We start from the raw sequence: 72,089 nt of genomic DNA, 5'->3' as shown, positions 1-72,089 counted from the left end.
AGCAGATAGTTGCAAAGCTTATGCCTCCCTGGCTGTGGAACTGAACTACAAGAGTTAATAGAAGAAAAGTTAACAGAAAAATCACACCTCTTCAGAAAATACACTCAAATGTTAACATTAACGTTTCAGAAGAAGCAATAACATTTCAAGAACATTGCAAGAACATAGCTACTTGCTCATATGGATAAATCAGCTAAAGCCTGCATTTTTTGTCACAATTTATATATATTTTGTGGTTGTTTTGTGGTTTGCATGCTCCAGCCTTAATATTAACAAAATGGTATGCCATGGCTTAGGGTGGTATGCTTTCCAAGGGCAGCATACAGCCACCCACACATTATGTTGCTAGCTGTGAATAATTTATTTACATATATAACAAAAGATTTCAGACTACTATCCTGATAGCCAGTGCAGTCTGGCAAGGTCTTCCTTGTTGCATTGTTATTGGTGCAGTAGTGCAATGTGTGCTTAAAGTATACCCACTCTGGACTCGTACAACTGGACACCTGTAAATAAGTGGAAACAGAATAATGTGATAGATCAAATTAATAGAAGCTTAGTGCAAAACTATGTGTATATATCAAAATAAAGCTGGTCAAACATTTCAGCCAGTACATCAGGGACCACCAATTTTGTTCAGTGTATGGCTGTCCCAGTTTGACAGAAGTCGATCATTTGATAAGCTGCAAAACTTTTCTTGGTCAGCAGCTGCAGGTGCTAATCATTGTATTCTGACACCAGCCTGCAGACACCAGGGTTGTGGGGAAAAGTCCCTTGTCTTAATCAACATGGGGACGAGTTGCTTTGCCAGGGGGTCCCTCCTAAGTTGCGCACATTTTAGCATTTGCCATACTTTTTTAGGGGCCTCCCAAACTCTTTATTTTTCTTGAGGTTCCCCTTAAAATACAAATCAGGCCCTAAGGATCTAAGGGAAAACACTTTTTGTTTTTTGAATTTTTAAATAAATTATTGCCACCCCTTTTATTACATGGTTGAGGATTCCTTGCCATATAAGTGAAATGGTCCGTTGATGCCACTGGTTGTTAAGGACTCAGTCACGCTTGCACCCATTGGCATCGTTAACAAGCATTGACAGCCGGAAGCTGTCACGTAATAGCAGAAGTAATACCCTCATACACGATGTTCTGTTCCTAATGATTGAGTAAATGTTTGGGTAATTGCCCTAAACACCCAAACAGTCAGAGTTTGGCCTGAGCTTGCATTCAGACTAAACATTGAGCTCATCCCCACTGACAAGTCAGATTTGCAAGCAAGTTCAAAGGCATGTTGAAAGTGATTAAAACATTATTTATGAAAAGGAGAATAAACTGCACGTAAGCATGTAAAAAAACAAAAACTTAAGTTTATTTGCTTTTACCTGCAATTTTTTTTTTATTTGAAAGTCCTGCAAGGACCTGCAAGTCATTCATTATAAGGGCTAAATATTAATAGTGAGTATTAAGCCGCGTACACACGGGCGGACTGTATGGCCTACTTAGTCCGTCGAAACACATTTCAGCGGACAGTCCGCTCGTGTGTGGGCTTCAGCTGACTTTTTCAGCGTGCAGTCTGGCGTACTAAGTATTTAGGATTTTTCGAAATACTGTCCGTCATACTTTGGTTTCAGCGGACAATCCGTTCGTGAGTAGGCTAGTTCGACGGACTAAGAATGGCGCATGCTCAGAAAGGATTTACACGGCGAAAGGTTGCATTGCTGTGTATTCGACTTCCTATTTCTAGTCCCGTCGTACGTGCTGTACAAGTCATCGCGCAAGCTTTCGATGGACTGTTTGTGCATCCGTGTGTGGTCAAGTCCGTTCATTCGAAAGTAGGACGGACTGTCTGTCGGATTGTATGACGGACTAAGTAGGCCATACAGTCCGCCCGTGTGTACGCGGCTTTAGCAATAGTCAGTATTCACGAATGAAAACTCAAAGATGGACTGGGTAAAGGGGTAAAGGAAACTTTTTAAAATAATGGAAAATAACAAGGTCTACCTGAACCCATAGGCAACAATTCAGATGTGTGAATCAACACGTTTAAAATCGTTTTTTTTGTTTTTTTATAATATATATATATTACAGATATAACAAGTGTGATATCTGTAGTTAAAAAAAAAAAAACTTTTGATTACTGGTTAATAAATAGAGAAAATGCCCATGCATTCATAAAAGCTATACTTTAACTGCTTACTGACCAGCTGCCGTGATTATACTGTGGCAGGTAAAATTTGCAGTAACATAACTTTCTTGCAATGGACAATGAATTTTTATCATTACCTAGGTGTGTAGTTTTCATAATAATTAACTAATGCTCCCATATGATCTGGTGAATTATAATATATTGTGCAAGTTAAGTAGAACTTGTGAAAGTGTGTGTTTTCAGGTACATTAACAAAGATGAAATCAATGTAACAATGATGAATTTGTGGCTATGGTTTGCTGCTTGTGATTCCAGCCTATAATTTGTCAGCTATTTGTGGTTACAGAATCCAGGAGAGCAATCTTTCACAGTTGCTTAAAAAGGTTACAGTTAAGACTGTAATGATTTTAATAGCACATGACTTACATTGATGGACTATGACTTCCAAATTTAGTAATATGATTTACAACTATTCGCTGACTGTAATTCTAGACTTGAAAAATAAGAAAATGACACATACTTATTATTTTATTCAACAGCCTTGCCTATTTAATAGTCAGAGTAGTTTATGTGCGAGCTCAGCTAATTATTGTACAATTATTAGTGCTCTTGACAATGATTAATGGGCACATGGAAGAAAAAAAAATATATAGATCTAAAATTTACATCCATGTATTTCATTAATCATCTCGGATATAGATTTGGGATTAAATTAGAAATGGTAAATTGTAGCACTAGAATTTCTATCTTGTATCTTTCATATATTAAAAACAATAAAAATGTACGTATTATTCTGTCTCAGAAGCAAATGTATACAGAAAGAATTGTTGCCATTTACTTTTTTTAATTTATATATTATGCATAACATATTTATATAAAAAAAAAATAGCATACAGAGTTTTAGCATAGCTATAAAACACAGATCAACAGAAGGACATCTGAAAAACAAAAATTTCTAATGTGTTCTATTCATATCAGTGGATGTCAACACACGTTAACCACTTCAGCCCCAAAATCAATTCTTCAATTTTTGTTTTTTTGTGATAAACGGAAAAAGACCGAAAATTTTGAAAAAATATAATATTTTCTACTTTTTGTTATAAAAAAAATCCAATAAACTAAATTTTAGTCATACATTTAGGCCAAAATGTATTCAGCCACATGTTTTTGGTAAAAAAAAATGTCAATAAGCATATACATATGAAATGACACCCAAAAATAAAATACATTCTGCTGCTTCTTCTGAGTATGGGGATACCACATGTGTGGGACTTTTTTGCAGTCTATCCATGTACAGAACCCGGAAAACAAGGGCCATCCTAATAACATCAAAGTAATGCTCTGGGGCCCCTACAATGGAGACAGTGCAGGTAAACAGACATAAAGTAGGTAGGAGGTTCCCCTTTTGGGTAAAGCTCTGCATTAACTACATGAACAATCATTCTATACAGCAAGGAAACAGTGGTAAAATACTACATACATAAAGTAACAAAGCTGTCCTGTGCATATAATATATCTGCTAGATGGATGCCTCCCCAGCACTATGGCCCCTCTACACCAAACATACCCCCCCAGCACTCTGATCCCTCTACACCCCTGTTATCCCCCCTGCACTCTTACCCCTCTACATCCCAGATATCCCCCCAGGACTCTGACCTCTCTACACCCCAAATATTCCCCAAGCACTCTGGCCCCTCTACACCCCAGATATCCCCCCAGCATTGTGACCCCTCTACATCCCAGATATCCCCCCAACACTCTGACCCCTCTACACCCCAGATATCGCCCCCGGCACTAATGTTAGGAGCAAATTGCTCCTCCACACCAGAATCCATATATCCAGAAGCCATATATGCTCTTTTTTTAACTGTGATGGTGCAATCACCTCCTACAGTGCTGGAGTCATGGATGGTTAACAATAAAACAAAGTAACATTACAGTATAACAGTAAGGCCGCGTACACACGGGCGGATTGTATGGCCTACTTAGTCTGTCATACAATCCGACGGACAGTCCGTCCTACTTTCGAATGAACGGACTTGACCACACACGGATGCACAAACAGTCCGTCGAAAGCTTGCGCGATGACGTGTACAGCACGTACGACGGGACTAGAAATAGGAAGTCGAATACACAGCAATGCAACCTTTCGCCGTGTAAATCCTTTCTGAGCATGCGCCATTCTTAGTCCGTCGAACTAGCCTACTCACGAGCGGATTGTCCGCTGAAACCAAAGTATGACGGACAGAATTACGGAAATTCCGAAATACTTAGTACGCCAGACTGCACGCTGAAAAAGTCCGCTGAAGCCCACACACGAGCGGACTGTCCGCTGAAATGTGTTTCGACGGACTAAGTAGGCCATACAGTCCGCCCGTGTGTACGCGGCCTTAGACATACCATACCTGCAAAGCAAATACAATAAAACATAGTAAAAATAAAACATTACAGTTCTAAAATACAGTAACAATAGAGAGAGTACAATAGATATAGAATGATAAAGAACGAACAATAGAGCAAACAATAGAGCGAACAATAGAGAGCAAACATAAGAGAGAGAACAATAGAGAGAGAAGAAAAACAAAACCACAACTATTTTTGGCTTTTTTTTGTGTTTTTGTATGTTTTTTTTTTGCACTTTTATATAAACTGTAAATGTTCCATATTAGGGTCTCTCAAATGTTATGCCCATCTCATGTTTCTAGACCCTGTGCAATGCTGTACCCTACACTAATACTCACTAGTGTGTGCCTCTCATGCAGCTGGCTCACTGCATTTGCGTTGGGAAGTTGGACCACAGCACCGTCTGTAAACAGAAGGGCTGTGATGATCTCTTCCTGGAATTTAAGGAAAGATCCAGTTTCTACTGAAGCTTTATATAGCACATAAGCATTCAGCAGAGCCAATTGTAATAAATATACAGACAATTTTTTGTACCAGCGTCTGGCCTTACAGGCAATTAGGTACGGTGCTAACAACTGGCCATTGAGGTCCACCCTTCCAGTGTTAAGGTTGTATTCGTGGACAGAGAGGGGTTTCTCCATAACACCAGTCGCCGTAGCAATTTGGACAGTCGTATCTGCGTGAAGGGAGGACAGAACGAAAACATTCAGTGTATCCCTCCATTTTACTGCTAACAAATTATTATATTTCAAGCAGGCTCTCTCACCTCGTCTAAGTCAGGACTCTACAAGCCGTTGGGGGAACCCCGGTGATTAGATTGCACAGTACCACATGCACCAATTTCACAATCAAAAAGGTGACTAAAAAGTGGCATTTATATATATCATATTTTTGTGTACAGTACAGGCTGGTTGACTAGTGATTATGCCATTGTACCTATGTTAACTCAATCAATTAGAATACTTTATTCGAATGTTAGGGGTATGAACAATGCTTTAAAAAGACAATCTATATTTGACTATATTTCTTCTTTTCGTCCTGCCCTCGTCTATCTGCAGGAGACACATGCCACATCCAGCATGATCAGATTTCTGAAGCGCCGATCTGTTAGAAAGGCTTATCACTCATTATATACCTCTCATTCAAGGGGGGTTACAATCCTGGTCTATGCTGGTGTTGTATTCTCCTGCAGTAGGACTATGGTAGACGATGATGGCAAATATATTTTTTTACAATGCAAGTTGGATGATCTTGAGTTGATTCTTGCCCCTCCCCCATATAATTCAGAAATAATTCATCAGCTTATTTCCTTTGCAGGGGTCTCTCCTCAAATACCATTATTGGTACTTGGGGATTTCAATAGTTTTGTCGATATGAGGTATGACAGATTCCCAGCTCCAAGGTCAATGACCAATGGGCGTATTTCCCCCTTTCTACAATTATGTTGGGAAGTAGGATTGTATGATATGTGGAGGAAGCTACACCCTGAAGGAAATGCCTATACATGCTATTCTAAAACACATAACACACTAACAAGAATAAATTTGGCTCTGTGCTCGGCTGATTTTATACCATATGTGTTGGATGTGAGTATCGAACCTCGAGGTATCTCAGACCATTCTCCTCTGTTAGTTACTCTAACATCAGGGCGTCAAGTGTCTAATATGTCTTGGCGGCTGAATCCCTTTTGGTTGGAATTATTTCCTAAGGAGGACATCATTCCTAACCGTATGGGGAATTTTTGGTCCCTCAACTTAGGCTCCACTTTCATACAAGTTGTATGGGAAGTGTTAAAGTCCTATCTTCGGAGATTGTTAATCCAGAATATAAGTATTATCAAAAGTGCTTCTCGTAGAGAGCTCGAGCTGGTGAAGGCTGACACCTCCGCGGCAGAAACATTATGTATCCAAAATCCCTCTCCGGATATCCAACAGGAATGGCTTTCATCTCAAAATAGGCTGAATGAATTATTGTAATCCAGGGCCAGGAATAAACTCTTTTTTTCAGAAGAGACTTAACTGGGCTGAGGGAGAAGCGAACAGTAGATTATTGGCTCAGATAGTAAGATCCCAATCTAATCCTACACATGTTTCAGCTTTAATGAATGTAGAGGGGGAGGTTTGTAACCAGACTAGTTCAATTATATCTATCTGTAAGTCATATTATCAAGATTTATATACTTCCAGGGCAGATTTCACGCTTGCAGAGATATCTAGTTACATGGCCAGTATTGCTTTCTTGGCTATTTCACTAGAAGAGAGAGAAATTCTCAATGCCCCACTCACTTTAATGGAAGTAGAAAATGCGGTAGCTAGTTTTCCCAATGCCAAGGCCCCAGGGACCAATGTCCCCCCTATTGAGACCTATAAAAATATATTAAAGAATTGCTTCCCCCTCTTCTTAGCACACTAAATGAGGCTTTTGAAATGGGTCAGCTCCCAGATTCTATGGGACAATCCATAATAGTAGTCATACCCAAAAATGATAAAAATTTGCTACACTCTGAATACTATAGACCAATTTCTTTATTATCTACAGATGTTAAAATTCTTGTGAACATACTTGAAAATAGATTAAATAAGGTTATTAACAGTATTATTCATCCAGATCAGATAGGATTTATGTCCAATAAATCAACCGCACTTAATATCAGACATGCATATTTAAATATGCAAGTTCCTGCCCCGGGCCATTAAAATCGTGCTTTCTTAGCACTAGACGCAATCAAAGCCTTTGATTGTGATGAATTACCATATCTGTGGGCCATTCTTGATAAATTTTGGGCTTGGCTCTGGATTTTGTAAGTGTGTCCGGTTGTTATACACTACTACAGGGGCATTGGTTAGGATGAATGGCTTTCAATTTCCTAGTTTTAGACTTTTCCCAGGGCACTAGGCAGGGGTGTCCACTGTCTCCCCTGCTTTTTGCCCTGGCCATAGAGCCTTTGGTATGTCTTATACGGGCCTCTCCTGATGTTACTGGTCTGATTAGGGGAGACATGGAGGAAAGGATATCGCTACATGCGGATGATCTTCTCTTTTTCATGTCTAATGTCTGTTCATCCCTGCCGGTAGTAATGGAACACGTTAAGTAGTTTGGAAGGTTTTCCGGGTTTAGGCATAAACTGGGAGAAATCCATGTTGATGCCTTTAGACCCCCTTCCGGATCCACTACCACCTATACTTTCTCATTTTAAGGTTATATCATCTATAAAATACTTGGGTATAACTATGTCAGACTCCCCACAGTCATATATTGTAGATAATATATTTCCATTACTTACTAGATTTCAAAATCAGAGTAAGACCTAGACTAAGCTCCCTTTATCGCTAATAGGTCGTATCAATTTAATAAAAATTATATGGATGCCTCATCTCCTCTATTTTTTACATAATGCCCCAATTTGGATACCTATCCGGATCTTTATCAAGATAAACACTATATTTAGGCGATAAGGTGGAACAAAACCCCTCGTATCAAACTGGAGACTTTACAGCATCCCACAAATGCCGGCGATAAAAAACAACACAAGATACTAGCGCTTTAAAAGATACTGGTGTGTCCTTTTCAGTTCAGTCTGTATTGTTCATTAAAATAAATTCAAAACAGTTTTTATCAAAGCAAGATTTTTTTTAAAAAGTTATCTGAGAAAACAGTACTTGGAATTTGCTGAAAATCCAGAAAGGTTGCTTGCTGTCCTTAGAGGATAGGGGATGTATGTGCAAAATCACCTGCGGCAGCTGCTTCTTTAGAGTGAAGTCATCTCATGAATAGGATACCAATAAAAGAATATATAGAAGAGCGCCAAATCAGTAAAAAGTGCATTTATTTTATACAATCAATAAAAGTCTCACTTACATCCATAATTATTATTGTCCTCCATTTGATAGTTAAATCACTGTTCCCTTTCGCTGGTGCTGTTACTGGATCAATCCTCCTCCACAGCGCGCTAGGGGAAGCTCCGCTGTGTTCTGTGATGTACAGAGGCACAGACTGGCTCGTAGACAGCGTGTGACATTGGCGGGCTGGCAGTTACTAATCCAAGGCTATATTTTTTTGCCTCCCAACTACAGCCTTTTGCTGGATGGGAGTTTGAACAGATATCCTTTACTGCTTGGCGACTATTCTCTTTTGCATTTAAGGGTCAGTCTCCACTTTTTGTCCTCGATGGTGCAAGAGGGGGTGCCTCGCTTGCTGATATGCCTACCTGTTTGTTAATAAAGTATGGGATACAGTTAAAAAATGCTGGGTGTCTTGTTTTGTCTGTATTGTGTCAATGTTGTTTTCATATAAAGTAGTAAAAAGGATTTGATTAAAAAGAAAAGTGGCACACATTTGTAATAATTGCCAACGTAGAAGTTTTACCCCTTTCCGAATAAGGGTGACACCAATTCCCACACAATTTTACCAGCGCTCCCTATGTAGTTTGGGTAGTTCTCGGGCTCCACGTGACTATCTCTTCCTTCATAAACCATAAAACTATATGTATAGCCTGTTGCCCTGTCATAGAGCTTATACATCTTGACCCCATATCTGGCATGCTTGCTGGGAAGATACTCTTTGATAGACAAGCAGCCAGAAAATGTAATCAGTGACTCATCAACACAGACAACTTGATCGGGAGTAAACAGGGCTGCAATCTGTTGGATGAACTGGTTTATGAGGGGCCAAATTTTGTGGAGCCGATCATATCCAGGGTCACCCCAGGGACGTCAGAGTTCATTGTCACTGAAATGCATGAACCGCAGGATCTGCTCATATCGTGTCCTAGTCATAGAGGCAGAGAACACGGGCATATAGTGAATTGGGTCAGTGGAACAATAAGACCGCAACTCCCTTTTTTTTTTAACTATGCCCATGAGGAGGAATAGGCCCAGAAAGGTCTTAAATTCGGAGACCATGATATATACAGAACTTCTGTGAAAAACACAGAATAAAAAGCAAGTGACATAAAATCAACTGTTTCCACCCAAATTCCGGGTTGGCCAGTGAATGGGGGAAGTGTGGGTGCTGCAGAAGTGGTGGGCTCCCAATTTGGATCAGCAAATGCAGCAGGAAGGGCACTATGGGCTAAAGGGGTCTGTGTTTGTCTTCTTGGTGGCTGCAGGACTCTACTTGTACTAGCCACCTCACCAGCTTGAACTGCACTTTTGGGACTCACCACATCACCAAGTGTTACCGCAGTGCTGGATGTACGACCAGGATGTGCTAGGCCGCTGGTGCTTGCCAGTTCACCAGAAGGATGAGTGGTACTAGTACTGGCTCTCTTCTCCATACGAGAGCTCTGCAATTCTTGCATCTCAACAACAGCAGAAGAATGAGGTCGGGTATGCCAGACCTTGGCAGGGACCACCAGACCTTGGCAGGGACCACTACTTCGTCGTCAGAGCTATCTGTCAGGGTGCCACTGCTGTCTACCAGTTTGTATTCTGAGCCTGACTCCAACAGATGGGTGACTTCCTCTTCACTCTCATCTGTCTCACAGGAAAAAAGAGCACCTGACTGTCAGCGACTGCTTCAATCGCTACGAAAAAAACTGTTAGCGTTCGCAGGGATCAGGCTTGACTCTGCAAATGCTGCAGTTATGTGTTTAGTGTTTTGTAAGTGACAGTGATCGATTGGTACTGCATTTGGGTGGGCTGGGCTGGGCTGAGCTGGGCAGAGGGGCTGTCACGTACCTTACAGCGGAGTCAGACTGCTGAGGGTGGCCTCTCGCACGGTTCCGGTCACCACGCCCCTGAAGATGGAAACAGGGAGCGTGAGGACACGAAAGGGTGCAGGTGCCTGCAGATGGAAGTAGAAGGCCTTGGAGATGCTGGGTCCTCACGGTAGAAGAGGTGTAGACTGGTTACATAGGTAGACACCGGAAGATCAGCAGGTGTGCAGGGAGCACTACGTGTCTGGAACAGGCAGGATCGGCAACTGGCAGGCAATGCGGTACAATAACAAGAGACAGGTGCGTAATCAGGAACAAGCAAGGGGTCTGGTAACGTGCAAGCAAACGAGGTACAGAATCAGGAGACAAGCCAAAGTCGAAAGTCCAAGCCGGGGTCAGAGGTAGTCCAGGAGATAGCAACACGGGGAATCCAAGAGTGGGTATCAGGAACGGGTCACAGGAACAAGGATCACAGGAGCAAGGTCACAGGAGCGAGGTCTCAGGAGCAAGGTCACAGGAGCAACGATCAGGTCTTGCAGGAACAGCTGAAGACGATCCAGCACTGGTGTCAGGCCAGGACCCTGTTTATATAGAGGGAAGTGAGCCAGGATTGGTGGAAGTGGCCGTCCGTGCGTGAAGACGTACATCCGTTCAGTTTGCGCGGGTGTTTTCGCGTGTTCGGATTGGCGTACATCCACGTGTTTGGTTTAGCATACGTCCGTTCGTCCTGGAACTCGTACGCCTCTGACGGAGACACCGCGCATGGCGCCTGGAATGAACGGGAACTGCTGCTATACGGGGACGGGCATACGTACGGTGAGTTCCCTGACAGGGGCTAAAGTCAGATGCTAGCAGGTATCTGGGCTGATCCCAATAATGCTGCATTTTTGGAAACCCTAAACTATTGGGGACGCTAATATAGTTTTGATCAGATCAAAGAAATCAACAATATCAGAGATATCAGACACTATACTACTAAGGGAGGTGTATGGTGTGTGTGTGGGTGTTAGCGCTACTGGCACTAATCTGACACTGCCTGGGGTGATGCAGACCCTAACTGATGCTAAAACCTAACTGATATCACCCACTGGGTGATCAGAGTTTAAACCTTTTATTAGGTAATATACAGTGGGTGCCCTGACACTATAAAAAAATAACTAACCAGCATCAGTCGTGACACTAATATGGTGATCAGTGTTGACAGGGGGTGATCAAGGGGTTAAACCTTTATTAGGGGGGCCCTAGACCTATCTGGGCCTTCTCCTAAGTACCCTAAAACTGATTATTGTCACAAATGACACCAGTACAGTGATCAAAGAAAAATATGAACATGACACTGTGACAGGGAGTGAAGGGGTTACCTGGGGGGGGGGGGGGTGAGCGGAGGATGACAAGTGTAATTACCTGTACTGGTGTTAGTGTATTGTGATGGTGCAACTTACTGTGAGATGTCTTTTTTCCTCTCTCTGGAACGAAAAGAGTTCCATGAGGGCAGATGACATCACTTCCCCTGCCTGTGTTTACACTTACACAGGCAGGGGAAGGATTTCATTCACCAGAACTGATCACCAGGTCCAGGCCAGAAATTATTATCCTGGGCCTGGAGACTGATCTGTTCTGAAGCGAATCCGATCGTCGTGGCTCCCGTAGAGTAACGTTGATTCGCCCAGCCAAGCCAACCTGTTGCAGTACAGCTGCGGTGTCTGGACTGGTTAAAAGACTGAAGACTCAAATAGATGGAAATGTGCATGCATTTTCCATCCATTTTAGCGCAAGTCAGTGTGAATTGACCCTTATATATTAAAAAAGATGGAGGCATACCAAACAAGGATTTAGGAGAGCATTCAGGTTAGGTACAAAGAAGAAGATGTGTTTGCACATGTTATAACAATCAGTTAACAATTGTAGTAGAAGCCCTAGGGTGCCTTTCGCACAGGCTGTCCAATCAGACCTGCCTGTCTTTTTAGCTGAACCTAATCAAAAGTTGTGTGGTGTGCAGCCCTTTCAATGTGTTTAGCAGTAGAACAGAGTGACCAGAACAGGTGTGCTGGGGGCCTTTTAGCCCTCATGCACACGAGACGCAGTTAAACGCGCGTTCAGATGCAGTTGGACAGTTTTTTCAACTGCCCCTGAACTCTTTCAATGTTATCCTATGTGTCCATGCACACAGTCTCGTTTTTTTCCGTTTTTATGCAGTTGCGTTTAGTCTCGTTTTTCCAGAAGCAAAAAAATGCGTTCAGAAACAAAAATTTCCACGTTTCAGACGCAAAACGCGGCAAAACGCCGCTACCGCGATTAGCCGCGTTTGCGTTTATATGCGTTTTTAAAGGTGACCTTTTTTTTTACATTAAAAATCTCAAAAATAATTGCAAATGATGAAAAACCATTAGAAAAATATTTTAAACAATTGCAATTGCAAGTGGACAATCCACAACTTGTAGCAAGTGACATGGCAGGTGGCAAGTGACGTGGCAAGTGGACAATCCACAACTTGTGGCAAGTGACATGGCAGGTGGCAAGTGATGTGGCAAGTGGACAATCCACAACTTGTGGCAAGTGACGTGGCAGGTGAAGTGGCAAGTGACGTGGAAAGTGGACAATCCACAACTTGTGGCAGGTGACGTGGCAAGTGACCTGGCAGGTGACGCGGCAAGTGACCTGGCAGGTGACGTGGCAAGTGGAAAATCAACAACTTGTGGCAGGTGACTGGCATGTGACGTGGCAAGTGGACAATCCATAACTTGTGGCAGGTGACGTGGCAAGTGACGTGGCAAGTGGACAATCCACTTGTGGCAGGGGACGTGGCAAGTGGCGTGGCAAGTGGACAATCCACTTGTGGCAGGGGATGTGGCAAGTGACGTGGCGAGTGGACAATCCACAACTTGTGTCAGGTGACGTGGCAAGTGGACAATCCAAAACTTGTGGCAGGTGATGTGGCAAGTGGACAATCCACTTGTGGCAGGTGACGTGGCAGGGGACGTGGCAAGGGACGTGGCAAGTGGACAATCCACAACTTGTGGCAGGTGATGTGGCAAGTGATGTGGCAAGTGGACAATCCACTTGTGGCAGGTGACGTGGCAGGGGACGTGGCAAGGGACGTGGCAAGTGGACAATCCACAACTTGTGGCAGGTGACGTGGCAGGTGATGTGGCAAGTGATGTGGCAGGTGATGTGACAAGTGGACAATCCACATCTTGTGGCAAGTGACGTGGCAGCTGATGTGGCAAGTGACGTGGCAAGTGGACAATCCAAAACTTGTGGCAGGTGACGTGGCAAGTGACGTGGAAGGTGACGTGGCAAGTGACGTGGCAAGTGGACAATCCACATCTCGTGGCAAGTGACGTGGCAGGTGATGTGGCAAGTGAAGTGGCAAGTGGACAATCCACAACTTGTGGCAGGTGATGTGGCAGGTGATGTGGCAAGTGATGTGGCAGGTGATGTGACAAGTGGACAATTCACATCTTGTGGCAAGTGACGTGGCAGCTGACGTGGCAAGTGGACAATCCACAGCTTGTGGCAAGTGACATGGCAGGTGGCAAGTGATGTGGAAAGTGGACAATCCACAACTTGTGACAGGTGACGTGGCAAGTGATGTGGCAGGTGATGTGGCAAGTCACGTGGCAAGTGGAAATCCACAACTTGTTGCAGGTGATGTGGCTGGTGACGTGGCAGGTGATGTGGACAATCCCCAACTTGTGGCAGGTGACGTGGCAAGTGACGTGGCAAGTGGACAATCCACAACTTGTGGCAGGTGACGTGGCAAGTGGACAATCCACAACTTGTGGCAGGTGACGTGGCAAGTGACGTGGCAGGTGATGTGGCAAGTGACGTGGCAAGTAGACAATCCACAACTTGTGGCAGGTGATGTGGCAAGTGACGTGGCAGGTGATGTGGCAAGTCACGTGGCAAGTGGACAATCCACAACTTGTGGCAGGTGATGTGGCTGGTGACGTGGCAAGTGGACAATCCCCAACTTCTGGCAGGTGGCATGGCAGGTGACATGGAAAGTGGACAATCCACATCTTGTGGCAAGTGACGTGGCAGGTGATGTGGCAAGTGACGTGGCAAGTGGACAATCCACAACTTGTAGCAGGTGATGTGGCAAGTGACGTGGCAGGTGATGTGGACATTTCCCAACTTGTGGCAGGTGACGTGGCAAGTGACGTGGCAAGTGGACAATCCACAACTTGTGGCAGGTGACGTGGCAGGTGACGTGGCAAGTGGACAATCCACAACTTGTGGCAGGTGACGTGGCAAGTGACGTGGCAGGTGATGTGGCAAGTGACGTGGCAAGTAGACAATCCACAACTTGTGGCAGGTGATGTGGCAAGTGACGTGGCAGGTGATGTGGCAAGTCACGTGGCAAGTGGACAATCCACAACTTGTGGCAGGTGATGTGGCTGGTGATGTGGCAAGTGGACAATCCACAGCTTGTGGCAGGTGGCATGGCAGATGACGTGGAAAGTGGACAATCCACATCTCGTGGCAAGTGACGTGGCAGGTGATGTGGCAAGTGACGTGGCAAGTGGACAATCCACAACTTGTGGCAGGTGATGTGGCAAGTGGACAATCCCCAACTTGTGGCAAGTGACGTGGCAAGTGACGTGGCAAGTGGACAATCCAAAACTTGTGGCAGGTGACGTGGCAAGTGACGTGGCAGGTGATGTGGCAAGTCACGTGGCAAGTGGACAATCCACAACTTGTGGCAGGTGATGTGGCTGGTGACGTGGCAAGTGGACAATCCACAACTTGTGGCAGGTGGCATGGCAGGTGACATGGAAAGTGGACAATCCACATCTTGTGGCAAGTGACGTGGCAGGTGATGTGGCAAGTGACGTGGCAAGTGGACAATCCCCAACTTGTGGCAGGTGATGTGGCAAGTGACGTGGCAAGTAGACAATCCACAACTTGTGGCAGGTGATGTGGCAAGTGACGTGGCAGGTGATGTGGCAAGTCACGTGGCAAGTGGACAATCCACAACTTGTGGCAGGTGATGTGGCTGGTGACGTGGCAAGTGGACAATCCACAGCTTGTGGCAGGTGGCATGGCAGATGACGTGGAAAGTGGACAATCCACATCTCGTGGCAAGTGACGTGGCAGGTGATGTGGCAAGTGACGTGGCAAGTGGACAATCCACAACTTGTGGCAGGTGATGTGGCAAGTGGACAATCCCCAACTTGTGGCAAGTGACGTGGCAAGTGACGTGGCAAGTGGACAATCCAAAACTTGTGGCAGGTGACGTGGCAAGTGACGTGGCAGGTGATGTGGCAAGTCACGTGGCAAGTGGACAATCCACAACTTGTGGCAGGTGACGTGGCAAGTGACGTGGCAGGTGATGTGGCAAGTGACATGGCAAGTAGACAATCCACAACTTGTGGCAGGTGATGTGGCAAGTGACGTGGCAGGTGATGTGGCAAGTCACGTGGCAAGTGGACAATCCACAACTTGTGGCAGGTGATGTGGCTGGTGACATGGCAAGTGGACAATCCACAGCTTGTGGCAGGTGGCATGGCAGATGACGTGGAAAGTGGACAATCCACATCTCGTGGCAAGTGACGTGGCAGGTGATGTGGCAAGTGACGTGGCAAGTGGAAAATCCACAACTTGTGGCAGGTGATGTGGCAAGTGGACAATCCCCAACTTGTGGCAAGTGACGTGGCAAGTGATGTGGCAAGTGGACAATCCAAAATTTGTGGCAGGTGACGTGGCAAGTGACGTGGCAGGTGATGTGGCAAGTCACGTGGCAAGTGGACAATCCACAACTTGTGGCAGGTGACGTGGCAGTTGGACAATCCACAACTTGTGGCAGATGGCATGGCAAGTGACGTGGCAGGTGATGTGGCAAGTCACGTGGCAAGTGGACAATCCACAACTTGTGGCAGGTGCCGTGGCAAATGACACGCTAAATACAAGTACACTGCAGCTCTCACAGCTGCTGCTACTCACTCTGGTCTCACAAAATTGCTGAAATAGTTAATTTTTGAGCTGGGGAGGGTCTATGATGTTAGCTTAACTAAACGCTTCTAGACGCAAACGCGGTAAAACGCGGTAAAACGCAGCTAAATCGCGGTAAAATCGCGGCAAAACGCGCGTTTCTAAACGCCGGTTTTAACATGTGTCCAGCAGCGTTTGCATCTGTGTCTCGTGTGCATGAAGCCTTAGGCCGCGTACACACGCGCGGACTGTTCGCCCAACCTTGTCCGCTGAACAGTGTTTGGGCGGACAGTCCGCTCGTGTGTGGGGCTTCAGTGGACAGTTTCAGCGGACAGTTGGCCGAACAAGGTCTTACGGAAATTCCGAAAAACTGTCCGCTGAAACAAGGTTTCAGCGGACTGTTCGCTCGTGTGTAGGCTTGTTCGGCCAACTAAGTCTCGCGCATGCTCAGAAAGGATTTCCACGTCGGAAGGTTGCATTGCAGTGTATAGGACGTCGTATTTTTCGTCCCGTCGTACGTGCCGTTCACGTCATCGCGCACGGTTTCAGCAAACTGTTCGTCCGTCGTGTGTGGCCATGTCCGTCCATGCTAAGTTTGAGCGGACTGTTCGCTCAAACTGTTGGACGGACAAAGTTGGGCCAACAGTCCGCGCGTGTGTACGCGGCCTTAGAGTTTGCTGTTTGTGTGGGATGATCAGGTGTCTGTGGACTTTTGTTGAACTTATTCTTTAAGGTCATTGTGGACAAGGTGCTGTGGGATAACATAAAAAGTGGGGCAGGTTAAGGAATCTATTGAGCACTTGTGTAGCAGGAGTTTGGCCTCATCCAACAGTTCTCTCAGATTTATTTACAGACACGCTCTATTCTTCTAGGGTTTAGTGTAAAATTGTCTGAGATTAGAATTTAGAGAATTTTTAGACACTGCAGCTGCAGTATTTTGTTTTAGTGTCCTTTGCACAGTGTGCACCTAAAGCTTACCTGAATACAATTTCCGGTATTCTCATACAAATACAGGCAGGGAGCTGTAGTATTTTGTTTTAGTGTCCTTTGCACTGTGTGCACCTAAAGCTTATCTGAATACAATTGCCGGTGTTCTCATACTAATGATACTACAGGCAGACAGTTGATTCTGCTAGCTGCAGTATAATCAGTATATATATATATATATATATATATATATATATATATATATATATATATATATACATCCCAGATTTGTGCAGATACATCTCCCTGCAGGGCATTAGTATGTCTGGAAGGCCAACAAGGAGAGGCAGACAGTCACGAGCCAAAAGAAGAGAGCAAGCAGGCTCTTTGTCTAGAGGCAACAGCGCTGGTCGTGGACACGGTGCATCCTCATCAGCACGTGGCCGTGGGACATGCTAGCCGCATTGAGCCGCAACATGCCAAAGACTTGGTAGAGTGGATGATCAAGCCATCCTCGTCCTCTCTCACCCAGGCTCAGGGTACTTTGTCTGGCAAAGCAGCTGCCAGCGCAGCCTCTTCCCTCAGCTCAATGGCATCAGTCACTCCTTCCCTAGTCCCATGTACCACAAACTGTTTGACCACAGTATTAAGTAACTGCTCCAGGAGGATGCCAAGCGTTTTGAAGGCTCTGATGATGGCATCCAGCTAGAGGATGTGGAGGGTTAGAGGGCTCATTCCTGAGCTCCAACTAGAGTATCTGTGAGGGGTTGCAGTGTTGTGGCACCAGCACCAGTACCTAAGGCCCAATTTTTCAGCCCCTGTTTAACAGGGGTGTGTAGTTACAATTTGTGATGCAATACTTTGCTGCAGAGCTCATTCCTGCACTCCAACTAGAGTTCTGTGAGGTGTTGCAGTGTTGTGGCACCAGTGCCTAAGGCCCAATTTTTCTGCACCTGTTCAACAGGGACATGTAATTACAATTCTTGATCTAAAAATTTCACAACAGTATCCATTCCTGCACCCACCAAGAGTAACTGTGAGGGCTTACAGTGTTGTGGCAACACCACCACCACCACCAAAGGCCCAATTCTTGATATATTAGTTCACAGCAGGGCGTTCCAGCGCCCACCAAGAGTAACTATGAGGGCTTTCAGTGTTGTGGCAACACCAACACCTAAGGCCCAAATTTCTGAAGAGTATATAGGGCAGGCCCCTACTTTCAAACATCCAACTTACAAGTGACTCCTACTTGCAAACGGAAGGAGACAACAGGAAGTGAGATGAAATCTACTCCTAGGAAGAGTTAATATGGGAAAAACGTGTTTCCTCTCCACTGATGCTTTATTCACTAAAAAACCCACATTTTCAAAAAACATTTGTCATTGGGACAGAAAGTGAGGTGAAATCTTCTGAAGAGGTGCACAGACAGCAAAACAAATGTTACAGGGGTGATAACCCTTCCCTGTGTTTTCCAAAAAGCTTAAAAATAGATTTTTTGTCTGGAACTACACTTTAACCACTTCAATACAGGGCATTTATACACCTTCCCGCCCAGATGAATTTTGAGCTTCCAGCACTGTCGCACTTTTAATGACAATTGTGCGGTCATGCTACACTGTACCCAAACTAAATTTTTATCATTTTGTTCCCACAAATAGAGCTTTCTTTTGGTGGTATTTGATCGCCTCTGGGATTTTTTTTTTCTGCTAAACAAATAAAAAAAGACCGAAAATGTAAAATAAAACATGTTTTTTTGTTTCAGTTACAAACTTTGTAAATAAGTAAGTTTTCTCCTTCACTGATGGGCACTGACAGGGCTGCAGTGACGGGCACTGATAAGGTGGCACTGATGGGCACCGATGATGTGACACCACTGATAGGTGGCACTGATATGCGAAACAGATAGGCACTGATAGGTGGCACAAATAGGCACTGATAGGTGGCATGGATTGGCATGGATAGGTGGCACAGATGGGCATGGATGAGCATGGATGGGCACTGATAGGCGGCATGGATGGGCACTGATAGGCGGCATTGTAGTGTACAGTATTGTACGGATGGATGCCAAACAATAGTGCATGCCAATCAGTGATGCCCATTGTGGGCACTGATTGGCATCCATTGTGGGCACTGACTGCCCCTTTTTAGGACAATAACTTGCATATTAGCCTTTAAAATTAGCACTTTTGATTTTGATCGTTCGAGTCCCATAGACTTTAACAGGGTTCTAAAGTTTGCGCAAACTGTTCGCAGGTTCTGGTGCAAACCAAACCAGGGGGTGTTCGGCTCATCCCTACTCAGGAGTACATGGTGCTATCTAGCAATAAAAAAATGAAGGAGACGGGTAATAGTGCATATATAGTATACAAATCATCCACATCAACAAAAAATGATTACATATAATCATTGCTTGCACTTACAAATGGTGTGAGTCAAGACCAATTACCAGGTAAGGTATACCACACAGAGATTATCACAGACATAAAGCCCAGGTCGGAAAAGAAGCATTTGCTGGATATAAAATACATTCGGAACACAAAAAATATATGTATAATGGTGAGCATGCTGTCATTGCCCAGATCTTAACCCCAATGATGTTATACTGAGGCTTCAGATTGAACCTACCTAAACGTAGGTGTAGATGGCATTCCTTATAGCAATTCCATTAAGTTTGAAATAGTATATGTCAAAACTCGCCAAATAAGGGTCACAAACACATAATGACCAAGCAAGAAGAAGAAGGAATGAAATTCAGCCATCCTCTAAAAAGAAAAAAAAAAAAAAAGAAGAATTGCACGTGCAAGAGAGTAAGGCCGCGTACACACGGGCGGACTGTCCGCCCAACTAGGTTCGTCAAACAGTTTGACAAACAGTCCGTTCAAAATTTGCATGAGCGGACTTGACCACACACGACGAACGAACAGTCCGCTGAAAACTTGCGCGATGACGTGAACGGCACGTACGACGGGACGAGAAATTCGGCGTCCGATACACTGCAATGCAACCTTCACCGTGTAAATTCTTTCTGAGCATGCGCGAGACTTAGTTTGCCGAACAAGCCTACACACGAGCGGACTGTCCGCTCAAACCAAGTTTCAGCGGACAGTCTTACGGAAATTCCGAAAAACTTTGTTCGTCAGACTGTCCGCTGAAACTGTCCGCTGAAGCCCACACACGAGCGGACTGTCCGCTGAAACACTGTTCAGCGGACTAAGTTGGACGAACAGTCCGCCCGTGTGTACGCGGCCTTAGGGACAAAATGGGAAAGGGCCTCACCAATAGGTATGTATGCACACTGATTGCCAGGACAATGTTAGTCCACTTGTCTGGCAAAAGATACGGTGCAGCTATGTAAGTCTGTGTAAAGAGAAGCAAATGAGGGAATATAGGGAAAGTAATCAGAAAGATTTGAACCTTGATATATATATACAAAAAATAAAAAAATAAAAAAAGTCTGCTCTAATAGACGCAATATCTGTACCTTATGAGACAGCCTTCTAGTAAAGGGTCCTTCATTGAGTCCAAGGCCCATGGCTCAAAGGGTCACTTTATATATGTCCAAATGGGATGAGGACAACCCGCCTCTGCCATGACACCAGGAGGTGCATGTGCTAAGGCAACCAATCACACCCGCCTCAGTGGGGCAGCATCAGCCACGCATGTGACTCGAGACGCGCGGCAATCCACAAATGAAAAGACACATGGCGTCAGCCTGACAAAATATACCAAACCCCGCCAATGGGGTGCTATGGGAGCCCTTTACGATTAAGAATGGCACAAGACAAGGCTGCCCCCTATTGTCACTCCTATTTGCTTTGTCACTAGAGCCCTTTCTCTGATGGTCCGGTCAAACCTGGGCTATAGGTGAAGTGAAGATAGGGGACACCCCAGACGGTATCTGCATATGCGCACGATATGATGTTCTCACTTACAAATCCTATGATTTCCTTACCAATCCTTCTTCATGAATTTTATAGATATGGTACCCTGTCAAATTTGAAGATCAATTTTAATACGTTAGAGGTGATGGGGGTGGGCATAAGTCACTCCCAGCTTGTAGAACTTCAGACTAGTTTTAAATTTAAATGGACAACAATAGCTCTGAGACACTTAGGGACACTTATTCCCCCCAATATATCCCAAATATGTGACCTAAACTTTCCACCTTTGTTAAAAGATACAAGGGATTTACTTAACAAACGGCATATGGGAATGCATTCCTGGTCTGGGAGGCGCAACATCCTTAAGATGTGTATTCTTTCCAAATTCTTGTATCTTCTTAAGGCCCTACCAATATACATTCCCTCTAAATATTTCGAGTGGCAACAATGTTTTCTGAGTTTATCTGGGCCCATAAACGACCAAGATTGAATAGACAACAACTCTCACTTCCAAAAACCTATGGTGGATTAGGAGTACCCGATATACGGAAATATCAACAGGCAATTCATCTAACTAGGCTTATTGATTAGAAGCGCCATCAAACAGCTAAACTATGGCCAAGATTGGAACAAGCTCAAAGTAATATTTTACTTACTAGGGCCCCTTGATGTAACTCGTCAATGCCAAATAAAGAATCACCCGATTGTGGTGTTGACGGTGCGAATATACTCATTACTTTTACTAAGTACTCCCATCAATTTACTCTTCTCTATATCCAATATTGGGGAACCCCACATTCCTTCCATGAATCCAGGACCCAGACTTTTATTCATTAAGGCAAAATGGTCACCTTCAGGTATCGCACTTTTCGACTGACAATAAGTGGCCAACGATGTCAGAATTAATTGACATAACAGGTCTTTTTAGATTGGATCATTGGAGAGCCTTCCAACTGATTCACTTTTTTTGCTCACTACCTCCTCTGGACAGTTTTAGTCAGAATCTCACCAGGTATGAGGCATATTGTTCAAAGGAGGGTCCCCTGCCTCATGCCTTGTTGGCTACATATCAGTTACTGATTAAGCTAGCTGATGATTATCAGCTTCCATGCCTTGGTACATGGGAGACAGATATCGGATACAAGTTTACAGCATGTCAACGGCAAAACAATCTTAGCACTTGTACCCACGGTCGGAGACTTTGGCAACAAAATCCGACTGATTTTTTTCCAACGGATTTTGTCGGAAACTGGTGTTGCATACACACGGTCGGACAAAGTTGTCCGAAAATCTGATCGTTCAGAATGCAATGGCGTTTGTACGTTACGACGGGACTACGTTCAGGCTAGTAGCCAATAGCTTTGGTCTCGTAATTTGATCTGAGCATGCGTGGCACTTTGTGTGATCGGAATTCTCTACAAACGATCGGACAAAGTTCTATCGGATCATGTTGTCGGAAAATGTTATATTCAGCTCTCAAACTTTGTTAGTCAGACATTCCGACGGAAAAAGTCAGATGGAGCCCACACACAGTCGGATTATCTGACAACACAGTCCGATCGGACATTTTCCATCAGAATTTCCGATCGTGTGTACAAGGGCTAAGATTTAAACAGGGGTCTTCTATATGCACTAAGATACAAGAGGCAAAATATAAAGTTGTTACTAGATGGTACCAAACCCCGGTAAAACTGCAAAAGATATACCCCTCTTTATCAGATCGATGCTGGAGATGCCAGGAAGATAGGGGAACAATTCTCCATGTCTGGCTATGTCCAAAACTAGAAGATTATTGGAAGATGATTCAACAAGTAACCCAAAAATTTATGGAAAGTAGAATTCCTAATGATCCAACTTTTTTCCTGCTCCATGCATCTAATATCCCTAATAAAATTCACAAAAAGTCAGTCCTTCGCCATCTTCTTTATGCAGCAAAGGCATGCATTCCTTTATGTTGGAAAATCTACAAAGGCTCCATCCATAGGTATGTGGTTCAATAAGGTAGAGGAAATTAAGAAAATGGAAGATTTAATTCTCACTAAACATCACCAAAAGGAATGTTTTATTAAGGCATGGACCTCTTGGAACCTGTATATTTTCTCGGATGAGGGACGGGCCCTGTTTGAAAGTGATATAATAGACTAAATAAATGTAAAATCATGGGGCTAATTAGAAGAAAGTCGGGGACATAAACAAATCTTTCTGGAGTAAGTAATAACTAGAGGGGAGCGCGTTCACCCCCTCCATCTCCTTTATATCCCCCCTCCCTCTATCTAAATTATAATCCCCCCCCTTTTTTTTTCTTTCCTTTTAAGGGATTTTCACCTTCTTTTTTTTTTTTTTGTATATTAAGCTTGAGAAAAATTGAGACATAGGAACACATACGGCAATAGGTTAAAACATGATGGAATAGACACCAAGGTATAGAAAAATAACGTAAGAAGATTAGGTGTCTGTTTGGAGTGGTAGATATGGTCACCATGTAATATATATATATATATATATATATATATATATATATATATATATATATATATATATATATATATATATAAATATATTTTTTTTTTTTTTTTTTTAAATGCTATGATTTAGATGAGCTATGTCAATTTTATATATTTGAATTGTTATTATTTTCTTACTTTGACATACCAAGAGAAGATGTGTGTTTTGTGTTTTGGTGTTTCTTTAAATTAATAAAAGATTTAAAAAAATATATATATCAAACCCCCAAGCTCACGTGCCAGCCAGTATATGTGCAATCGCTGGCTTGACCAAGGCAGAAACATCTGTCTGACAAAGGCCCAACCGGAAGCTTACCTAGTACTCAGAGAGGAAACAAACACAGGATGGTCCGGCCCATGACATATGCGGTAACAAATCACTGCAAGTCTACAGGCAAAGAACATTTCAAAAGCACTATAAATGAAAACATGGACATAGATATGTACAAAAATGTACTAACAAATATTAAGACATTTACACTCATACTATAGTAGGTAGGATATCTGCATAAATAACCCCCATACAAGGAATGACTATCCTATTTAAAATATGGGGAATCCTCCCAAACAAGGCAACCTCATAAAAAGGTCAATTCAGGCACAAACCCACCAACATGACCCTACCCCACAAATGATATGATCCTATTGTCATGATCCTACCCACAAATGGCTTGTAGGAACTTATCTCATTGAGACACGGTGGAAAAACTGCATTAAGACGTCCTGTTCATTTAGTTTATTTCTGGAATATATGTTGCTCCTAGTTTCCTCCACACGGAATCCATTCTCACCACCTCTAACACAATAAAAGGTAATGGTAACATCAAACTGATGAAACCCCAGCCCCCCTGTTTACTTAATGGTGGGGGAGAAACTGTCATTAGGTGAGTGTGTCTGGATGGGACCGGTCATGTTCAGTGGGCGGCAGGATTATTTTTTTTGGTGCGGGTAGACAACCGGCATTCCTCGTGACTGTAGCTGAATTTACATCGGGGGACATATTAATTCATTTTTTTTTTCAATAAAGGACTTTTCAAAACTGTCTGCGTTTTTATTTAATATGTGCAGATAAATTGTGCTTGTGCTAAAAAAAAATATTTGACAACAGTATAAAAGCTGCAACTCAACTATGGGATATTTACCACGGTACACTAAATTATAAAATATAGAGATGCGCTGAAAATATATAGATCAAGTGAAGGTAGTGCTGCGCTATGAACCTAAATGCTGTGCGTAATAAAGTGAAAAGGTGCTCAAAAGATATGGTTGAAAGAGGCAGTGTTCAAAGGTCAATATATATCCAGTCCTAGGCAGTATAAAAACATGTTGCATGCCCTGCAATTTCTTCGGATAAAACAATAAAAGTGTATCAAACACTCAAATGATTCTTCGTAGAACAGTGATAGGGAATATATCCATAGGAAAACGCATGCCCTGCAATTTCTTTGAATAAAACAATAAAAGTGTGTCAGTAAGACAATAAAAGTATATCAAACACTCAAATGATTCTTTCGTAGAACAGTGATAAGAAATATATCCATATGGTATGCAGTGCACATGAAGTAAAAAAAATGGTGCTCAAAAAGAAGGTGCACTACTATTGCAATAAATCCTGAAGGAATAGGTAAAATCCTAAATGGCATATAGTATACAAAATAGTTTCCTATATAGGTATATGTTGCAAATGTTCTTATAGGTGAAAGCAAAAAAGATAAGTAGTGTCCATAAAAGGTGCAAGGTAGGTAAGTGGCTGTATATTAGCAGTGTCAGCATAACATGACAGAGGGCTGGTGCTGATGACAATCCTCTGGCATAAAGTGCTAATGATAGGTGACTTCCTGGTTCCTGTGCAGAGTATTGTATAGATGTACCCTTACCTTACCGCTGTAAGGTAAAAGCATGTGGGTACATCTCAATGTGTTTCTTGGTAGCCTCCCAGTATGGTGTATCCAGCTTCACTGGTGTGTGTCTCTAGTCTGGAATCAAAGTCCCCCTATTGTCCCTGGTGTATCCGCATCTAATGAACCTCGCAATGGGGCATGGGGGGATGTAAAGAGTGATGCACGATAGTGTAGTATTTCCAAATGTTTATTGAAAAAACAGTAAAAATAAAGTCAAGGTACTCGCAATAAGAAGTATCAAACAGGCATATAGCAAACGAGCTGGGAGCTTGTCCACATCACTTCCAGTGCCTCGTGTTCCCGCACGTGTTACCCTGATGAAGTCATGTGACAGTGACAAACACATGCGGGAACACAAGGCACCAGAAGTGATGTGGGCGAGCTCACAGCTCATTTGCTATATGAGAGATGAAGGCTACAAGAAGATCAGCAAAGCTTTACTTATCAGTCAGAATACTGTAGCAAAAGTAATACAAAAATGTATCAAAGATGGAACTGCAACCATCTGACAGAGATGTCCAGGCCATACATGGAAGTTAATACCTCAACAGGAGCATCTTCTGATGAGAAGGGTTGAAGAAAATTTCCATGCAAGTTCACTGCAGTTAGACACTGTGACATAATACGATATACACTGCAGAGGAATGGCATGCGTGGGTGTCGTCCATGAAGGAAGCCCCTCCTAAAGCCAATGCACAAAAAAAACCTGCCTAGAATTTGCCAGGGCCCATGCTAAAAAAGAAGAAGACTACTGGGACTCTGTACTCTGGACTCATGAGAACAATATAAATGTTTTTAAAACTGATGGCTTCAAAACTGTATGGCGTCACAAAGGTGAGCAGTACAAAGAAAAATGCATGGCATCTACAGTGAATGATGGTGGTGGCAGTGGCATTTTGTGAGGCAGCATGAGTGCTGCTGGTTTTGGGGAGCTGCAATTCATTGAAGGTAACAGATGTACTGCTCTAGATTGAAAGAGAAGATGCTACCATCACTCTGTGCCCTTGGCTGTCATGTACTTTTTCAACATGACAATGATCCAAAACACACTGTGCATTTCTGAAGAACAGGCTCAAAGTGATTTAGTGGCCAAGTATGTCTTCTGATCTGAACCCAATCGAGCACCTATGGAGAATTCTGAAGAGACAAGTTGAGCGTCACTCTACATCCAGCATCCAGGCTCTAAAAGAGGTCATTCTTGAAGAATGTAAAAAAAATAGATGTTGCAATATGTCGCCAACTTGTTCATTTTATGCCTAGAAGACTTGGTGATCAGTGATCATGCGTACAAAATACTAGATGTAGTAGTTTTTGTTGTGGAGTGTATTCATTTATGTATCAATTAATTTGAGTAAAACTAAAGATTTTGTAATGCAAGTTATATTATTAATAAAGCACATTTGGTTGGAATTCGGAGTATAAAGGTTCACAATAGTGTATGTTGAGGAGTTGATATCGCAAATTAATATTATGAACCGTCCTTGTGGGTCTGCAATCACTTAATGGAGTTGAAATGAGACAGTGTCCCTTATTGCAATAAGAACTCCTCTTTTTTTTGAATCTGCGTTTGAAGTAAAGATATGGGGGAACTTTATTATTTATTTGTCCATTTTGGGGGGGGGGGGCAAACTATTAAAATGCGTTTCCTGAGCACATAGGACATCGCTTTTGAATTGTTGAGCTTCCTTCCATAATGACTTACGCTTGACAGGGTGATCAAGTCCTTTGGTATTTATAGAAAGAAATGTCACCCCCATGTGGACAAAGTAGGTTTAGATGTTTGACATTCTGTGTTCATGTAAGTTCTTTTGTGAGTGGAGGGTTCCCTCAAGTGGTCAGAGCTGGTATAGATTGTATTGTGAAGTGCTAGTGCAGACCAGAGATTTGTTGTACTCACATTTGGAAATGCAGGAATATTTCTAGCCTGGCTGTGCTGGTGAAGTCTCTTTGGAGGTTTTGACCTGGGAGAAACAGTAGTGGCTTCATCTGAGAACTGTAAAGTAATCGGTAAGTTCTGAATGTGTTGGAAAAATATAACAAGAATTAAAATAAAAATGACTATGAACATAAAAACTTGAACTTTGAATAACACGTTTAAACTTGTCAAGTGAACATTGTGATCCAAGTATGGGTATTGCATACCCGTATGCAAGATTTTGCTGCTCAAGTAGTATCAGGGGGGTGAGTTTGTGAGCCGAGAGCAGCTACTCTCCCCATAGAACAGAAGATAATACTTATTCACTTTCCAGGTATTCAGTGCCTTTTAGCATTTTTTTTTTACCTTTTGACATCCAGGATCTGCATGGGGAATGCTCCTAGGGGAGTCAGGCCTGCTGACAGGCTCTGGAGGTATCTGCCATTCTTTGAGCAGGCACAGACATTTCCAGGAAGTCTATGGTGAAGGTATGACCCTCTTTGGTAATCATGATTTTTGTGGGAAAGCCCCATCTGTAGTTGATCCTATGATTCCTCAGGTCTTTGGTAATTGTGGTGAGGCTACTTGTATTTTGGAGAGTGTATTGCAAAAGATCTGCAAGAAATTTCAGATTTTGATGCTGTGGAGGGATATTATCCTTGGCGCGCATTGCAGACATGAATTTTTCTTTTGCATGGTAAAAATGTAACCATAATATTACAACCCTAGGGATCTGATCGGGGAGGTATGAAGGTTTAGGCAGGCAATGGATCCTGTCTATGATCACATCTAGATCCATGAGGTCAGGAAGGATTTCTTTAAACAGAGTAGTGGCATACTCACGCAGGTCTCCTTGCTGTACAGACTCTGGGATCCCTTTCTTTTTAGATTGTTCCTTCTACTTCTGTCCTTCATGTCAGCCATTTTAGATTTGAGCCCTTCTATTACGTCCTCCTTTTCATCATGGGCATCTACCAAATCGTTCACAGTATCTACAAACTTCCCCATTTAGAACTCATTAAGTGTTCTCTGTATTACGGGGAGCCGACAATATAGCCGCAAGTGATTTTAAAATACTTTTTTTCCTGCACAAATGACACTTTGTGCAGGGACAGTTCTAAGCACGGGAAACATGTGCCCCTTCACAGGCATACTATAGACACCCCCAGGTACCACATTTAAAGGAATATTACACTTTTATTGTTTCACTTTAATCATTATTAAAATCACTGCTCCTGAAAAACTTTTTTTTGCATTGATCCATGTCCCCTGGGGCAGGACCCAGGTCCCCAAACACTTTTTAGGACAGTAACTTGCATATTACCCTTTAAAATTAGCACTTTAGATTGTGAACGTTCGAGTCCCGTAGACTTTAATAGGGTTCTAAAGTTCACACGTAGTTTAGGTCTGTTCGCAGGTTCTGGTGCGAACCGAACAGGGGGGTGTTCGGCTCATCCCTACTGGTTAGTTGTCCGGTAGTTAAAATTAAAATATTGAAGTCCAAAGTACATGTTATTACATACATTTATGGATTGTGTTGCCATTTAATTTTAATGGCGCCCAAAAGTACCTCCATAATGCACTTGTGCTAAAGTTCACCGCAACTCAAGGTAACATAACATTATCATGCATTGTGGCTGGAAGCCCATTCAAAAGAACAGGCTGACTTAAAGCATCACATGCTATAATGACTAGTTGTGAAACCAGCCTGAATGGAGGTTTCATCTAAACTATAGGTCTAGCAGCTATTGCTGGCACAACTCTTGTTTCTAAGTCACTGATTAAAGGCATATTTTAAATACATATTCATATAAGGAGATTCAAGGTATCTGTATCATTAGTTTATCAGTTCAGGTTTGCCCTTCCCTGCTTTTGTTAACAATGGCATAACCTGCCTTCTTAAACTGTTCCAAGCAGAAAATCACAGTAAAGATTTATCTAGTAAATGCTTACCCAAGTCCATTCAATGCAATCAAAGTTCCTGGGCCCTGATGAAAGGGAGTCTGTTTGGCCCTGCAAGAACATTGGGTTTTTTGGGATGAAAACCTTTTATCAAGAAAATTTTGAAATCTTTGATGTTTGGTGCTCTTGATTGACTGTATATGCATGTATTCTCAACTCTTGGTTCCCATCCCATGATTCCAAGGGGTGTTCTTGTTTTGTGGAGTGCTGCTGAAATTGAGCTAGTGTGCCTATTGATAATTTAAATGACCACTTAAGATGTGTTTTTAGCACCTCATTTTTACTTGTGTTTAAGATTGTTTTTTCTTGTTCAATATTTTTTATTTATACAGAGAGAAATCAGCTTACAATTGCATAAGAATGGAGTATTCAAAAGTACATAATCATATACTCAAATAGTAAAATTGTACATGGTTATAATACAGTAAAATAAACTGTGCATATTTTCATTAGCAAGGGGAAGTAGTACAACTATTATAAACGGTATCATACATTATCCTCCAAGAATACAGAGAGTGAGCCTAAAAGCTCAAAAATGCAGTGCTTAGAGTGTGTTGCAACATAAGTCAGTTTTACAAGTAATAAAGAGAAGAGAAGGAGGGGAAAGAGAGTGTCAGAGAGGAAAGGGGTTCAGAGCTTCACCCAACATTTCTAATTAAGAGCAGTAGAGTCTGTCCTGTAGTCACTCTTACGATTCCAAGAGAGTGGAGTCACAGATTGGGGGTAAAAAGTGGTCTAACAAGAGCTGCCAAACCTTAGACTGCTTGGGTATCTGATCTAACAAAATTGACTCTATTTCGCTATGTATCATAGTTTGTGTTATTCGATGTTTAGTTTCAATGAGACACATGCTATAGTTTGCTTTAGAGACTAATAGACTAATAGAAAATAAGTTTAAATTGATCCTGAGTTAGGTTAGTAAAGTCACTGCAGGGTCTAAGGACAAAGAAAAGTTTGTGAGAGAGGATAAGGTTAGGAATATTTCAGTCCAAAATTAGGGACAATTTTCTATCTCCTTGCTGGGAAAAAATACTACCAGGTAAGGAATTTGTCATTAGCCTTGAGGGCTATAAATTCATGGTGGAAGATTTGGTTGACATCCAAATTTCAACCAAGTCTTCTGGGTTCAGCAAAAGGTCGAAGTCAGTGGCCCGGCGGATATTGTAGGGTGGGAAGCGGGTACCAAAAGCGGAGTGTATGCTATCTGGGTATCTGTGTATGCAAATTAAAGATTAGGCCTGGGGCGCATGGGTCAGACAAGCATATATGCTTCAATCACATCAGATAATTAATGGCAGTGTGGGCCCTTATGTTTGTAAAGCAGGATTGAAAAATTTGGAGGTATGTAAATATTTCAGAACTAGGGAGGTAGTCCAGTTCCTGAGAAGTGGAAAAAGTCTATAAGGAGTAGACATGTGCAGTTTGTTTCGTTCTAAAATATTATACGAACACATTTTTCGCTATTTGGAGATTTGGATATATCCAAATACCCGAATTACAATAGTAAAAAATGTTATCGAATGCTTCGATTCAGGAAACAAAATTTGTCAGACTTACCGAAATTCAGACTGAAATTCGAATCAAATTTTACATTGAACTCCACTAAAATTCTTACTGTACACATATTGCTGAAATCAAAGACTGTATGTGTTATTAGAGTACCATTTCAAAATAATGCTGTTTTAGTTAAGCCAATGGTGATTTAAAGAGTCCCTGTAATCATTTGATGAAGATTTTTCACTTTGCCACATTCAAATTGAAAATATAAAATCAAAATTTTTCAATTCAAAATTTATCGATTCGAATGCTTCGAATTGAAAAAAATCTGTAAATTCAAAGAAAATTAAAAAAATTCCGAATAATAATTTTGAATACCAATTCCGAATTTGAATTGAATGAATCAACCAAATTTTTGTAAATTATTTATTTATTCAAAATGTTATCATATACAAAGGGAGAAAAGAAAGGAAAACATCTTTTACCCCTGACATCAAAGCGGGGGTAAATATATACAAATTAGTTACATAACAACATCCCCCCTTCCCTCCAAAATCCTCCCATTGTCTTCCCTTCCTCCACTCCCATCTCCCCATACCCCCCCCCCCCACAACCTAAGCACCTCGCTATACTCCTTGGTTAGTTTAAACATTTTACACTTTTCCCACCTCTTGTTAAATCTCTCCCTTCCCCCTTCCTCACAATATCTAAGGCCTTCCATACTATATATTTTATCTATTTTACCAAACCATTTTCCTATTTTGGGACTATCCACTTCCTTCCATTTTTTCGGGATCAGGCTCTTTGCGGCATTAATCAAATGTATCATCAATGAATTTCTATAATATTTTAATGGGGTATCGACCCCATGGAATAGGCATATCCAGGGGTCTTCAGTTATCTGTGTACTGGTTATTTCCTTTATATACCTTAATATTTCCTTCCAGTATGTTTTGATCTTTGGACAACTCCACCAAATATGAGCCATAGTCCCTATTTGTTTACATCCCCTCCAGCATTCCATATTTTGCCCCATTTGAAATTTCCCTACTATGGCCAGTGTCCTATACCACCTGGTCATGCACTTGTAATTCATTTCCGTCATCCGTGTACCGATGATCCGTGTACCAGTTTCAACAATTTTCCTACCTCCTGATTCTTTCCTCGTTGTCCTATTTTCCGCTCCCAATTTTTGAGCTGGATTTACCGCCATTCATTAATTTTAAACAAATATTTTTTCGTTTTTAATTCTTGCAGGGAACACATTTTCTGTGTGTTACATGTCGCAATTGTGCATCATCTTTTTTTATCCAATTTCCCCCTATCACGCAAAACCTGGTGCAAAGTAGTTATTTTCTTTTAGTCCCATTAATGGGAAGTTATATTCCCATTTAATTTGTTTGTGCAACAGATCTCAAACCCTAAGGCCCCTTTCACACTGAGGCATTTTTCAGGCGCTACAGTGCTAAAAATAGCACCTGTATAGAGCCTGAAAAAAACGGTCCCTTTCACTCCAGTGTGAAAGCCGGAGGGCTTTCACGCTGGAGCGGTGCGCTAGCAGGACGGTAAAAAAAGTCCTGCTAGCAGCATCTTTGGAGCAGTGAAGGAATGGTGTATTCACAGCTCCTAAACCACTCCTACCCATTGAAATCAATGGGGCAGCACGGCTATACCGCCAGGAAAGCGACGCTGCAGTGGCACTTTGCGGGCTGTTTTAACCCTTTTTCGACCGCTAGCGGGGGTTAAACATAAAAATAGCAATACAAATAGCACCGCTTTACCGCCGACGCCGACGCCCACACCACCCCAGTGTGAAAGGGGCCTAAGTACATTCTTTGTCAGTGTGAGTGTATTAACCTCTAGTGATCCCTAGATTTGTGTCCGCCATAGTGTGCTCTATTTTTACCCATGTTTTCTCACTCTTCAACTTAGTCCATTCTACCATACGTGTTAAAATAGCTGCTTCATAGTACTTTTTAAAATATGGTGCACTTAATCCACCCTGAGCTTTCCCTTTCTGTAGAGCCCCTAGGGCTATTCTGGGTTTAGTTTGCCAAATTAATTTTGTTATTAAGTTTTAATAACCCTAAAATAAGCTGGGGGTATATGAATGGGGAGCATCTGGAATTTTTATAGTCTTTAGGGCATTTATCCGACCTATCCAGGACAAAGGTCGAGCTGCTATTCTCCTTATTTCAGCTTTTAATTCCTCCAACAATAGTATATAATTTGCATGGTAGATTTTCCCCAAGGATGTTGTTAATTTTATCCCTAAATACTTTATTTCCGACTTCCTCCAGGGAAAATGAAATTCCTGCTGGAGGCTATGTTCTTCTTTTAAATGTATGTTTATATTTAATACCTCTGATTTGCCTGTGTTAATCTTGAAATTAGATAAATCCCCATATTCCTTTAAAACTTTTAATAGGAAAGGTTGGTCATAGAGATGCAGGGATTGGAGATGTAAAACAAAATATAGTCTGCAAACGCAGACAGTTTATGTATCTCCTCTCCTTACGCCACCTATGTCCACATTTCCCCACAATTGCCAATAGTGGTTCTAACGCCAGGCCAGCACAAATAATAACGGTGACAACGGACAACCTTGTCTCGTCCCGTTATACAACCTAAAGGTTGAGGTGACAGTGTTCCATTAACCCTTATGGCTGCAGTGTGGCTCATATAGAGCACCTGTATCCAAATTATCATCCTAGGACCTATCCCCATACCTTCCAGGGTACCCATCATGAAACCCCAGTCTACTCGGTCGAAATATTTTTCAGCATCAATCGATAGGAGTAGACTGGGGATTCTCCCCTCTCTTATTTTCTGGAGCAACAGGAGCATTCTTACCCCATTGTTCTTCCCCTCCCTTCCTGGTACAAAACCCATCTGGTCGGGGTGGACCAGTTCCAGCATTAACCCTTTCATCCCTGTTGCAAGCACTTTTGCAATCAACCGAATTTAACTAAACAAAATAACTAGATCAACAAATCGAAACGAAACAAATTTTATCGTCATACATATCTAATAAAGAGGAAGCCATAACCAAGTGATAAATTCAAAAACGTTTTAAATGCTTCCAGGGCTGGAAGAAGGTGTAGGTAGGGGCAACACGCGCCAGGTTAAACGAAGGATGAGAAAGGATAGTAAGGGTGTGCAGGGGAAAGTAATTTGTATGGAGTTTTTAATCTATCCTATAGAGCAAGAGAGTGCAGAGTGACTGGATTAGTAGAAAATGTATGTTCTTGGGGACACAACCATACAATATAAGATTATCAATAGCAACAAGGTGCACAATCAGCAGCCTCAAGGCCAACCCATAATAGGATTTCCTTAGTCATGTGGTTTTGTACGAGCTTGGCTGCTTGGTAGTACTTTATGAACTTAGGAAAACTAAGTTTACCCCAGAGTTTTGAGAGCATCAAGACAAACCTAGGAAGCCCAGACTTTGTAGATCCCTAGATATAGGGATCTAAAAAGGCTATCTGAATGCACAGTTAGCCTGTAGGTAACACACAAAATTCTCTTGCAAATTCTCCTTATTTGTGACCATTGCCACTGGGACGGAAAGGGATGGGACATCTAAGATGTTATACTTGTCACTAAAACAGGTGAGAAGGTAAGGAATAATCTTCTAATATGAACACTTGTTGTGGTGACATCTGTCTAAGAGGGCATTAGCCCTCACTTGGTGGGATTTCTTCTCCCTAACTGTAGGGGCGTTCATCAGGCGTTCATCAGGCTGCTCGACCACTGAGCGCCCCATAATGCACTGTGCTCTCACAGTGTATTGATTGCTGATTGGCCAAAGCATGCACCTGACATCTATGCTTTGGTCAATCACAGCACAATGTACTGTGAGAGCCATGATTGGCCAAAGGCAGGGTGCCTTTGACCAATCATGGCTCAAGGGATAAAATCCATGCTGCACACATTACAGCCCCAAGCAATTTTAAATTAAAATTTTCCCTTTAGAAATGTCAGTTTTGCTGCAACAAACATCACACAGGTGTGCCACTTTACAGGCAGACAAAGGGTAATCCCCCCAGGCACGATATTTAACTCTTCCATGCCTAAGCCTATTTCTGATATTTGTTGCTTACAAGTTAAAATCCTTATTTTTTACTAAATATTACTAAACCCCCAAAAATCATATATATTTTTCTAGCAGAGACCCTAGAGAATAAAATGCCAATTGTTGCAATATTTTATGTCACACTATATTTGCACAGTGGTCATATAAACACACTTTTTTGGGAAAAAAGACACTTTCATGAATAAAAAACAAAACAAAATCTTTTTGTATAACGTGAAAGATGATGTTACAATTAAATAGATACAAAAAATATGTCATGCTCTGAAAGTGCCCACACTAGTGGAATGGCGCCAAACTACGGTACCCAAAAATCTCCATAGGCAACGCTTTAAAAAAAATTACGGTTGCCAGGTTAGAGTTACTGCGGAGGTCTTTTGCTAGAATTATTTCTCTCACGCTGAGGATCATGGCGATACCTCACATGTGTGATTTGAACACCGTTAACATTTGCGGGCGCAACTTATGTATGCATTTTCTTTGCTGCATGAGCAAGCAGGGTGTGGGTGCTTTAACCGCTTCAGCCCCGGAAGATTTTACCCCCTTCCTGACCAGAGCACTTTTTGCGTTTTGACACTGCGTCACTTTAACTGACAATTGTGCGGTTGTGTGACCTTGCACCCAAACAAAATCAATGTCCTTTTTTTCTCACAAATAGAGCTTTCTTTTTGTGGTATTTGATCACCTCTGAGGTTTGTCTTTTTTGCCCTATAAACAAAAAAAGTGCGATCATTTTTAAAAAAAAACACAATATTTTAAACTTTTTGCTATAATAAATATCCCCCAAAAATATATAAAAACATTTTTTTTCCTCAGTTGAGGCCGATATGTATTCTTCTACATTTTGGTAAAAAAAAAAAATCGCAATAAGCCTATATTGATTGGTTTGCGCAAAAGTTATAGTGTCTACAAAATATTTAGTAATAGTGGTGATCTGCGATTTTTATTGGGACTGCGACATTATGGTGGACACATCGGACACTTTTGACACTATTTTGGGACCATTGTCATTTATATAGAGAACAGTGCTATATATTATTGTCCCTTTTAAAAAAAAAAAATTCAGATCACTTTTACTGCTGTCACAATGAATGTAAACATCCCTTGTGATAGTAATAGGTGGTGACATGTACTTTTTACGGAGGGATCAGGGTTCTACAAGACTCCAAATCCCTCCTTTGCACTTTAAAGTATTCAGATCACCAAAATCTGAATACTGTAATTTTTTTTAAATCTGCGCCATTGGCAGCTGAGTAAACTGGAAGTGACATTGTGACGTCCCTTCTGGCTTGGTTCGGGTCTCAGCATAGGCAGGGGAAATGCCAGCTGGTGGCTTGGGTCTCCCGATGGTACAGGAGGCCTGAGAAGAGTGGCGTAAGGCAGGCGGGAGGGGAGACGTCCCCTCCCACTCCTTGGGATAACAGCCAGACAGCTTTTAGCTGCACCAGTTGTTATCACTAAAAAGCCAACCGCTGGGGTTAAAGGAATTTTTCATTTTTTTTGTTTCACTTTAAGCATCATTAAAATCACTTCTCCTTTAAGAATGACCATTTAAAAAAAAAAAATTGCATTGATACATGTCCCCCAGGGGAGTACCCCATATCTTTTTATGGCAATGACTTGCATATAAGCCTTTAAAGTGGTTATAAACTCTTACAGACCACTTTAACCTACAGGTAAGCCTAGATTAAGGCTTACCTGTAGGTGCAAGAAATATCTCCTTAACCTACACGGCTAAGGAGATATTTCTCTACAAACGGACACCGATGTCTACGACGCATGCACACCGTAGACAACCGCGCAGGTGCACTGAGCAGGATATTAGTGAAGGCGATCATGCTGGGTATCATGGCGGCAACGGAGGACGTGGACGAGGGTTGCTTCAGGGGCTTCGATCTCAGGTAAGTAATTCATAATCAGCTAGTATGCTATGAATACTAGCTAATAATGCCTTTGTCCTGCAGGGTTTTTTTTTTTTTTTATTAGAGAGGGTTTACTTCCTCTTTGAAATTAGCACTTTTGATTTTTGATGTTCGTGTTCCATAGACTTTAATAGAGTTCACATGTTCGGTAGAATTTTTTCCTGCTCAAGATGTTCTGGTGCGAACCGAACAGGGGGATGTTTTGGCCCATCACTACTCATGGGACATAGACAGGAAAAACTAAAAGGAATTTTAACCATTCCATACACTGTCCATAAAGGAAAAACATTAAGTGGGAACATTTAGTTTTAAATTGTAATAAATATAAAAAATAAATAAAACGCCTAATAAAATGAAGACATATTTGAAAGTTACTAGCTTAGCCCAAAGCCTTAAATAACTAACATTATGTTTACATATTTTGTTCAAAGGGAAAATTATTGTTGCAAAATTCCAGTCATTTCAGGGTGAGGGGAGGATAACTGCAGTGTGCACGGATGTGTAGAAAATATTTTTCCGTAACATCTGAACATCATTTCTCATTTATTCAGCTTGGATAAACTCTCATAACTTGGGCTTGTTTTTGAATATTTTCAACAGGTGTTTCACATAAAAGTTGTAATTCAGTTCTACATGTAAAAACCACATTTGCATACAAATGTAAAGGTTATTATTGTACCTTCTGAAAATTAGTTCAGATGAAGGGCCCTAACGGTTGTATGAACATGTCAGAATAACACCAACAGATGCTGATAATCTTGTTGCTTGGTCCAGCAGGCTAAAGGGGCAGATTATGTCAAATGTATCTAAATGTGCAACAGAACTGGACAATGATTCTGTCTGACTAATCCGGTGTAGTATTGGCTCAAGTAGCAACAAATAAAAATGCTATGAATCCAGGTGTTATATGTTTAATTCTTAAGATCTTGCTATCATCTGTATGCTATCCCCACCAACAATTATAGTCTTGAGTAATGGCAACACTGTTAGCAATCTGTCATTGTAACCAAGAGGCTTCTCTTTTGATAATCATTTTGTATAGGTGCAGTAAATTAACATCCAATGTCTTTACCAGCATAAAAGACATGAAAGAAAATATGCGTAGTATACACAAATATTTTGTATGAGCTTTGAAAGATTAGACCAGTATCATAAGTGATATTTAAATGGTGCTCCATAATTGATCTACCATTCATTTGCTGTCATTTACAGCAAATTCATCAGATAGGTTGCTTGCCACTTACCAAATTCCCTGCCAACACTTTTGCTGCACATTTACATTTGCCTATTCCTCTATATATATTTATAAAACAGGAAATGTGACATTCACCAAATGTTCTCTTCAGGTGAATAAATCTCTGTAATTTAAAACCTGTGAACCAGGAAGATTGACTCTTGTGGAATGTAACATTTATTGGTTTATAAATATACCCTTATATGTTTATTGTGTTAATATTTTGAGCATATCTAGTATATTTTCTACCCTTGGCTGTTCAATTTTCAACACCCCTCACTGCCCTTCCCTACACACACAAACAAATACACACACACGTAAAAAAAAAGTATAAATCAGTGTGAATAGTACGCTGTGCCAAATTGTGGATGTGGCCTCATTTTGGGCATGGGAGGGGCTTAAAAGATCATGGTTAAATAAAACCTAAACCTACTCACTGTATACACAGCACACATATGCCACAGTACTTATATCTACACTCTTAGGAGTGCCTAATACACAGGCCACACCACAGAATACACCCAAACAATTGCCTCCTCCTCCCAGTACAAATCCACCCACCACCAAGCATATACCCCACCCAGTGCAAACATACCGCCCCAATCTCCCCCATTACAGATCTTTCCCCACACCCTGAATCTCCCCTCTCAGCCCAGCACCTCAATACAGAACCCCTTCCCAGCCTAATCTTTTGGAACAGACCCCTTTCCCAGCCCAACACTTTAGTATAGACCCCCTTCCAAATCCAACCCCTCAGTACAGATCCCTCCCCAGTACAGACTTTCCCTAGTATAGTTCCCCCCAGGCTAACCCTTGAGTACGGTCCCCCACAATTCAACCTCCCCAAGTTCAGCTACCCCTCCCAGCAGATCCTTGTACAGTCCCCCAGTACAGAACCTTCTCAGTAAAGACCCTACTCAATACAGACACTTCCCAGTTTAGCCCCCCTCCCATTCATCCTATTCTACCAGTAAAGACCCCCTTGTACAGATCCCTATAACAGCCTATGGTGAATTGTGGCTCCTGCGCTAATACCTAAAATAATTAAATAAAGCAAATGCTGCACACATCGTATGAGCCAAAACAAATCTCATATAAAGTGCATAAATAGTAAATATAAATGGTGCTGCGCTTTTACCCAGGAAATGAAAAAAGAGTTATTTGGGATCAAATAATCACATGCAACTTCTTATCAAAAAATAGTGCACAAATTACATAATCATATATGTAAACATATAAAAACAATATATATTTATAAAGTGCAAACAAGAATAAATATAAAATGCACAGTATATATTTATAAAGTGCAAGCGTGCAGAGAAAATAAAAAGTGCACAACGTGGATAAATAAATTGCTACTATAAATATAATGTGAAATAAATATTGTGATGTATATCCCAATGATTATGAAGGAAACAACAGTGTCATATTCAGTGCAAGAAAATGACAAGCAGTAAACAGTTCTTTAATGGATTGCTGAAGGTGATTCATCCGTGCCAAGCCCAGTGCCACAAAGAACATCCAAATATTCACCAATTAGTGTGTAGATTGCACAATTACCTTACAGCTGTAAGGCAAACAGCATAAATGGTAACTCCTAAGATGGATGCAGGGGAGGAGACACACAAACCACCGTCCAGTTCCTCTAATAGCAACCCACAACGTCCGTAATGACTAAGGCCGCGTACACACGCGCGGACTGTTCGCCCAACCTTGTCCGCTGAACAGTGTTTGGGCGGACAGTCCGCTCGTGTGTGGGGCTTCAGCGGACAGTTTCAGCGGACAGTTGGACGAACAAGGTCTTACGGAAATTCCGAAAAACTGTCCGCTGAAACAAGGTTTCAGCGGACTGTTCGCTCGTGTGTAGGCTTGTTTGGCTAACTAAGTCTCGCGCATGCTCAGAAAGGATTTCCACGTCGGAAGGTTGCATTGCAGTGTATAGGACGTCGTATTTTTCGTCCCGTCGTACGTGCCGTTCACGTCATCGCGCACGGTTTCAGCAAACTGTTCGTCCGTCGTGTGTGGCCATGTCCGTCCATGCTAAGTTTGAGCGGACTGTTTGCCGAAACTGTTGGACGGACAAAGTTGGGCGAACAGTCCGCGCGTGTGTACGCGGCCTTAAGGAGGATACTCAGAGGACAAATAGGGAGCGATCCATAGTGCAGTATTTTTATAAAATAGGCAAATTTATTAAAAATCCGAACTACTCACAAACGTGAAGGAGACAATTGCACATAAACAGAACGCCGAACAGTCCACTCGTGCGTGCTACGTCACTTCCGGTATCCAATGCACACTATAACAGCCTAACTCCTCAAAATAAACCCTCCCAGTACAGAACTTTCCAGTACAGACCCCTCCCAGCATAATATGTCAGGAACAGACTCCCCAGTGAAGACCCCCCTCCCCCCCACAGCTTTCCTCTCCCATCCCAAACGCTTAGTACTGACTCCCATCAGCCTGACTCTTCAGTACAGATGCCCCCAGTAAAAAACCCCAATACAAACATCCCTCAGTACAGTCACTCCCTTAATACAGATACAGACCTCACCAGTGCAGACCCCCCCCCAGTACAGACACCCCTTGGTATAGACACCCCCAGTGCAGATCCCCTCACTACAGATACCCCTCACTACAAACACCCTCAGTACAGAATCTCCCAGTACAAACACCTTCCTGTATAGATAACCTCAGTACAGGTCCCTTCCTAGCCTAAATACATAGTACAGATACTCCTTTAGTGCAGATATTATTTGTGTATTTACCAGATTCAACTGCAGCTCAGAGGGAGGGAATTCATCTCATAAGCTGTGTCATGTGGCCTTCCCTTGTCTCTGAACTGTTGGTGTCAGACAGGCAGAAGTAGTGCTACAGTGCCTATAGTGCAACATCTGCCATTCTGCCTGTCCGAAAATGGCAATTACATAGTGTAACACAAAGTTGAGTGCACATGCTCAGCGTCATATCCAGAGGTTGTCTTTGGGAAATAGACTTATGAGTGCTTCCAGCTTTGCTGCAGAGGTTGAAGGGGCGGGGGGTCAGCCTGTCAGTGCTCAGACCGTACGCCGAAAACTGCATCAAATTGGTCTGCGTGGCTGTCATCCCAGAAGGAAGTCTCTTCTAAAGATGATGTACAAAGCCCGCAAAACTGTTTGCTGAAGACAAACAGACCAAGGACATAGATTACTAGAACCATGTCCAGTGGTCTAATGAGACCAGGATAAACTTATTTGGTTCAGATGTACTGTGACATACTGAAGCAGAGCCCTTCCTTCGGGAGCTGGGCCGAAGGACAGTATTCCACCAAGATAATGACCCCAAACACACCTCCAAGATGCCTTGCTAAAAAGAGTAAAGGTGATGGATTGGCCAAGCATGTCTCCAGACCTATTGAGCATCTGCTGGGAATCCTGAAATGGAAGGTGGAGGAGTGCAAATTCTATAACAACCACCGACTCTGTGAGGTCGTCATTCCAGTGGCAGCCTGTGAAGCTCTGGTGAACTCCATGCCCAAGAGACTTAGGCAGTGGTGGAAAAATAATGTTGGCCACACAAAATATTGACAATTTTGACCCAATTAAGACATTTTCACCTTTGTTGCCAGCAGTTTATCCTTTATCTTTTCAGACCTGTGCCTGACCTCACAAATGCATAAAAAAGAGGGGTTTCCGGCACTCCGGAAGATGTGATGCCTTTATAAATGGTGTGATGGTGGCTTTAATAGCACATTTTAATCAGTCAGTATATTGTAAAAAAGAAGGCAGCCATCCTGAGAGGGTGTCCATTACTCTGTCAGCAAGAAAGAAATATAAGGGGGATGGAGGCACCAACTTAGATAGTCCTACTGTTAGTAGAGTGTTATTGTAGTATATACACTTACAAGTTCACAGGGTGAAGATGCTCATCAGGGATAGAGGTGTCCTGGGGTATGCTGCTGGTAATATTATGTATACAGTATCTCACAAAAGTGAGTACATCTCTTACATTTTTGTAAATAATTTATTATATCTTTTCATGTGACAACATTGAAAAGATATAATGGCACTTTGCTACAGTATAAAGTAGTGAGTGTACAGCTTGTATATCAGCGTAAATTTGCTGTCCCCTCAAAATAACTTAACACACAGCCATTAATGTCTAAACTGCTGGCAACAAAAGTGAACCCTATGGACTAAGAGTGGGATGCAATGAAAGTTAATTTGCATGTAAAAGTAGGTGTCCCAATACTTTTGGTAATATAGTATATATATAGATATATATATATATATATATCTATATATATATCTATATCTATATATATTACCAGAGAAAGCCTGAGGAAGAGCGTCTTCGCTCGTAACTGTAAAGTGGGCTGTTGCTGTTGTTATGCTTGATCCAAGATATTGACGTAAAAGGAAATTATTGCATCGGAACAGTTGTCCTGTCTTTTTCCTATATATGTGTATATATATATATATATATATATATATATATATATATATATATATACATGTGTATATATATATATATGTGTATATATATATATATATATACATGTATATATGTATATATGTATATATATATATATGTATATATATATATATATATATATACAGTGATGTGAAAAAATAATTGCCCCCTCCCATGTTGAATCATGAATCATCAATTTTTTTTGGAAAGCCGAGTTAAATTTCACTTGCCACACCCAGGCCTGATTACTGTCAGACTTGCTGAATCAAAAAATCACATAAATAGGAGCTGTTTGACAAAGTGAAGCATGCTAACAGATCACAAAAAAAGCCAAACATCATGCAACAATCTAAAAAAATGCAAGAACATATTAGAAACAAAGTAATGTACAGGTATCGGTCTAGGAAGGGTTTCAAAGCCATTTATAAGGCTTTGGAACTCCAGTGAACCACGGGGAGAGCCATTATCGCCACACATGGAGATAACTTGGAACAGTGGTGAACCTTCCAAGGAGTGGCCGGCCTACAAAAATGACTCCAAGAGCATGACAATGACTCATCCAGGAGGTCATATAAGAACCCAGAACAGCATCCAAAGAATTTTAGGCCTCACTCGCCTCAGGTTGTTCATGATTCAACAATAAGAAACAGACTGGGCAAAAATGGCATTCATGGGAGAGTTCGAAGGCCAAAGCCATTGCTCATCAAAAAGAACTCAAAGGCTTATCTCACATTTACCAAAAAATATCTTGATTATCTTCAAGCCTTTTAGGAAAATATTCTGTGGACTGATGAGACAAACATTTAACTTTTTGGAAGGTGTGCATCCTGTTACATCTGGCATAAAACTAATACAGCATTTTATAACAAGAACATCATACCAACAGTCAGACATGGTGGTGGTAGCATTTAGGTCTGGGGCTGCTTTGCAGCTTCAGGACCTGGACGATTTACCATAATTGATGGAATCATGGATTCTGAGCTCTACCAGAAAATCCTAAGGAAGATGTCTGGCCATCAGTTTGGGACCTCAATCTCAAGTGCACTTGGGTTATGCAGCAGGACAATGATCCGGAACACAACAGCAAGTCCACCTCCAAATGGTTCAAACAAAGCAACATTTAAATTTTGGAGTGGCCTAGTCAAAGCTTGGACTTAACTCCAATTGAAATGCTGTATAATAACTTTGCATAGGCATTACATGCTGGAAAACAGACAAGTTTCCAGAAAGGTAAGTATAAAACATCTCATTTTACAGGTGAGCTTTATTTTTTTACATTTAAACCCATGGTGACAAGTTCACTTTGAGAAAAAAAAAATGTCTATAATATATTTTATACATACTGCTGATATATTTTAATGGATTTCCAGTTATATGTATAATGTCATACATATTTAAAGTATATCTTGATTTATTATTTGTTGTAGTTGCTTCCCATATGTCCAAGAAAAGAGTTAAACATGCCATTTGTGTAAAGCCCTGACAACTATATTTTTATCAAACTTTTAATGAAGCAATATGTCTTTCTAATCTAAATTCAAATATGATCATGTTTGTCTGTATTTCCTTACCTCTTGAATGTTAGAGAGTATATTCTCAATTATCAAATTACCATATTTTGTATTATTGTAATCTAAAACATTACACAAAAATAGGATGCTATTTATCAAGTCCCAGGCTTCTAGCTTGGAAAGTAGAATAATTAGCATCTTTATTGGTTGATGTTGGCATATTACTCTCATTTCAGTAAAGGAGAAGCTTTGCTCATGCTTAAAACTGATGGAGCCCTTCTGCCCAGCTTTAGGAGAGCACTCAGATCTGTGCATAAGCATTGCCTTAAAGTGTATCTGAAAGGTAATATATTGCAGTCTTTTAGCCCTATGATGTGTTGACTTCAGTATTTTATTTATTTATTTATGTTTACTGTTATTCGTACTTGCTGACCCTACCAGTAACATACCCCCTGTCTGAATGGGACAAGGTTAACTCACTATTCAGTATCTATTGAGGAACTCTAGTATAACCCTAGGACAGGAGGAAGTATTAAAAATGACAGAAAACTCCTCCATCTTCTAAGCTCTATAATACGAGAGTGTTCTGTTGTCCTAAAAAGAAAAAGTAGGTGAACAATTCAATCTAGCTGACCCCATGAACAAATATTATATTATAATTGAGTCCATAAAAGTCTCTGGCAATACTCTATAACACTGGTGGCAGTTGTCCCCAGAGAAGAAGCAGTCCATATAATTAAACAAACAGGGGAGAGAAGGAAGTACCTACCATGTGTATCATAAGGACTGCTTATTGAAAAATCCAAAATTGGCAACTCACATTGCTAAAAAGGTCAACAGGCTCATGAATAAAGAAAGATTGCTGTTCTGTGTGTGTGTGATGTCTCAGTGTCTGTGCCAGCTGGACTTGTGTTCCTGGATAGATGGAGGAAAGATGGCCCCTCAAACTTCCAGCTTGCAGCAATCACTTTGGAACACACGCTGGTGGAAGTGACATCACAACAGTTGGATGTAATTGACTATGTGTTCAGAGCATGCACACTCCTTTCTCAAGCTAGTGGGTCAGAGAAACAGTTTTTTTTTTATAGGGACAGGTGCCATGGGACAACTACGATGACCAGCAGAACCCCTTTATTATAGTGTCTATGTGTAGAATTTTTTATACATGCAATACAATCACCATACTTATAAAAATTTTAATAATACAAATATAAAACCGAAATAGTAGAATGTTACATCAATAAGAACTACCTGATTAATCTGCCAGAGAGGGAGAGACCTGTACTGAGGCGTTGGCAGTAAAAAAGAAACTGGAGAAAATTTATATAAATGGTTTTATGCTAATATATTCATATGGCTATACGAGATGTGTCTAAAAAACGTTTGGTGAATGTTTCAATATCTCAAAGGCAACATGGGCCAGGTGTATGTGCATGCACATGACTATCCAGAGACACATCAAGAAGCACCACCTCGAGTTGAGCACAGGTGACTATCAGGATAAACCAGCCGTGGGCAGTCAAACGTAGTTGATGTGAGAACTAGGATCACAGTGCAATAAAGCAATGAGTTGGGTAAGTGGAAGATCTGTTCCAGTTTTGTCACAAGCTGACATATGAACAGGAAGCAAAACGGATGGAAGTCTCTGGAGATTTCATTACTATGTGTGACCAGGCTCCATCCTTTCTGTGAACCATCATCACAGGGTATGAGACCTGGTGCTACCAGTTCGATCTGGAATTCAAGCGGCAATCGATGGAATGGCACCAGAGCACCTGTGGAGCGTCATGAAAGGTGCATGTTTTGCAGATGTGGTGGCAATCCAAGAATGTGTGACAGCGGTTCTGCAATTGATTCCTAAGGAGGCCTTTGCTGTGAGTTTCCATAACTTTTCTGAATGCTGTCAAAAGTGTGTTGTGAAGGATGGAGATTATTTTGAAGGCCAATAAAGGTAATTTGTTTACATTTTCTGTTTTGTTTTTCTGATACCATTCACCAAACTTTTTAGACACACCTCATAAATATCTAACTAGATATGTATACTTACCATACCAAATGTATAAATCTCTGAGTAACCCTAGTTAGTTCAAAAACCATTCACCCAAAATAAACGCATAATCTGGTAAGAGGAAGAGAAGCTGAAAATTCTATATATTGAAAAAATTTGATAAAATATTCAAATGAAAAAAAAAACATATACACATATAGTTATGTATATATGCAAATATACACTTCCATGTACACATTCATAGCCTCTCCATACATAAATTTAACCGCTTGTGGACCAGCTGCCACAGTTTTACTGTGGCAGGCTGGCTCCGTTGCGCAAAATCACGTTATTGTACGTAATCTCGTGAGGCTTGGCTAGCGGACATGCTTACACCACCGGGGGCGTGCGCGTGCATGCCTGCTGCAAGCTCTGTGAGTCCGACAGTGGGTCCTGTGGACTCGATGTCTGCAGGCATACCCACGATCGCCTCACGGAGAGGAAGAATGAGGAGATGCTAATGTAAACAAGCATCTCCCCATTCTGCCTAGTGACACTGTCACTGATCAGCACTCCCTGTGATCGGGAGTGCTGATCAATGAGGTGTCACACACAGTCCAGCCCCCCCACAGTTAGAATCACTCCCTAGGGCACACTTAACCCCTACAGCACCACCTAGTGTTAACCCTTTCACTGCCAGACACATTTACACAGTAATCAATGCATTTTTAATCGCACTGATCACTGTATAAATGTGAATGATCCCAAAATAGCGCCAAGAGTGTCTGATGTGTCCACCATAATGTTGCAGTCATGATAAAAATCACTGATTGTCATTACTAGTGTAGCGCTGGCTCCTGACGAGCAGGCGCTATATGTTTTTCTACGTTAAACTTTCCTGAAACCACAGTTGGGTTTTGAGGCTAATTCTCTAAATTTGTGGTTTCAGTGCCAGTCCAGCTGGGTTGCACTGGGTTCTCCTTGACCGCAGGTGTTGCTATCACCGCCGGCAAGAGTAAGAACGCAGTCTAGCTGGGTGTAATGAGTGCCACTGTTCTTTCGGAACCAGCCCAGTGGGAGTGTTCTCCTGCTGTGCATTGTGGGAGGTGGTATTTAAGGCCCTGACATCACGTGCTGGCTTCTGTCTGGAGAATAGTTTCTGTCTGTTTGGTTCTGGTCCTCCTGACCAGCCCCATGGCCCTCCTGGCCTGGGGTGCGGAACCATGCATTTCAAGTCTCGAGGCTGGCTAGCCCGGGGCAACGTAACTGCAGGGACAGGCCTGAATGGATTTCAGGGCCTATTGATCCAAAGTTGGTCCGGTGCCACCTCATCTAAGGGAGAGGCCCAGAAACTGGAGAAATCCCAGGGGAGGACTCTTCAGGAGAAGGCTGTGTGCAAGGCTGGCTTCTCTGAAGGAGCCTGGAGGCTTAGTTGAAGGTCACTACATGGATCTACACTCATACAGTATCTGACAAATACTGGTACCATATGATAGCTCTTTAAATTTGTCTATGTCCCTCAGTAATGATCAAGTCTGTGGCAGAGACTTTACTTAACACCCTACCGGCTGCTAGGCTTAGTGAGAGGAGGTCTATCCGGGGGTAAAAAAAACAATTAATAAAAATGCCATAAAACTATCCCCTATTTTGTAGACGCAATAACTTTTGCGCAAACCAATCAATAAACGTTTATTGTGATTTTTTTTTTACCAAAAATATGTAGAAGAATATATATTGTCTTAAACTGAGGAAAAAAATGTTTTTGTTATACATTTTTGGGGGATATTTATTATAGCAAAAAGTAATGCGTTTTTTTCAAAATTGTCACTTTTTTGTTTATAGCACAAAAAATAAAAAGCGCAGAGGTGATAAAATATCACCAAAAGAAAGCTCTATTTGTGGGGGAAAAAGGACGTCAATTTTGTTTGGATGCCACGTCGTCCGACCGCGCCATTGTTAGTTAAAGCGGCGCACTGCCGAATCACAAAAAGTGCTCTGGTCTTTGGCCAGGGGCTGAAGTGGTTAAAAAAAGGAGATTTCAACTGACACCGGAAATGTTTTGTGTAGATTAGGAAAAAGACTGTGTAATCTTAATGATCATAATTACACTTATATAGGGACATCGCCTGGTGATGTCCCCACCCATTATGATGTCACAATCCCAGCATCCTCTGGGACTGTGACATCATAATGGGCAGAGACATCACCCGCCGATGTCCCTATATAAATCGCTACACGCCATGTGCCTGTCATTGTGGCCAGAGACAGCGACGAGTCAACAGCTCAAAAAGAGAAGAACAGAAGAAGAGAAGAACAGAAGAACTGAAGAGGGGGACAAGACCCCCGAAGTCGGAAGAAGACCCCCCGGGCGGCGACGAAGAAGAAAGCCGGGCTCCTCCACTAGTAAAATAGCTAGCAGAAGATAGAGGTGGAGTCCGGCGAGAAGACCCCCCAAGACGGAAGAAGTCCCCCGGAGCTGTGCAATAAACAATTTTTAACCCTTGTGTGTTGTGTTTTTTTTACATTTTTTTGTCACAGGTGAATGGGTAGGGGTACATTGTACCCCATACTCATTCACATAGGGTGGGGGGCCGGTATCCGGGGGGCCCCCTTATTAAAGATGGCTCCCGGATTCCGATAAGGCCTCCGCCAGCAGACCCCGAAAACCAACGGCCACGGTTGTCGGGAAGAGGCCCTTGTCCTCATCAACATGGGGACAAGGTGCTTTGGGGTGGGGGGCTGTGCAGCCGCCCCTTCTGTGTGCTGATGGAGAAGATAAATGTACAGTTGTTAGATAGACTTCTCTGAAGAGATGAGTTTTCAGGGATCGTCTGAAAGTGGATAAAGTAGGAGAAAGTTGGACAGATTGGGGTAGAGCATTCCAGAGGATGGGAGAGGCTCTGGAGAAGTCCTGAAGCCGAGCATGGGATGAGTTGACAAAGCAGTTTGAGAGCAGGATGTCTTCGGAGGAGTGAAGAGAATGATTAGTTTGGTATTTTGAGACCAGGTTAGTGATGTGGCTGGGGGCCAGGTTGTAGATGGCTTTGCAAGTTGTATTTAGTGTCTTGAATTTAATTTGTTGGCTGAGTGGCAGCCAATGGAGGGATTAGCAGAGGGGTATAGCAGACGCTGAATGGTGTGTGAGGTGGATGAGCCTGGCAGCAGTGTTCATGATGGACTGAAGTGGGGATAGCCTATTTAGAGGTAAGCCAATGAGGAGGGAGTTGAAGTAGTAGAGGCGGGAGAGGACCAGGGAGTGGATTAGAAGCTTTGTGGTGACATTGGTTGGGAAGGGGCGTATCTTGGAGATGTTGTGGAGGTTGATGAAGCAAATTTTGGATAACGATAGGATGTGGGGCCGAAAGGTTAGTTCAGAGTCCAGGATTACACCTAGGACCTTGGCGTGGGGGGACAAGTTGATAGTTGAGCTGTTGATATTGACAGAGAAATCAGGGGAAGTGGCACCTGAGAAGGAAATATCATGAGCTTGGTTTTGGATAGGTTGAGTTTGAGGAAGTGATGTGACATCCAGGCTGATATGTCTGAGAGCAAGTTGGTGATGTGTGAGGAGACAGATGGAGAGAGCTGGGGGGTGGAGAGATAGATTTGAGTGTCATCAGCGTAGACATGATATTGAAAGCCATGGCAGGCAATCAACTGATCCAGGGATGTGGTGTAGATTGAGAAAAGGAGAGGTCCAAGAACAGAACCTTGGGGGGGCCCCAACAGAGAAAGGAAGAGGAGCGGAGGAAGTAGAGTTGTAAGTGACACTGAAGCAGCGGTGGGATAGGTAGGATGAGAACCAGAGAAGAGTACAATCATGGAGACCAAAGGAGTGGAGTTTATTGAGGAGGGGATGGTCCACTGTGTCAAAGGCAGCAGAGATATCCAGGAGAAGTAGTACAGAATAGTGTCTGCTGGTTTTAGCCATTAGTAGGTAATTTGAGAGTTTAAGGAGAGCAGTTTTCATGGAGTGTTGAGGGCGAAATCCAGACTGATGGGGATTAAGAAGTTTGTTCAAGGTCAGATGGTTGCTCAGTTGGTTGTAGACCAGTCTTTCAAGAAGTTTGGAGGAGAAGTTGAGTGAGGAGATTGGACATAGGTTGTTAAGATTGGTGGGGTCCAGTGAGGACTTTTTTAAGTATGGGAGTGACTATCACGTTTTAGAGCATTTGAGAAGATGCCACAAGAGAGGGAGAGGTTGAAAATGCGAGTTAGATTGTAGAATCAAGTCAGAGGGTGAGCGTAGCATTTGCGAGGGAGCAGGATCCAGGGGACAGGTGGTTAGATGAGTGATAGCCCTTGTACACACGGTCGGACATTCCGACGGAAAATGTCTGATCGCACCGTGTTGTTGGATAATCCAACCGTGTGTGGGCTCCATCAGACTGTTTCCATCAGAATATCTGACCGAAAAAGTTTTAGAGCTGGGCTATAAAATTTTCCGACAACCTGATCCGATCGGACTTTGTCCAATCGTTTGTAGAGAATTACGATTGGACAAAGTGCCACGCATGCTCTTATCAAATTACGAGACAAAAGCTATTGGCTACTAGCCTGAACGTAGATTACGTCATCACTTTACGAACGATTGGATTTTCCGACAACTTTGTCCGACTGTGTGTATGCAACACCAGTTTCAGACAAAATCTGTCGGACAAAATCCGATGGATTTTGTTGTCGGAATGTCCGACCGTATGTACAAGGGCTAAGATAAAAGTTTAGCAACCTCATTAATGCTAGCAGGGTTGAATGAGGGAAGTAATGATTGTATCCGTGGACTTCTTATAGCCTAGGCCATCTTTATGTAGAACAAAAAAATTTTTTTAGATCCTCAGAGAGTCCATTGCCATTGGGTGCAATGTTCAACTTCCAGTTACCAGTATGTGCGAGTGAGAGCGATAACACTAAATTTAACACATCTGCTTCCCATTCACATGAGACCTTGTAACACTTACAAGTCACACAAGTCACTTGACACCAGGGAAAATGACTGATTGGGCCCAATTTGGACATTTTAACTTAGGGGTGTACTCACCTTTTTTTGCCAGCAGTTTAGACATTAATGGATGTGTGTTTAGTTATTTTGAGGGGAAACCACATTTACACTGTTATGCAAGCTGTACACCCATCACTTTACATTGTAGCTGTCAGGGCTGGCTTAGCCCTTCCTTCTCTGGGCTGGCTGCTCAGCTGTCGGCTAATTGCCAGCTATCATCTCTCTCAACAGTTACCAGCTGTTTCTGATCATGCTCATCTGAACTGCCTACTTAAAGCTGTCCAGCTCACTTCACCTCTGCCTTCGCCATGGTCACATCACAAGAAACCCTCTCCTGCAGTTCTGTTTAAAGACTGGCTTGCTGACATCCCTTCTGGCTCCTTATCCTGCTTGCTGTTGCTCTACTTGGATCCCTGACTTCTGGCCTGGCTGATTACCCGATCTGGTTACTGAACTCTGGCCTGGCTGACTACTTTATCCGGTTACTGGACTCTGGCTATGCTTATTTTTATTTATTAAACAAGTGTGATTTAATTGTACTTCTGTCTCGGTCTGATTCATGGTTTATGACAGTAGCAAAGTGTAATTTCTTCAGTGTTGTCATATGAAAAGATACAGGGGAGAAGCTGCACTAAAATAATGAGACCTATGTGTATTAAAACAAAAAAGTGATTGTATAAACCTAGGTGACCAATCTAAATAACTTGATTAAAAAATGTAATAAATTGATACAAGTGTTTATAGATACAACAAAAAGTGTGTTGTGCCAAATAAAGTCCACAGTGGTAGTTGTTTCTGTAAAAACTTCCAAATGAAAAAAAACACCAGTGAATTTCACAACAAAGTGCACTGCCACCCTTAGGAATTCATGCTCACCAGAATATAAGCCAAGCAAGCAGATGGCTTTAACCCAGACTGGGCCTTGGAATGCAAAAAGATGTAACAACAATGAAGTCTTTGCAGGCTTAAAATCCCAGATAAGCTTTGGCTCCACAAACGTATTAACCCCCAAAAAAAAAATATTGTATACCATAGCTTAATATTGTCAAATTTATAAACAAATAAAACACCACATAATTGCACTTACAATGTGAATTAAGTGTAGAACACTCAGTGATGTATAGATTATAATGAATCCAAGTGCACCAACACCACATAGAGGGCCTCCCTACCAGATGATAAGCCCAGAAATGCAGATATTCTCACAGTTGGATAAATCCTCAACTAGATATACAGACAAACCAAATGATGATTAGTCCAAATTTCCAGCGGTAACAATCTCTGCATCTCGCGCACGTTTGGTAAGTATCAACCCAAAAGAGAGGCATGACAGACCATAGCGTAATACCATCAAAACCAATGTATTATAGAAAAAGAAGAATGCACTTACAAAACACACGATATTCTTAGTGTAAAAAAGAAGCCAGCTGGCAACAAACGAAACTCCCGTCCTCCTCTATGGCGTGGTGACATCAGCACATACCTCCCATATGAAAATATATAACAAAATATGTACAAAAATGTGAGGAGTGTACTCACTTTTGTGAGATGCTGTATATTGTGTTCAGTCTTCCTGGAACGTATTCTTATGCCAAATATGCTTAAGAGCGCGGCTACGTTTTCTGAGACTTCTGAGAATATTGTACTGATTCAATGAAAATTGTTAGTTCTGCTATTGTATGCAAAACATTTTTGTGCCTGCCCCTTTGGATACTTTTATATGAACTGGGAGGATTTGACATGCTGATGTCACCACGTACTAAGTCTCAGTGGATGGGCGTCCATGCACAGCCATCTATTAGCTGTTTCTCTTTGTAATTTTTGTAAGTGTATCTTCTTTTTAATCAATTAAATTTATATTAGACGGTATCACACTATGGTGAGTCCCTTGTTTTTTGGGTCATACTAATGTTCTTTGGAGCCTCCTGGTCCTGACGAAATTGATCAGTTGCTAGTCACCTGGTGGACCCTCTGGATATTGCTGCCCATTTAGGATACGGTTTTGAGATTGGAGATTTCCAGCCCCCACTGCAATAGAGACCCTGTTTGGGTTTCAAGTTACAAGCTGACCTAGCTTGTTAGCTGGTAAGCATGCACTTCACCTGTTGTTGCACCTTGGATCGGTGGTGGATTATTCACTGAATATTTTTTGGGGGTATACTTTTCAGTGTTGTCTTATTTTCACATAGTGTTTGCATTTTGGACGGTGATTCTTATTTGGACACTTTCTATTTGGACACGCTATATTTATATGGATTTTTCACATTAATGTATTAACCATCCTTTATTCAATTTATGGATTGATATGTTATTAATCATATTTAATTCTTTGTATTCACTATTTTGTTTAGTATATATTGGGAGTACATCTCTCTCTTTCACTCAGCGCTGCTACATTTTGTGTTGTCCTATTTTTGTGTGTATCTCAATTTTAGTGGCTGCTTCTTTACTTTAATTTTATTTGGTTTATTTGGTTTCATTTGGTATTTTCACTGTTTACATGAACTGTTGTGATCATCTCTTAAAAGCTATGTACTAACGATCAGATTATCTCATGATCGCTTTGAAATAGGTATTTTTCAACTAGATGTTCCCATTGTGTGTACTAGGCACGAGGTTCACCCTCATTGCATTATCTTTTTTGTGCCAGACAGAACTATTATTATCATTTCCTGTCCTGAATTCACTCAATCTGCACAATCTCAGTCTATCCCATACTGGTATAAAGAGCTCACTGCTAACGTAGGGGAAACTTCAGACATGTACTCATCTCAAAGTGACTACACAGAGGTACACACTAAAGATCCTCTTACAACCTATCACTGCAAATTGGTGTCTTCACATATCTAATTGAGTTTTCTTACATCATAAGGTCCCTAAGAATGTATCTAAAAAAAGCCAATGAGTAGGTTTGATTTAGAATCAAATATTATATATTTTTAATATGTTGCTGTTGATGTGGTCATTATTCTATTATTAAGGAATGTTAATATGCAAAGTACTATTGTTCTATTGAGTTTCAAATAAATATTTTTTTGCAGATTATCTTGATGGTCTTCTGTACTATGTCTAAAGTGTGTTTCTAGCCAAATTATTATTTTTTTTTTTTGGATAGAATACGAAATGTTTAAAACCCCTGACAGGTCATCGTTTGCTGCTTGTGTCCTAATGGGGAGATTTCCCTTCAAGTTAGAGGCAATCTCTCTAAGCAAGAATTCCCTATTAAATAGTTGTCACTGGAACTGGTGTTCACATTGGAGGGGTTACTGTTCCATTGATAACCATAAGACTGGTGCAATGTGATTTGGCTGCTCTGTGGGTGTATTTGCGTTTTTTGTGCATCTTACCTGTGGTTTTAGTCGCAGTCCCATCGACTTCTATTAGGTTGTGTGTTTTTGCTGCATTTTCTGAAAGCACACTGAAAGTCCTACATGCTGTATCTTTGGGGAATTTTCAAGAAAAGACAGCAAAAAATGAATGACCTAATAGAAGTCTATGGGACCATGGCTATAACTGTGGGTAAAATGTACAAAAAACGCAGATACACTAAATGCTGTGGCCAAACCAAAGTACCCTAATGTCAACCCAACCTGAATGTTTTGATTTGCCATCTTTTTAAGTCCCATTGAAAGAGATCACCAGGGCATATAGAGGAAAATGTGAATCCTCGCAGTGGGGCCTAGACAGCAAGGAAAACTCGACTCTATCCAAAAAAAAATATATAATATAATATATATATATATATATATATATATATATATATATATATATATATATATATATATATATATATATATATATATATTGTATGGTGATACACTTTAACCATTTCAATACTGGGCACTTTCACCCTTCTCCTTCCCAGGCCAGTTTTCAGCTTTTAGTGCTGTCGCAATTTAAATGACAATTGCACGGTCATGAAAAACTGTACCCCTATAAAAAAAATTATCATTTTTTTGAGACAGATAGAGCTTTATTTTGGTGGCATTTTTGATTTTTTTTATATAAAAATTAATACAAAAATTTTTTTATGAAAAAGACATAAAATTCATAAAAAATATATTTTATTATTATATATTTTTCTTCATTTCTTTTGTAAAATTTTGCAAATATGGACTTTTTCTTCTTCACTGATGTACACTGATGAGACTGCACTGATGGGCACTGGTGAGGCTTTACTAATATTGCACTGATGAGCCTGTAATGATATGCACTGATGGTCACTGATTAAACTGCACTGATGATTTTGCAATGATGGGCACTGATGAAGCTCTGATAAAATGGCATCAATGAGGCGGCACTGATGGGCACTTATGAGGGGGCATTGACAAGAATGCATTGATGCACTGATAATCTGAACTGATGGGCACTGTTAGGCTGCACTGAGGGGGCTGCATTAATCATCAGGATGCTGATTATCAGTGTACATGTGCTCTGTCAGACTTGTCAGATACCGGCTCTCCTTTACTCATGCTGTGACAGTGTGTGAGGAAAGAAATGATAATAACCAGCAAGTTTGTTTACATGTGGTTGGACACAGTGATCACAGAGCATACCTGATACGTGCCCCAGGGGGTGTGTGGGAGGTGTGTTCTGGGGGACGTCCATGGACGCCCTCCCAAAACAGCAGAGTTGCACTGTAGCCATCATTGGGCTATGGAGTGGTATTGAAATGGTTAATATATCAAACTGACTCTTAAGAAAGCCCGGAGCAGAACTCAACAGAGTAGGCGCAGGGCGGCATGACCAGGGTTAACAGGGACTGAGAGGGCGGTACAGGGTTCGTTCTGGGAGGGGAGGAGCAGAAGTATAGTTTAGAGGGGGCGGCTCCTCCCCTCCTCAGTCTGCAGAGTAGGAGCGAGCTGAGTGGAGCTATGGCAGCGGTGGAAGATCTTTTTGCCCGGCTGAAGGCTGAATCGGCGTCCAGGGGCCCTGGATGGCTGGAGGCACGGCTAGCAGCGGCACTGGGTGAGTCGACCCCAGCGGCAGTGCGGCCCGGCCGGGAGACGGCGCGAGCGTGGCGCGAGCGGCCTCCGGACCGTTTTTCGCCGGATCCCCCCCCCTTTCTCCCCCCCCTGGGACTGTTGGTGCACGCGATGGGGGTCATCGCCCCCCCTCTGGCCCGCCCGGGACGCGAACGGTGGCGCCGTTGGCGGGGGGGGGGCTCCAGGAAGAGGACACATGAGACTGGCAGGGTGGTGGGGGAGCCTGGCAGGGGGAAGACTGGTGCTGGGAGGGTGGGGAGGCCACGTGTGGAGCACAGGGCCCCGACTCCCGGCATGGCGGCGGCAGGGGCGGGCTTTCCGGTGGACTGCAGGAGAAGATGGCTGCTGGGCTGCAAGGACAGACAGCAGGTGGCCCCTCTGGGACTGGCAAGCGGCAGGGGACTCCGGCTGGGGGTCACCGGGCGCAAGCTGGCGGTGGAGTCGTGCTGGCGTCGGGCAGTGGCCTGGAGCGGCACTGCGGGCAGCAGCAAGAGGGTCCCGGAAAGGCGGTGCAGAAGTCGGCATGCGGATCTGGTGCGTTGCGGAAGAAAAGGAAGGTCCGCGGATCCCCGGCATCCAGCGACGCGTCCGCTGGAGGGCAGTCTGCTAGCGAAGAGGAACTCCCGGAAAGTCGCTCGGAGGGGAAGCTGTCGCAGTCGGACGACGATGGGCAGCAGGAGCGTCCGGCGGTGGTGGACTCGGGACCTTCGGCTGGTGGGGCTCCATCCAGGCAACACGGTGAGTCCTTACATTTTTTATCTGCTTTGAATGTTGATGTGGGGGGGATGTGGGGGCGGGGCGGGTCCGCAAGGGGCGGCCGTCGGGGGCCGCACCGGCCACTTCGCAGGCGTTGGCGTCCGGCCGCGAGGTGGGGGACGCGGGTTTGCAGGGGTTCCTGGCGGGTCTGAAGGAGTTGGTCCAGCGTTTTGAGTCGGGCGGGGGTCTTCCCCCGACGGCGGCGTGGGTGGGCCCGAGCTCGGGGGTTGGTGGTCCTGGGGGGGTCGGGGGGTGCGGTGGGCATGTCGGTGGAGACGGCGGCGCCTGCCGCCCCGGTGGTGGCGCCGGCCGCCCCGGCGGCGACGGTGGCTGATCAAGGGGTGGAAGGGTCACCCGGGGGGGGGCACCGCTGACACTGCAAAAAAGCAGGACTTGGTTCGCCTAGCGGATGCGGCGAAATGCGAGGTTTATGTGTGCTTCGAGGGGCCCCTGGGGGCCCATCTGAAGCCGGAAGTTAAGGAGAAGATCTGGAAGGACGAATACGTGGAGATTTTCGCTCTCCTGCCATTGGAAAAGTTTAATCTAGATAGGGTTAGGCCGGAGGACCACAAGAAGGAGGACTAGGAGAAGAGGAGATATAGGCTCATTCCGCGGACGTTTGCGAATTGGCTGCAGGCGTTCGCCATATTGGCAAGCGTGATAGGGGAAAGGAACCCGGAGCACTGTTCGGCCCTTTTCTGCTACCTGGACGCCGTGGGAGAAGCATATCGAGTCTACGGTGGAACGTCTTGGTTGCGTTACGACGAACAATTTCGTCAGCGGAGGGCTATTCGCCCGTCTTTAAGATGGGATCATAAGGACATCAGTTTGTGGATGCGCCTTATGACCTCAGCGCGGTCGCCCAGACAGTTTTTTCAGGGTGGGGCCGGTGGGTCCGCTGCCTCCGGACAATCGGCCACAAGGAAAAAAGGGGTGTGCTGGCAGTACAACGAGGGCTCCTGCAAGTTCGGAGGGTCATGCAAGTACAAGCATGAGTGCTCCGGCTGTGGTGGGGGGGGGACATCCCTTGTCCCGCTGTTTTAAGCAAGGAAAAGGCAGGCCCAGTGATGCTGTGGGAAAAGGGGACCACGCCGGTGAGGGTGGGAAGGATGTTGCCTTTCCTCGCTAGATATCCGGATCGGGAGGCGGCGCAATTGCTGGCACAGGGGTTTGCGGAGGGGTTTCGGATTCCGGCGCAGTTGGGTGTAGCGCCCCCCTTGGCCCGCAATCTGCGGTCCGCTTTGCAACACGCGGAGGTGGTGTCGGACAAATTGCGAAAGGAAGTGTCGTTGGGGCGCATGGGGGGCCCCTTTTCGGTGGCGCCTATTCCGAATTTGGTGGTCTCGCCGTTGGGTGTGGTGCCCAAGAAAGAGCCCAACAAATTCAGGCTGATTCATCATCTGTCGTATCCAAAAGGTGGGTCGGTGAACGACGCCATTGATCCCGCCATTTGTGCGGTGTCTTATACGTCGTTTGATGCGGCAGTTTTTTGGGTTCGGAAATATGGCAGAGGGGCGCTGATGGCGAAGACTGATATTGAATCGGCTTTCCGCTTGATTCCCGTACATCCTGATAGCTTCCGCCTGCTGGGCTGTAAGTGGCAGGAGGAATTTTATGTAGATGTGTGTTTGCCTATGGGCTGCTCCGTCTCGTGCACGCTGTTCGAGAAATTCAGTTCCTTTCTGGAATGGGTTGTGCGGGACGTCGCGGGACTGAATTCAGTAATACACTACCTGGACGACTTCCTCTGCGTGGGCCCGCCTGCTTCCGAAGTTTGCGCGTTGTTGTTGGCTACGTTGGAGCATGTTGCCGAGAAGTTTGGAGTTCCTTTGGCGCCAGACAAGATGGAGGGTCCGCGCACGGTGTTGAGTTTCCTGGGTATTGTTTTGGATTCGGAGAGGATGGAATGTAGGCTGCCGGAGGACAAACTGAAGGCGCTGCAGGATGACATTCGTGGGATGCTAGGGCTGCGCAAGGTTCAGCTTAGGCCGTTGCAATCATTGTTGGGTAAGTTGAACTTTGCGTGTCGCATACTGCCCATGGGGAGGGTGTTTTGCCGACGGCTGTCGGCCAGCACCGTGGGGGCTACTTCGCCCAAGCACTATGTGCGTCTGGTGAAAGCACATAGGGAGGATCTGGCGACTTGGCACGCGTTCCTGGCTAACTTCAACGGCAGGGCGCTGTGGATGTCGGGCCCGGTCAGCAACTTTGACCTGGAGCTTTACACGGATGCTGCAGGGGCGGCGGGTTTTGGGGCCTTTTTCCAAGGAAAGTGGAGCGCGGGGCCATGGCCGGAGTCGTGGAAGGCGGCGGGCCTGGTCAAGAACATGTTGCTGCTGGAACTCTTTCCGGTGGTGCTGGCGGTGGAATTGTGGGGCGAGGAGTTTCGGAATCTGAAAGTGCGTTTCCATGGGGACAACCTGGGGGTGGTTCAAGTGCTCAACCGGGTGTCTGCGGCGTCTCCGCCGGTGGTCAGGTTGCTCAGGCACCTGGTTCTGCGCTGTTTGCAGTTAAACGTTTTTCTGTACGCTGTACATCTTCCGGGGGTGGAGAACGTTATCGCTGATGCTTTGTCTCGCTTCCAGTGGGACAGGTTTCGGGAGTTGGCACCGGGGGCGGAGGAACGCGGGGTCCCTTGCCCGGAATGGCTGTGGAAGATTGCTTTGGAGGAATAGCCGGTTGGATCAGGCGGTCGGTGAGCGAGACTACGTGGTCAGCGTATAGTAAAGTGTGGGCAGAATGGGCCGCCCTCGTGGAGCAGGTTGCTGGGGGTCGGGAGGATCGGGACTTCCGTTTGCTGGTGATTTATTTTGTTTCCAGGAATTTGGAATTGGGGGTTTCCGTGTCAGGGCTTAATAAAAAGTTGGCTGGGTTGGCATTTTGGTTCAAGTTGCGGGGTTTACCTGACTTGACTAAGGATTTTTGGGTGCGGCAGGCCATGAAGGGTTATAGACGCGCACATCCTAGCAGGGATGCTAGGCGCCCGGTTTCGTTCACGCTGTTAGGGGAGTTGCTGACGCAGCTTTCTGGGATTTGTTCTTCGAGCTATGAGGTGGCCTTGTTTAGGGTGGCTTTTGCTTTGGCGTTTTTTGGGGCTTTTCGGGTTAGCGAGTTGGTGAGCCTGTCCATTCTGGTGAGCCGGTCAAAAACGGATCAGCGGGGCAAGGGTAAGATGGTGCAAGTGTTTGCGCTTCCCGGTTCGCCCTTGTGCCCTATTGGATTGGTGCGCAGTTTTTTGAGTGTGCGTCCGGTTGTGGGCGGGTCCTTTTTGGTGCATCAGGATGGACGGTCGCTTTCGCGTTTTCAGTTTACGGCCATTTTTAAGCGATGCCTGGTTGCGTTGGGTTTGGGGGAGCAAAAATTCTCTTCGCATTCTTTCCGTATAGGGGCGGCGACGGAAGCGGCTCGGTGGGGTTTGGATGAAGCGGCGGTAAAGCGCATTGGGCGATGGGAATCTCGGCGTTTCCTGTCTTACGTACGCCCGCATTTATTGGTTTAACTTCAGGAGGGGACTGTTAGGGGGGTTGGGCTGTTTGGTGTTTTCTTATTGACGTTGGGCGTATGTCTTCTCTCTTTTTTCTTACAGGCGGACGGCAGGGGTTGGTGTGGATAGTTGGCCACTCGTATGTTTGTTGGGGGGCCAGACGGGGGGATGCCCGCCCGGATGGTCGTCAACTCGGGTTTTCCAGGCAGGATGCAGTTATACGGTGGCTGGGTGTGCCGGGCATGCTATGGGACAGGGCGGTGGTGGAAGTGCATAGAATTGCGCGCCTGGGCGGGCCTCCTGATGTGCTGGTGTTGCACGTTGGAGGCAACGACTTGGGTGTTTCAACCATGCTGGATTTAGTGAAGGCCATTAAGCTTGATTTTTGGCAGCTCCGCCTTGCCTTCCCACGCATGCTCATTGTGTGGTCGGACATGGTGGGTCGTACGTCCTGGAGGTTCGCAAGGTCCGTTGACAAAATTAACAGGGCCAGAAAGAAGATCAATAAAGAGATTAGTGGTTTTGTGGTCAGGAATGGGGGGTTGGCGGTGAGGCACTTGGAGTTGGAGGTGGACACTTGGCGCTACCTTAGGAGAGATGGGGTGCACCTGAATGATGTAGGGACGGATTTATGGTCCCTGGGTATTCAGGATGGCATTCAGAGGGCATTGAGGGTGTGGCAGGGCACGCAAGGGTAAGGTTTTGCCCTTGCGTGCGGTGGCATGGTGTTGGTCTGTGCAGATGAAGGATTTACCCCAGTGATCGAAGAGTGCGGGACCTATCGGTGGTATAGTACCCGTCGGTGGTGTACAGCTAACAGGGGTTTTTAGCTGAAGTTGGTATTAGGTGCACTGCGGTCAGTGTTTGGCCTCTGAGCTAGTTTGTCAGCTTGAGGTCTATTAGAGTTGGGGACCGCAGTGCCGGAAGTTTTTTATGATGGTGTTTTGGTGGGTTTATCTTAGCACAGACCAACGGGAGGAGTTTAAGGGAGGAAGTGCCTTAATACTTGAGTTTAGATTTGTTAATTTATGTTATTTATGTTATTTATGTTATTTATGTTAATTATTTTGAATAATTTTATAATAAAGATAATTGGCTGCTACGGCCATGTTTTACTCCAGATTGGTGTGGTCTCAGTTTCTGGGGTGTTTAGAAGTTAAGGGGCGTAGCAGTGTTAAAAGATTGAAAGGGGAAGAAGTCACCTAGGTTATACACGGGTCAAGAAAGCCCGGAGCAGAACTCAACAGAGTAGGCGCAGGGCGGCATGACCAGGGTTAACAGGGACTGAGAGGGCGGTACAGGGTTCGTTCTGGGAGGGGAGGAGCACAAGTATAGTTTAGAGGGGGCGGCTCCTCCCCTCCTCAGTCTGCAGAGTAGGAGCGAGCTTCCCTCCCTCCCTCCCTTAGCTTTGGGGGGGATGTTGTTTTTAGTAACGAGTTTGCTTTCTTTTTCAGTTGAGCTGTCGTGGCAGCGGCATGGTGTTGGTCTGTGCAGATGAAGGATTTACCCCAGTGATCGAAGAGTGCGGGACCTATCGGTGGTATAGTACCCGTCGGTGGTGTACAGCTAACAGGGGTTTTTAGCTGAAGTTGGTATTAGGTGCACTGCGGTCAGTGTTTGGCCTCTGAGCTAGTTTGTCAGCTTGAGGTCTATTAGAGTTGGGGACCGCAGTGCCGGAAGTTTTTTATGATGGTGTTTTGGTGGGTTTATCTTAGCACAGACCAACGGGAGGAGTTTAAGGGAGGAAGTGCCTTAATACTTGAGTTTAGATTTGTTAATTTGTTAATGTTATTTATGTTATTTATGTTATTTATGTTAATTATTTTGAATAATTTTATAATAAAGATAATTGGCTGCTACGGCCATGTTTTACTCCAGATTGGTGTGGTCTCAGTTTCTGGGGTGTTCAGAAGTTAAGGGGCGTAGCAGTGTTAAAAGATTGAAAGGGGAAGAAGTCACCTAGGTTATACACGGGTCATGTTAACTCTCTACTTCTGGCTTCTATAGTGTGTTTTTATGTCAGCCTTATTTATTACTTGTAACAGTAATCAACACTCATTGTCTGTCATACTGTAAATGTATAAACTTTATAAGTAAAAAAGCAAATATATACAGTAACTTATCATACCAATATTTAAACACTACTAGAAAATAACAGCTAAAAAGATTGTGCATACATAAATGAGTCAATGCATCCTTTTCCTCTCTGAGGAGTAAAACTTTAGTGAATTTATAAAAATGATGGTGCAGTAGACTTAGAAGCTGCATTTGCATATTGCTTCTGCACTTTAAAATGAACATCTGACATCCTATATCAGACAATTTGTGAAGTTTGGTGCTTTGCAGAAACTAGGCACTGTAGGAAGAGAAAGGTGATATATTTCTGAAATCTGACTCCACTCAATATAATCACAAACATCGCTGCTAGCTGTGATTTAAAAACTAACAACCTCTGAAGTCTTTATTTTCAGGTTTCATTACAGATTATGCGACAAGTTAATACATTAGTTTCGTATGCCCTCACATCTGTTTAAGACATGGAGCAAGTTGAAATCTAAGGGATTATTGAAGCTTTGCATAGATCATAGCAATGGAGACCGTTACAGAGCTTGCACCTTTTATGCCCCTGCAAACTTCCATTCTGGGTAGAAGTGAGAGAATTTTAAGCCGTGGTTTGACTTTTATGTTAGACTAATCTGCCAGCAAGAAAATTAAAAGAAAGATGTGGGAGTCTAGGTCTTGTTAACCCTAGACCTGTTTGATTACATTTCGAATAATTAAGATGAACAGATTCCAGACTTAGGGCTTTTTATCCATATGGAATGACAGTTGGTAAAACTGGCTACAAATTGTGTAAGGCTAATAAATAATTCATAAATGCATATTTTTAGGTGGGTAATTGGCTAATAAAATGGAAATGTATCTTACAAAGCATACCTTTTTTTTTAAGCCAGACTTTTCTTGGGTGGCACCCACAGAACTTCCCAATCTTTTTGCTCCTATTAAGGGCAAAGTTGCGTGTGAAAGATTAGTTTCAAAATACCAGGAGTTTAATGAAAACATCAGCCTAAAGTAGAATTACAAAAATGGATCTAGCTTGAGTTTTCATCTATTGGATATACATGTTTTAGGGTTTCAGCTTTGAAATAGTTTTAGATATTTTTCATATGCTGCCCAATTCTGAAATATATAACATGATTCCGTTATTTCTCATGTGATGATTTTAAGTGTACTTCTAACTCTGTGCTGGTCTGTAAAAGTTACCGGCTCATTATAAGATGAGCAAAGATCCAAGTATTTTATTGTTATACTTTTTAAATGTCAAAATGTATATCAAGCCAAAACTTTTCCTTAGTTCTGGATAAAGTGTGGAAGATTTAGAACCCCTGTTAGCTGAAGCTCTGTTGGAGAAATGAATCTTCACTGTCCTTCTCAGGGCCGTCTTTAACCATTTGAGGTCCACGCTATAGCCAAATGATGGCCACAGCGCAGACCTGAATTTCTGGTAGGCCCTCAAAGGATGTCCTTCCCTTTGTGCGCGCCCCACGCACCCCCTGCAGGGCGTGTGCGGCGTGCGCTGTGATCACTGAGTCACTGAGACTCGGGTGATCACAGATCCATGTAGATCCATGTAAGGGGCCAAGCCCCTTACTACGTGATCAGCTGTCAGCCAATGACAGTTGATCACGTGTGTAAACAAAAGCTTGGTAATCTGCTTTTTTTTTTAATCTGCTGATTACCGGCTTATGCTCAACGGACATTAGTCCCGAAGGGGAAGGAGGCACATCTGCCTTCTCCCCTGTGCCTTCAAGTGCCATCTGCCATTGCCCACAGTGCCCACCACTGCCACCTATCAATGCCCACAAGTGCCACGTATCAATGCCCACCAGTGGTGCCAGTCAGTGCCTCATCAGTGCCACCTAGCAGTGCTGCCTTTCGGTTTAACCTATCAGTGCCCATCACTACCACCCATCAGTATCATCACTGCCACCCATCAGTGCCCTTCACTGCCAGCTATCAGTGTCACCTATTAGTGCCACTTCGCAGTGCCCACCAATGCCACCTATCAATGCCCTTCAGTGCCACCCATCAGTGCCACCTCCCAGTGCCGCCTGTCAGTGCCACCTATCAGTACCCACTAGTGCCAGCTATCAGTGCCCACCAGTGCAGCTCATTGGTGCCCATCAGTGCAGCCCATCGGTGCCCATCAGTGCAGCCTCATCAGTGTACATCAATGAAGGAGAAAAATTACCTGTTTGCAAAATTTTATAACAAAATATAAATATATATATTATATATTTCTTTTTTTTTTTTTATTCGTTTTTTTACATTTTTTCTAACAAAAAGAAAAAAAACATAGAGGTAATCAAATACCACCAAAAGTAATCTCTATTTGGGTACAGTGTTGTATGACCCCGCAATTGTCATTCAAAGTACATCAGCGCTGAAAGCTGAAAATGTATCTGGACAGGAGGGGGGTTTAAGTGCCCAGTAAATGGTTAGGCAGCTGCCCTGGGCCCTGTCATTGTTGTGAGGCCCAAAGCAGCTGCCTCATACTTGCCAACTATCAGAGTTTAAATTCCCTTGTTCTTTGGCATTGTAGTCCTGTGCTGTGTCCCAATATCTCAGTGTGAAGTGCTGCTACTATTGCTGCACAGCTCTGCCTTATTATTGTGTGCAGATGACTCACCTGCAGACCCTGTGTTTACATGTAAATAATCAGGATTCATATGTAAATAGCTGCATCCGGGAGCATAGATATATAAATGAAGGCAGCATTCATATGTATATTATGCCCCCTGCAGAGAGGAGATGATGTGCTGTAACCTCTAGCAACCAATCAGTGAGCACTATTACTGCTTTTGATTGTATATCTCGGAGCAGTTAGAAAGCAAAACTGTATGGGGGGGGGGGGGGGGCGCAAGAAAACGTTTGCCCAGGGTCCAATCAATATTAAAGATGGCCCTGGTCCTTCTGACAATGTTTAACAGACAGCGACACCCACAAACATAAACAATGCCTTTTTTAGTAAACAGGGGAAAAGTTAGTGCCCCTATCTGGTTTTTATTTCTGTTTATATCTCTGTTTCAAATTTCCCTTTTGTTCTGCCTGGTTAAATTGTTGGCAGCAGAACAGGAAGTGAAGAGAAATCTCTCAAATAAAACCTTGGATATGAGTACAAAACTCAACAGGGGTTCTAATCCTTCCCCACTATAATCACTAATTTTAAATAATGTTTTTGGCATGATTTACACTTCCTGAATAAGGCTTGTATTTCTCAAAATTTCACCAACCATTACTATAATGTCTTCCTGATACAGAATGTTGCTAAAAAGATAACTAATTCCAAGACAAAAAACTGAATATAATGCAGTTTACTGGTCCTTAAATGTGGTGTCTGCATTTATTTTTTTCAAGCTAAGAATACTTTTAGAAAGTACAGAAAATATCTGTTTATATTTGTTTGAACTGAACTGAAATGTGACCTGTATTCTGGGAGGTAATTATATATTGCTTTATTAACAGATTCAGACATCCATAAAACATGTGCAGTCTTTTGAGTATTTCATAATAAGAACTGGAACTGGAACTAACGTGTACAGTATAGAAAGTATTATACATGTAACAACTGTAAATAATGACATCTACAGGTCAGAGGTATGAACACCATATATTCCCCTCATAGTACAAAATATTTTCAGCAATTTTGAAAATTACAGATAAGGTAAAGAGTTATATCACCAAACAGTACTACGCAATTTATTTTAAGTCTTATAATCCTTGGCCCCCAATAAAGCTGTCATTTTTGTTTGAGTTCCTGGTCTCCAGTTTAACCACTTAAGGACCAGAAGGATTTGCCCCCTTAATGACCAGGCCATTTTTTGTGATACAGCACTGCTTTGCTTTAACTGACAATTACGTGGTCATGAGACATTGTACAACATGTATGTCCTTTTTTCTCCACAAATAGAGCATTTTTTTGGTGGTATTTGATCACCTCTGTGGTTTTTATTTTTTGCGCTATAAACAAAAAAGAGTGACAGTTTTGAAAAAAAAAAAATTTTTTCATTTTGCTATAATTAATATACCCCCCCCCAAAAAAACAACAAATTTCTTCGTCAGTTTAGGCCAATATGTATTCTTCCACATATTTTTGGTAAAAAAAAACGCAATAAGCGTATATTGATTGGTTTGTGCAAAAATTATAGCGGCTACAAAATAGCAATGATTTTTGAAGCACTGAACTTTGTGGAAGTTGTATACCTGTAACATATAGTTTAGTATACATGTGTCTGCCTTCCAATAGTTCAGGAAGAGATGCTTGAACTGGTGGATACGTATTTGCTCTTTAGACATGGAAGAATTCCGTAGTAAAAACATTTCTGAGATTTGCCTTGTATGATTTGCTTTTTGAAGATTTTTTAAGGCTTCTGTTGAATATCTCAATCTCTCTATAAGCTGAGGATTTTCAATACACAACAGTTCTCCCTCAGCAAGGATCCAGATTCCAGTGAAACACATTGTGGTCCATTGTCAGTCATTAGTTCCTTCAGTTACCTTGCCTGCTAAAGACCGAGAGACTAATGCCGCGTACACACGATCGGAATTCTCGTCGGAAAAAGCTCTGATGGTTTTTCTGATGGAATGCTGACGGAATCCGGCTCAAGCTGTCTTGCCTACACACGGTCACATCAAATTCCAACCGTTTATAACGCGGTGACGTACAACATGTACGATGGGACTAGAAAAAGGAAGTTCAATAGCCAGTAGCCAATAGCTTCTGTCTCGTAGTTGAATCTGAGCATGTGTGATTTTTGGCGTGTCGAAATTGCATACACACGATCGGAATTACCGATAGAAAGTTTTTCCGTCTGGAAAATTGAGAACATGCTATCAATTTTTGGCTGGCGGAAATTCAGACAGTTAAATTCCGATGAAGCATACACACGGTCACATTTTACGATGAAAAGCTCTCATCTGTCTTTTTCTGGCCAGAATTCCGATCATGTGTACGCGGCATTAGAGAAATTTACTCACAGTAGCAGCTGTTATATTTGAGACAAATACATTTTCTGGCCATTTACTGTCACAATTTATTAATACTCCCAAGGGACGAGTCAGGGAGGACTTGCGTCATGATAATGTACCATGAGCTTATCACTAATATATACACCCATTTTTCTCTTCTACTTATAATTGTGCACAGTCAAGAAGATAGACTGGGGTTTTAGGTGGAGGCAGAGGAATCATCGCCCCTGACCAATCTTCTTCTCACACCCCTCCACCCCTTGCTTTCCTCACCTCACTCCTTCTCCTCCAACCTATCTCCCTCCCTTTATATATCCTCCAACATCCTGACCTAATTGCTAGGCGTATGTACTAACATCTAACAGTGACTTGCTATTGCACTGCTACCCTGCTACAACACAAGACAAAATAATACCCCTAACTGTAGAAAAAAAAATGCAACAGAGTGCATTAGGGGGACGCCCCCTTGGACTTTTAAGGACAGAAAAGAGTAATAGAGAGTAAATATATGTAAAAGGCACAGAAGTGCCAACTTTATTTATACAAAAATAGATTTTTTTTTTAAAAAGGTTAGCAAAAATTCATTCTTAAAGACAATATATCAATGAGTTAATGTAGAATTTAAATATACAGTTTATATCACCCAAAGCTAACAATCTAAATGGCTGCCCAAATGAAATTAGGTTCAGCAGAGGATTGGTAGCTAAAATTTACATCCCGATATGTTTTGGAAAATCACATTGGAATGTATCTTTCCTTCTTCAGGGGAAATTTTACAGTTGGGTAAATTATTCTCTTGTCTGTAACACAAATACATATATCTAAATAGTAATGTTGACATAATAACATAGCAAGGACATTAAAGCATTGTCTATAGCTTTTTATGCCATTATACAAAGTAACAGGATGTAGAGTACTTACATATTTTTGACTCATTGAAGATTTTGAAAAATAAAAACACACAGAAAAGTACATGCTGGCTGCATGGGTCCACATACACAACAAAGAATTTTCCGTGTGTTCATAAGCTGATCTGCCGAAGCGCATTCACAAGAGATGCCTGATTAATCCAGCAGCGATCAAATTATTGCCACTGTGGGGGGACAGATGTAACAAATGAATAATTACATCAAGCTCCCCTTGTTCTGAAAATAATAGTCAAGAGAGTAAAAGAAAATGCAGCAAACACAGGGACACAGAGCTGTGTCCATATGTAGCGGTCACATTTGTATTATTTACCTCAAATTGTAGAGCTGTATATGTTGCTGACATCCCGTGGTGGCCAGTGAACTGACACAAGCCATCCGGGTGTGAGTATTTAACCACATAAGGATCGTCTCCCGCCGATATACGTTAGCAGAATGCTACGGCATGGCACAAGCACGTACAGGTACGTTGCCCTTTAAGTGCCCAGCCATGGGTCACGTGCATGCCGCAGCCGACACACTCGCTAACCGGTCCTGAGCTCTGTGCCCGTGGCCACGGGACCCGTGGACACGATCGTTGCCGGTGTCCTGGGATCGGGACACAGAGCTGAAGAACGAGGAGAGGTAAGTGTAAACAAACCTCTCCTCGTGCTTCCTAGTGAGGCTGTCACTGATCGTCTGTTCCCTGTTATAGGGAAAGACGATCAGGGACATAACACGCCAAGCCAAGCCCCCTACAGTTAACAAAACACACACACACTTAACCCCTACACTGCCCCCTAGTGGTTAACCCCTTCACTGCCAGTGAAATTTTTACAGGAATCAGTGCATTTTTAATCGCACTGATCGCTGTATAATGTCAATGGTCCCAAAAATGTGTCAAAATTGTCAGACGTGTCCTCCATAATGTCGCAGTCACAATAAAAATCATTGATCGCCGCCATTACTAGTAAAAAAATATTAATAAAAATGCCATAAAACTATCCCCTGTTTTGTAGATGCTATAACTTTTGCGCAAACCAATCAATAAGCGCTTATTGCGTTTTTTTTACCAAAAATATGTAGAAGAATACGTATCGGCCTAAACTGAGGAAAAATAAAAAATGTTTTTATATATTTTTGGGGGATATTTATTATAGCAAAAAGTAAAACATATTGCATTTTTTTTTAAATTGTCGCTCTATTTTTGTTTATAGCGCAAAAAATACAAACCGCAGAGGTGATCAAATACCACCAAAAGAAAGCTCTATTTGTGGGAAAAAAAAGACGCAATCCTCACCAAGTGACAGGCCTATCCATGCAATACTCCTATTCTCTAGCCCTCTTAAATGTGGGCATTGAAAACATACCACCACTAGATAGGAAATTCACCACCCACCTATTTCTAACAGCTAAACTAGTGATACTCAGACTATGGAGATCCCCAAACCCTCCAGAGGCAATAGAGGCCATCCGTACACTATCATTTCATTAGACTTGAGTAGTATGCTGGTGACAATAGAGGAAATTATGCAAAGTTCCTTCCCCACTGGCAACCATGAATAGAATGGTGTAACGCTCACAAGGCAAAACAAGGCTAAAAGCAATCCCCACTGGTAATGACCCTGAGCTCATAAAACATCTATTTTGATTTTTTTCAGCGGAATCCTGAGTAATTAGAACTCTATCTAGGGTTCAAGTTCTTTCTTTCTTTTTCTTAGTTTCTAAGTTTATTCCTTGTTTATTTTTACTTTTAGTTCAAGCTACAAGCTCTCAGTGAATGTTTTCTAACTGTATTCAGCCACATGTCCCGTAAACCAAGCATGTCCTTCAGGCTTTCTAAGGGCGTACATTTTTGACTTCACTCCTCACTACCCATTACAGTTTTGAAGGCCATAAAATGCCAAGATGGCACAAAACCCCCACAAATGACCCCATTTTAGAAAGTAGACACCCCAAGCTATTTGCTGAGAGGCATGTTGAGTCCATGGAATATTTTATATTTTGCCACAAGTTGCGGGAATATTACAAACTTTTTTTTTTTTTCACAAAGTTGTCACTAAATGATATATTGCTCACACATGCCATGGGCATATGTGAAATGACACCCCAAAATAAATTCTGCTGCTTCTCCTGAGTACGGGGATACCACATGTGTGGGATTTTTGGGGAGCCTAGCTGCGTACGGGGCCCCGAAAACCAAGCACCACCTTCAGGCTTTCTAAGGGCGTAAACTTTTGACTTCACTCCTCACTACCTATTACAGTTTTGAAGGCCATAAAATGCCAAGATGGCACAAAACACCCACAAATGACCCCATTTTAGAAAGTAGACACCCCAAGCTATTTGCTGAGAGGCATGTTGAGTCCATGGAATATTTTATATTTTGCCACAAGTTGCGGGAATATTACAAACTTTTTTTTTTTTCACAAAGTTGTCACTAAATGATATATTGTTCACACATGCCATGGGCATATGTGAAATGACACCCCAAAATAAATTCTGCTGCTTCTCCTGAGTACGGGGATACCACATGTGTGGGATTTTTTGGGAGCCTAGCCGCGTACGGGGCCCCAAAAACCAAGCACTGCCTTTAGGGTTTCTAAGGGTGTAAATTTTTGATTTTACTCCTCACTACCTATCGCAGTTTTGAAGGCCATAAAATGCCAAGATGGCACAACCCCCCCCCAAATGATCCCATTTTGTAAAGTAGACACCCCTAAATTTAGGGGTACACTAGTGAGACTCACAGGTAAAAAAGCACCTAGGCTGTCAGCGACTGTATCAAAACGCTACGAAAAAACCTGTTAGCGATCGCAGGGATCAGGCCTGACTCTGCGAACGCTGCAGTTATGTGTGTTGTGTTTTGTAAGTGACAGTGATCGATCGATACTGCACTTGGGTGGGCTGGGCTTGGCGGAGGGGCTAAACACAGGTGCTAGCAGGTATCTGGGCTGATCCCGCTAACAATGCGTTTTGGGAAACCTAAACTGCTGGCGACGCTAATATAGATCTGATCAGATACTATATTACTAAGGGAGGTGTATGCTTTGTGCGTGGGTGTTAGCGGTACTGGCACTAACCTGACGCTGCCTGGTGCGACGTAGACCTTATCTGACCCTCAAACTTATATCACCCGCCGGGTGATCAGGGGGTTAAACCTTTATTAGGTAATAAATGGCGGGTGCCCTGAAACTATAAAAAAATAACTAACCAACCAGCGTCACCTGTAACAGTTATATGGTGATCACTGGTGAAAGGGTTAACTAGGGGGCAATCAGGGGGCTTTATGCGGTAGTATATGGGGGTCCCTGGCGCTATAAAAAGCTGCGGCGAACCTAAATACCCACCTGCCTAACTAGCGTCACCTGTGACACTAATACAGCGATCAGAAAAACGATCGCTTATTAGGCTGGGTTCACACTGGAGCGATGCGGGAACGCCACGAATCCGCAGCAGGTTCCCGCATCACACTGCCCTATGCGAACTGCTGGGAGTGTCAGTGAAATGTTAATGACACCCCCAGATCAGTTCGCATATCGCAGTGCGATCTGCAAACTCGGACAGGAATCGGATCGCATGGTGTGAACACCCATGCGATCCGATTCTGCTGCGGACCAAAAAAAGGGTCCTGTGCGAGTTTGCGGCGGGTGCGGCGGGTGCGATGCGAATTCAGCCATACTATCTGTATGGCTGTACTCGAATCGCACAGAGATCGGGTGTGATTTGCACTGCAGTGCGGTGCGAATCACATCCGTTCTCATAAACCGCTGCAATGTGAACCCAGCCTTAGTGACACTGGCGATGGGGGGTGATCACGGGGTTAATCCTTTATTGGGGGGGTTAGGGGGGTACCCTAGAACTAAAGGGGGCTAACCCTAACTGCCCTAACAGTTATTACAGTCACAAATGACACCAATGCAAAAAAAAAATGCATTTGGTGTCACTGTGACTGGGGGTGCAGGGGTGATTGGGGGGGTGATCGGGGGGTGAAGGGGGGTGAGAGTGTG

The sequence above is a fragment of the Lithobates pipiens genome, unplaced genomic scaffold (assembly GCF_037356315.1).
Source record: "Lithobates pipiens isolate NorthernLeopardFrog02 unplaced genomic scaffold, aLitPip1_a1.2 Scaffold_18, whole genome shotgun sequence".
Lineage (NCBI taxonomy): Eukaryota > Metazoa > Chordata > Amphibia > Anura > Ranidae > Lithobates > Lithobates pipiens.
This window is presented reverse-complemented; position numbering follows the sequence as displayed.